Source organism: Antechinus flavipes, chromosome 4 (assembly GCF_016432865.1).
Source record: "Antechinus flavipes isolate AdamAnt ecotype Samford, QLD, Australia chromosome 4, AdamAnt_v2, whole genome shotgun sequence".
In the NCBI taxonomy this organism is placed as follows: domain Eukaryota; kingdom Metazoa; phylum Chordata; class Mammalia; order Dasyuromorphia; family Dasyuridae; genus Antechinus; species Antechinus flavipes.
The window spans coordinates 259,748,197-259,820,285 of NC_067401.1; the positions used below are offsets into that span (position 1 = coordinate 259,748,197).

At 34.9% G+C, this 72,089-nt stretch overlaps 1 pseudogene; it reads left to right on the forward strand.

Moving 5' to 3' along the window:
- The first annotated feature begins 20,414 nt into the window (after positions 1–20,414).
- LOC127561500 (ruvB-like 1) lies at positions 20,415–43,051 on the forward strand (annotated as a pseudogene).
- The last annotated feature ends 29,038 nt before the right edge of the window (positions 43,052–72,089 follow it).

Sequence of the window (72,089 nt, forward strand, 5' to 3'; positions counted from 1 at the left end):
ATACGCAGTCATCACAGCAATCATATAAAATTTTCCAAATTAATACTTTTGTACCAAAAAAAATCAAACCAAAAAAAAAAGAAAGAAAGAAAGTAAAAGCATGTTATATGCTTTAGCTTGTATTCAGATAATATCAATTCTTCCTCTGGAGGCAGGTAATGTGTTTTCCATGAGTCTTTTGGGATTATCTTGAATCATTGTATTGCCAAGAATAATTCATCATTATATATACAATATTGTTATTGCATACAACATTTTTCCGATTCTGCTCACTTCACTATGTATCAGTGCATCAAGGCTTTTCAGATTTTTTTGAAATCATCCTGCTTGTTATTTCTTGTAGCACAATAATAATCCATCACAATCATATACCACAGTGTAGTCAACCATTCCTCAATCTCAATGTAGTCAACCTCAGATATTAGTGCATCTGCCCTTAAGTTACTACTATTTACTTTACAACTATGTTGTATTTACTCATCTATATGCATTTTATTTGTCACCAGTATTATACAAGATCCTTGAGGGAAAGGACTACTTCATTTTTGTGTTGTATCACCAATATTTAGCATAATATCTGTTGTATACAACTTAACTTATGTTTGTTGAACTTCATTGAATATGGAGTAATGAGTAAACATCTGGAAGCAAGACCATGTGTTCTTAAGTCCTAAAAGCTGATGGATATCAAAAGATATAAAGTCTGAGAATTCAGTTGAAAAAAGGATGAAGAGGACTAAGAAGACTTCAAGGCAAGAATTTATTGTAAGACCTAAAAATATGATGAAAAAAAAAAAAAAAAGAACTGGCACATCATTTTAAAGTCGTCTATCAAAATTGCTAAGGTACAAGATTCAATGAAAATGAAAGACATTAATGACCACATCAGCTACAGGAGTATAGTGGGTCAGCTATTGACAGGGAGTGAAGCTATTTAGTTCATAGAGGTTCACTAAGAGAAATGTGTTTTATTGTCTGGAGTTTTAAAATATTTCAATAGGTTAATGATATTATGAGTCTTCAGTGCGGGTTTCCTATGTAATGGTACAGATTAAAACCCCTACTCGCCTATTCATACCATGGGATTCTTGTCCATGTCCTCCAGAAATCCTTCATTTGGCAATTTGGCAAAAAAAAACCCACTCTCTTTGGGGCAGCTAGGTGTCTCAGTGTCTCAGTACCAAGCCTGGATTCAGGAAGACCCACCTTCCTGAGTTCAAATCTGACTTCAGACATTTATAGCCATATGACCCTGGCCAAGTCACTTATTCCTGTTTGTATAGGCTTGGGAAAAATCTGTAAAATGGAAAACCACTCTCCTTTCTTTGCCAAGAAAACCCCAAAAGGATCATGAAGAGTCAGACATACCTGAAAATGATTGAATAACAAAGATGGTAAACACCATAAGAGAAGACATTATGTGTCTTACCTAACCTCTGTGTACAACTTTGTACACAATTTTATACAAGATAAGTGCTTAATAATTGCTTGGTAAATCAATTGAATTAAAACTGTTTGGTTCTCAAAAATTTAAGAAAATAATGCACTTATAATGAGTAATGTTATATGTTGTTATGTTGTTCCATCAGTAATATTCACTCAATTTGCCAGGAGATGGCCTGTCATTTAGAATATATGGTTAAATTTCAGAATAAAAAATGATTAGAAGATAGCACATAGAAGTTCCATTGGGAGGAAAGTAAAGCTATGCAAACATAGAGAAGGGAACACTATATTTGAGTAATAAATGTTAAGTGCTTGACTATCAAATTATCACCAAATATTAAGTGCTTACTAATTATAACAATGGATCATAAGTTAATATGACCCAGATACTGCTAAGAACAAAAATTGTAGTTGGGAATTTAAATTTTCCAACAAAAATATTAAATAAAGATGATTGGTCCAACTTCACTCTAAAATTCTTCCAAAAATACCTCTTTTGTTATTTGACTTTACTACTCAAAAGCCTTTAATGACTCCCCTATGCCTACAGTATAAAAATCCAAACTTCTTAACTAGGAATTCTCAGATCCTCCAAAATTTAATTCTAACTTATCATTTACAATTCACAACTTTTCATTCATATAAATGAATTATTCCACCCATACTGATCTACTCGTTGCTTCCAAATACAGCTTATATGCTTCTACCTCCATCCACATCATTGATCAAACTATTCCTCCAAACTGGAATAGTACCTCCCTGCTTACCTAAATCCTCAATGTTCAGCCAACAGTGATCTCTTAGCCTTCTCTAAATTCTGATCAAATCATGGAATTCTAGAATTGGAAGGAATATCAGAAGCCATATTAGTTTAGTCAAAACATGAAATTCCTGTATAATATAGTTGAAAGACAGCCATTTAATATATATCTTTGAATATTTCCAATGAAGGCAAATTTCTTTTATAAGACTGAACTGCACAGTCTCAGAGATGGAAGAAACTTTTGAGGCTAATTAGTCTAAACTGCTCCTGAACAAAATAACAACAACAACAACAACAAAAATCCTCTCTAATATTCCACACAAGTGGTCACTCAGTGATGAGAAAGTGACCATCTCTAGAAGCAGTCCATGCTAATTTAATTTTTATGAAGTCTTATTATTGAACTGAAATCTTTCTACACTCAAGTTCCATGCTATGTTATTGCTTTTTCCCTCTGGAGCCAAGAAGAAGAAATTTAACCTCACTGACTAGACAATTCATCAAGCACCAGATATACATAATATTCCAGATTTATTTGACAAGTATAGAATATAATAACATTATAGAACCATAGATGTATAACTGGAAGAGATCTTAAAATTATTCTAGTCCAACCCTTCCATATAATTTAGGAAATTGAAGCCCAGAGATAGTAAGCATCGGAATTAAGATTTGATCCCAGGTCTTCTGCCTATTCTTCCCACAATTGCTGTTGAGTCATTTCAACCGTGTTTGACACTCCATGACTCCATTTGGGGTTTTCTTGGCAAAGAGACATTTCCTTCTCCAGCTCATTTTGTAAGTGAGGAAACTGAGGCAATGTTAAGTGACTTGCCCAAAGTCATACAGCTAGTATCTGAGGCTGGATTTGAATTCTGTTCCTCCTGACTACCACCACAAGGCTAAATTCTCTTCTCTTTTGTAGTCTATAATTGAGTTAGCTTTTTTCCCTCTGGTAACCCAGTGTGGTGCATATTAACAACAGAGTACACTAAAACTCCCAGAATTTGTGAGCTCTTTAGCTACATTGCCTTCATTCTGTTTAGTTTATCATTTGAGCCTAAGTATAAGACCTTATGTTATCCATAGTATATATCATCTTTTTTCTTGCCTTGTCTAACAATCAACATCTTTTAGTATCCTTATTCTGTTATCCCTAGCATTCACTAATCCCCTGGCTTGGAGTCATCTCAAAATTTAATGAATATTCCATTTGGGCTACTGTCCAAGTATCTGATGAAAACTATTAAACAAAAAATTACCAAGGATAAATTTCTGTAGCTTTCTGCTAAAGAATACTCTCAAAGTTGATATTAATTACCACTCTTTAGGTTAACTCACTTCCTAACACGATTGACTTTGGGTTTCATCCATCACAAATCTCTCTATATATTACATGTCATATCATTTCCTTGACCCACCAGTGCAGCAACCCAATAAAAAAAGGAAGTTAATTTATTCTATGGTGACTCACTCTTCATAAAGTCATATTTAATGATTACTGCTTTCCTTTGTAAATGCTTATAAACCATTCCTTTTATAAAATAATCTAGAATATCATCAGGACCTAAAACCATGGTGCAGTGATTTCTAGTTAAATATTGTTGTTCAGTTGTTTTAGTCATGTATAATTCTTCATGACCCCTTTTGAAGTTTCCTTAGCAAAGAAACAGAAGTGGTTTGCCATTTCCTTTTCTAGCTCACTATACAAAGGAAACTGAGGCACAAAATATTAAGTGACTTGCACAAAATCACACAGCTTATAAAGATCTGAGGCCAAATTTGAACTCAGATCTTCCTAATTTCAGACCCAGTACTTTAACCTCTGTGCCACCTAGCTAAATATAATAACAATATAAAAACAATAAATAGAAGAAAATAAATATACCTTCTTTAAAAAAAAGACATTTATCAGTCTTCATTTTTAGGACATCGTTCCCATCCTCCATAATTCTTCAAAGACAGTTCACAATGATTTGACATTCATAGTCAGCATCTTGTGAGTGATTTAATCTGGACCTAATCCCTGAACTCATTGTAGGTAGCTAGGGACAATCTTGCCATATTCTCATTTATTTGGGGTTTCTTATTAAGCATTTTGTTCTATAGTTCCTAGTCATAAAATTATTATCCTTGATAAAAAAAAAAAGCAGAAGCAAAATATGAGTTGAATGTTCTGCCTTTGCATCATCATTCTATCTAAAACCAAAATCAATCTTTTCCTACATTTAATCTTCTTCTTGGCCCCAGTAGAGCTTTTAAAATTTGTGTTCTTAGGATTCATCACAAGCTGTAGCTTATTTTGGGCTTTAGCTGTGCTGAAATTGTTCTTACACAATTGTACTTCTCTTTCGGATTCATTCTGTTATCTTCTTTTGGTCCCATTTCCTGTATGTGTTTTTTTTTTAATCTCAGTTGGTCAGAGAATTCTCTATATATCCCTAACAGTGCTTTAGACAGCCCCCTAACTGAAACTGCTCTTTCCCGAGTTATCATTGATCTCTTTGTTGTTCATCTCTCATTCTGAAAGAGAAACAGTGACATCAGGAGAGTGATGTCTTGACTTGCAAGTGAATTGGGTTTAAGTGAGGAAGGTCTATGCAGACTCATTAACCTCACTCTCTCCTCCAGTCATCTGAGTCCAATGGCAAAACATAGATCAGAACTAGTAAGAGATGACTCCACATGGTCTCAGTTTGTCTGAGGCAAAACCTATTCAGTGATTCAGTGACTTGAGATTATGTAAACATGAAGCAAAAGGCAATCTAGTTTGTGCATTAAAAAGTAAATTAATTAACCTGGGAAGGGGACACCCAGTCGAGTTTCTGACCAGAGCAGAACTAATTGCTATTTACAGTCACTTTGAATCACCAAAACCCAAACAATAATCAAATAAGACTTGTGTTAGGCCTTATTATTGGCTAATCAGTGAGTACCAGAGTGATTTGGCCTTTTCTTGATCTTTATTTTTCTTAACTTCTTTGCAGCCTTTGACGCTGTCAGAGACCCTTCTCTCCTGGATACTCTTTTGTTTTATAATTATCATGATGTTGATCTTCCCTGGTTCTCTTTCTTAATTTCTGATTCTTTTTCACTCTCTTTTGCTGGACCTTTTCCATAATATCCAAAGGTATATCTTTGTCCCTCTTCTCTTCTCTCTCTATACTGTCTTGCTTGATGATCTCATCAGCTCCAATGGTTTATAAAGATGATTTTCAAATCAATTTATTCAGCCTTTACCTCTCTCCTGGGTTGCAAGCTTACATTACCAACTACTTAATAGACATTGCAAATTCCTAAAGCACCACAAACTCAAAAAGTCTAAAATAGAAGTCATCCTTTCCCCAAAATCTACTCCTCTTCTAAACTCCTTTATTTCTTTCAAGAGCATGACCACCCTCCCAGGCACCAAGGTTTACAATCTCAGTGTCATGCTCCCTTCCTCATTTGCACTCATCCCACATATCCAACCTGTTGTCTTTTTTCTGCCTACACGTTTCTCCTATACATTCATTTCTTTCTACCCACACAGCCCTCACTATGGTTAGGGTCCTCAATCTCTTATGATTTAACTATTGTATATACTCAATAAACTCCAACATCTTCCTATTACCTCTAAGATCAAATATAAAATCTTCCATATGACTTGTAAAATCTGTCACAATTTGTTCTCTTCATACCTTTCTAGTGTAGTACCCTCTAGTAGTAGTAGTACCTTTCTCTATGTTATCTGTAATATAGTATTATAGCTTTCTTGCTTGTTTCTGGCACAGGGCACTCAATCTCCCTACTCTTTGCCTTTTCACTTGATGTTGCCCATACCTGGGAGGCTCTCTATCTTCACTTCTAACTTCTAATTTTCCTGGCTTTCCCTAAGATTCAGTTTAAATCCCATTTTCTGCAAGAGGTCCTTCTTAGTCTATCTCCTCTTCTTACCCCTAGTTCCTTCCTTCCAACTTTCTTGAAATTAGGAATCTGTGGAGGTTTTTTTTTTTCACTTTTTTCATGTTTTATGCTTAGTACAGTATCTAGCCATAATAAACACATAACTAGGTGACTCTAAGCATGTTACATTCAATGCTTGTTGACTGATTGATTCTTCCTCACTAAAATATTTTTCTCCTTAGTATTTCATTCTTGAGAGATTCTCATCTCTTATAGGATAACTTCCACAACAGGATTTGAGGCTATGTACAATAAAGCACCAGACTTACTTTGCAAATGATATTCTTCATCAGACTAAATCTTTATAGTCATATAATTGTCATAAAGATGCCAACAATAGAAAGGCTCATTGTGTTTTCTGCTCATTGGAGAAAGAAGAAGAGGAGGAAGAGAAAAGAAGTAGACTATAAAGAAAAGAAAGGAGGAGGAGGAAAAGAGGAAGAGAAGGAGAGGAGAAGAAAGAGTAAAAGGAAAAGAAAGAGGAGGAGGAAGAAGCAGGAGGAGGAGAAAGAGAAGAACAAGAACAAGAAGAATATAAAAAGATTTGCCAGTGGCTCTTGTTTGTAGATGATATTATTTTGATTACATGAAGTCCCTGAACATTGGAAAGCCTCCTAAAAGAAATCCATTGGAAGGAAATTCATCCTTTGGAAATGGACTTCTGATTATACTTTGAATGAGAATTCCTGGTGGAAAAAAACATCTTCTACCAATATTGGTTGACACTTTTGTTATTATTTACCGTTTTTATCATTCCTAACTATTCAAAAGATTTGTCCTTACTAACATACTTTTAAAAATGCAGGAAAAATTATTATTGTCCAGACAATGATATGCAATTGGATGGACAACACATAGAGAAAAATATGTTTTTTTTAAATAAAGTATGAACAGACACTTCAGTAAGTAATGAACTAGGCCCAAAATTTAATAAGAAAAGAGTAGAATAGATTACAATTGGGAAATTGTAGGAAATTATAATCCCAAGTTTCTCTCCAAAACAAGGTATCCCCCTTTTGATGTAAATATTCTTCTATAGCAAATCAAGTAATAACAGCTTCCAAAGAATTAAAGTTGCCGGTCACCCAAAGGGCAAACAAAAGACAGATGAATGGTGAGTGCAAATAGACTACAACATATTACCAGTGTACCACTCCAGTGCCCTTTGGAATCTTTTCCATTTTTCATCTCTTTATTGTCCTTCCAGTTTCATCCTTAAATGCCCTCAGGATGATTTGGTTTAGTTGAGTCATTCAACAAACTTCCTTTTAACTGACTTTTCCCTCCATTGCTTCTCAGTGTTTACAAAGCAAAACTATTTATGAACTGCCACCACTTTTCTCTGGATGATTTTAGAAAGGAGTTTATATTCTAAACTATTGCCCTTGGCTTTCAAATCTCTCCACTTGTCAAATAGAGCAATAACTTGCTGTTGTTTTCTATCTTCTTTCCATCTTTTCTATTTAGCAGTGGATTTGCATTGGTTAATCTTGCATATGAAATTAATATAATGGATGTTAATTTTCTTTTTATCTATTCATTTGCCATTTTCATCATCAATACCTTGTTTAGGTAGATTGTTGTTAACCACTAGTACCTCCCAGTTCTTTTATATTATTTACCAATATTGACGTATAACTGAAAAGTAGATTAAATTATAATTGTTTAACAAAGTAAATAAATACATTTGCTATATATAATATGTGTGTGTATTCACAATATTTAAGGAGTCTATTTCCCTCTTTACTTAAACCTAAACCATATTTCTCAATGTAATTTTTAATTGCATTTATTGTTTTACATGCATTTGCAGTCTTTCCCTCCTGCTTGACCCTGATTTTTTCACACTCTCTGGAATAAGACACTTAATGTGTCAAGTCTGGGTATTTTCACTGGCTCTCTCAGTTCTGAAATCAATCCCTTCTAACTTCCCTGGCTTCCTTCAAGTCCCAGGTAAAACCCCACCTTCTATAATTCTAATTAAAATGATTAATTTATTAAATTTTATTTATTTAAAGTAATTAAAATAAATAATATATTGTAATATATTCGATTGTATTAAATATAATTCAAATGTCCTGATTACAATAGAGGGAACTGATGGCACAAAAAGCAACTCATGGTACATTGGATAGAGCAGTATTCCTGGAATAAGAAAGACTGGTTCACTGACTATTACCCTCCCCACTGAACCAAAAAATAAAATGAAATATGAAAAACAAAATATCATCATAAACATGAATAGTCTATTTCCTTTCCTTTCAATCTCTTTTTAACACTCTGCAGTCTAGCTTCTGACATCATCATTCAACTAAAACTCCCCTTTCTATAGTTACTAATAACCTTTTAATTGCCAAATCCAATGCTGATGAGTCTCAAATCAGCTTATCTAGTTTTAACCTCTGCCCTGATCTCTAGTCTAGCATCACCAACTGACTATTGACATTTTAACTGGATGTCTTATAATCTTACATTAAACATTTCCAAAGTAAACTTACTATCTTTTGTCCCAAACTCTCCCCTTTTCAAACATTTTTATTGTTAAGGGCAACATACTCCTACTAGTAACCTAAGTTCACAACCTAAATATCATCCTCATGATCTATGCCCAAAGGCTTATAAAATCATGCATATCCTTTGATCTAACAATACCAACTAGGTATGAATCCCATGTATATATACATAGTAATAGCAAAGTTGTGGAATGACCACCTGTGAATGACTTTGCTATTCTCAAAAATAATATGATCCAAGATTGCTCCAAAGGACTTGTGATGAAAAATGGTATTCATACCCAGAGAAAGAACTGATTGTGTTTTAATACAAACTGAAGCATACTTTGTTTTACTTTCTCTTTTCTTGAAGGGTTTTTTTTTGGGGGGAAGGCAGAGGGAAGATTTAAGTTTTCATTTGCAATATGACTTGTAAATTTCATATGGGTCTTCTCAATGTGGGAAGGAAGAAGGAGAATCTGACTGAAAAATTTAATAACAAATGGAAAAAATTGTTTTACATGTAACTGTGAAAAATAAAAATATTAAAATAATGTTCCCTGATATCATTTTGCATCTCTAATCCAGTGCCAAAGCCTATCAATTTTGCTTTCCTATCAACTCTTGAATACTCTCCCTTCTCTCATCTGACACTGCTATCACCCTACTGTTGGCCTTTATCATCTCATAAATAACTATTGCAATAGCCTAATAGAGATCCATTTGCTCCCCTACTCCAGTCTATTGTTCATTTAGCTCTCAAATAAAGCACAGAACTGCCCAAAACACCTAACAAAATAAACTCTAGTGCCTCCATGAGAGGTTAAAATAAATAATTCTCTATTTGGCATTCAAAGGTCTTCATAACCCACCACACTCTATCTTTCCAGTTTTCTTATACCCTTTACCTCTACACTCTGTGACCCAATGATATGGCTCTTGTTCCTGAAATAAGACATTCCATCTCTTGACTATGGGTATTTTTCATTTGCTATTTCCCATTTCCTGCAATGCTCTGCCTAATCATCTCCAGCTCCTTGCTTACTTGACTTTGTTCAAGTCAGCTAAATATCTCATCTCTTGCAAACATTTTATTTGTAAAACATATTCTGTGAATTTTTGTATAGACACTAAAGTCATAAATTTTGTACCTGTCCTTGTAAATTATTGGTCTTTTCTACTGATATTTTTCTTCTCATATATTATCTCATAAGCTCTATGGTAGAAGGTTTGATAGATTTATATGAGCAGTCTCTTTTTTTCCTTCCATTTTTTAAAGATCATCGCATCATTAGACAGCTTCAATGAATAAATTCTTCCTTTAACTTGAGTCAAAATCTGTCTTCTTGTAACTTGCTTTTTTTTCCTTTGGCAGAATTCTGATCTCTGGAACCACACAAAATAAGTTTATTCCATCTTGCACAGAACAATTAACTATTTAAAGACAATTTTCATATCCCCACACCTTCTCTTAAATAGTTTTCACTTAAATCACCTTCATTACATGAACATCATTCTATTACCCTAGTAAGCCATAAATTATAGTAAAGAATAAAAAAGGTGGAGAAGTCAGTTTAGCAAAAATTAATGAGCATATGAAGTGAGATTGAGATTGCATTCAGTGTTCCACAACCATACTTTCCTATTTCTGCAAAGAAGGGAAGAAGATGAATTTTCTCATCTCTTCTTAAAGGCTACTACTGTTTATTAACATTGAGCTACAGTGTTAGGATTTTTACTTTTATTATCCTTTCAATTTATATTATTGTAGTGATTGTTTTCCTAGTTGTTATCATTTTACTCTAGATTAATTTCTACTAATCTTCCCATATCTTTCTGTATTCTTCACATTCATTGTCTATATCTTCTCTTAGGCAACTGGGTAGTAAGATAGAGCCCTGGGCCTGAACTCAGGCAGACTTGAGTTGAATTTAGTCTCAGATAATTACTAATTAATTTGACACTGGAGTAAGGAATATCTGGTTTCAAGTCTGACATCAGATACTTCCTAGTGGTATAATCCTAGAAGAATCATTTAATCTCTATTTGACTCAGCTTCCTCTTCTGTAAAATACAGATAATGGCACCTACTACTTCACAGGGCTGTTGTGAGAAGCAAATGAGATAATAACTGTAAGGTATTTAGCACAATGCCCAACACATAGTAAGCATTATGTAAAAGTAATAGTTGTTGTTAGCCAAGACAAATTGTGTCTTTCTCAAATTGTACCCTCCAACCGTTTAGCATCTATATTTGGACCTTGACGTTCATAGGAGTTAGTTTGGTTCTCTTGCTATGAATCCCTTGCCAAGTCATTTACTTTCTCTTTGCATGTTTTCTTATTTTAAAAAAAAATCATTATCTTTATATTGCTTACCTCACATGTTTATTATGTAGAAAACAACTTATAAAGCTTAAAATGATAATTAAAATTTAGCATAATTATCAAGATGTACTTCAGAATCACTTCTAGTTCATTCTGATCTTATATAGAAATGAAACAACATGTGTTTTTGTCTCATGAGAAAGTTTATCTTTCCAGGATAAAAGTCAGATACATGTACACAGATAATTGGACTGAGTAAGACCTACCCATATTCAAATAACCATAGTCAGAGTATGCATGGCTACCTACCAAACTAAATAAGGAAAAAACTCAGATGATGTTATTTCTCAAGCAAGAATCAAGTTAGGAAACATATATTCAGAGTATTCATTAAGAAAACCTTTAATCAATGGGTCTAGAGACAAAAAAATGACAAAAAAAGAGACAAAAAAAAATATATCCCCTGATGGCAGAGAAGTAGTGGATAATTAGGACAGAATATTATGAATTTTGAAAAAATGTGGTAAAATATCCAGGTGTTTTTTAATCTTTTTTTGTCACAAGGAATAGTTCAATCTGAAATGAGTGTTAAAATGACTGTGCTACATCTGTCAGAATGGCTAAGATGACAGGAAAAATTGATGAATGTTGGAGGGGATGAGGGAAAACTGGGACACTGATACATTGTTGGTGGAGTTGTGAACAAATCCAAACATTCTGCAGAACCATCTGGAATTATGCCCAAAAAGTTATCAAACTGTGCATCCCCTTTGATCCAGCAGTGTTACTTCTGGGCTTATATCCCAAAAAAATACTAAAGAAGGGAAAGGGACCTGTATGTGCCAAAATGTTTGTGGCAGCCCTGTTTGTAGTAGCCAGAAACTGGAAAATGAATGGATGCCCATCAATTGGAGAATGGTCAGGTAAATTGTGGTATATGAATGTTATGGAATATTATTTATTGTTCTGTAAGAAATGACCAGCAGGATGAATAGAGAGAGGCTTGGAGAGACTTACATAAACTGATGCTAAGTGAAATGAGCAGAACCAGGAGATCATTATATACTTCAACAACAATACTGTATGAGGATGTATTCTGATGGAAGTGGATTTTTTTTTTGACAAAGAGAAAATCTAACTCAGTTTCAATTGATCAACGATGGACAGAAGCCCCTACACCCAAAGAAAGAACACTGGGAAATGAATATAAACTGCATTTTTGTTTTTCTTCCCGGGTTATTTATACCTTCTGAATCCAATTCTCCCTGTGCAACAAGAGAACTGTTCAGTTCTGCACACATATATTGTATCTAGGATATACGGTGACATATTTAACATGTATAGGACTGCTTGCCATCTGGGGAAGGAGGTGGGGGGAGGGAGGGGAAAATCAGAACAGAAGTGAGTGCAAGGGATAATGTTGTAAAAAATTACTTAGGCATGGGTTCTGTCAATAAAAAGTTATAATTATTTAAAAAATAAAATAAAATAAAATAAAATGACTGTGCTATAATAACAACAGGCATCAGTTAAACATTTTTCAAAAAAGAAAACCTTCCTCTAAAGCTAGAAGGGGGTCAATATCAAAATGACTAGCAAACTTCAAGCTTCTTATGAGCTTGTATTTTGCACTGTATCAGAAAACATCTGTAATATTGTGTTCACTTCTAGTTCTATTTTGAGATGGTCATGAACATTATGTTGCATATCCAAAGTAGTATAATCCAGAATAAGGAGAGGATTATGAGCTATGTTATGAAGATTTGTTGAAGAATCTTCTCAGTGACTGATCAGGGACTTTTTCTAGCTTAGTGTCAGCATGGTCACAAGACTCTGTCCTACTGCTGAAATTCTACTCATGTAGACAGAGAAACATTTTGATTTACTAAGGCTAATTAACTTAAATGATGCTTCATCCTTTGTACAAACTGATGTTCCCCAGAGTGAAAGCTCATAAGAACCATGGAGTTTTGCTCGTCATTTTGATATTGACTTCCTTCCAGCCCTGGAGAAAGATTTTCTTTTTGAAAAATGTTTAACCAATGCCTCCTGTTATTACAGTATAGTCATTTTAACACTCCCTTCAGATTGGCAATATGTGATATATTGACATTATGTGGATACCAGTAAAGCACACAAACTATTTATCTGTTATCCTTCATGTTTCCTCCATGATTCCTCCAATACCCTCTTCTCAACAAAGCTTTTTATGATGATATCATTCATACCACTAATAATTTACATTTCTTCCATGTATGATGCGCATGAACAAGTGCCAAACTTGTAACCAATATTCTTCAGTCTATTTGTTCAACCATCCAGGTTTTCAATGCCTTTTTGGCCACATACAACTTTAATTTATAGTAGACTAAAGAAGTATCATTGCATAGTGCCCAGCTCCTTAAACTATTGTCTTTTCTACCTCTAGATCTATGGACCCATGATTATTCCCCATAAATTATAGCCATATAGTATCAAGAGAAGATATTTAAGGTTAGAAATATTGACCTTTGTTTCAGGATCAAGCTAAAAGTCATTCAATACATGACACAATTTCCCAAAGGCAAAGCATCCTTGGTTATCAGTGAAGTCTCACTAGATAATAGTAATTGCAGGGTCATTGAAGAAAGCAATTGCCATTATCACATCTTTCTGATAAAGTTGGATAATTTGACATATGAGTTGGTACTTCTTTGTTAGAGAAAACTTTCTCTTAAGCATCCTTTCTACTTCCTCAAACAGCGATGTTATAGTTCAAATATGGTGGCCTCATACTATATTAATGAAGAAAAAAATGTTATTTAAATTTTGACAGAACTTTGCCATTTTTCACCTTTTTGTCACTTAAGTTTTAATCTTGAATGCCAATATAATAATATGGCTGAATCAGCTGTCTTGCCAAAGGTTGTAGAAAATTTTTTGTATTCTTCATTGGTTTGAAGGTTTTTTGCATATTCTAATAGGAACACCCAACTCCTTTGCCTGTCACAGCATAAAAGCACACTCTCCCTAACATTTGATGGTAAACAGAGGATGAGGTTACTGTTATATATATGGAACCCACATTCTTGGAGCAGTTTTGTATATAACTTCATTTTTATAACCTAGATAAATTTAGGAAACTGATAGGTAGCAGAAAACAAAAAAAGAATAAATGTGAAAGCTGTTATGGATTGTAATATACAAAGTTTGGTAATTAAGTAGAGCCAATAAAAGAAGCACAACTGGGCAATTAGATGATGTTAGAGCAGAAGAATTGTCTATCACCATTATAAACCCAGTCAGAATTTTGTAATATGAGTTTGTAATAGATGAAATCTGCTCAATTTTGCAATTTTCTCCAGATTCCTGGAGTTGGAGGAGAGAAATTACATGTTGAAGGTTAAAAGGGTTAAGGGTTAACCAATCAAAAATAGTAGAAGGTCAGGGAGAAAAAAAACTATTATGTAGTAACAAGTAAGAATTAAAGTGACAACTCAAGACCATGAAGTTGAATATGGGGGCAAACAAAGCCAAGATGAAAGAAATGAATTGAGACAATAAGAATGCATCAATGAATAAATAAATGGTTGTTATGTCTACTATGTATCAGAGAATGTGATTGATGCTGAAAACACAATAGAATCAATGAACAAGTCCTAAATTCAAAAAAGTCTAAATCTTAATTTGTAAGACAATAGCTGAAAAAAACTAAGAGTGAGGAAAAAAACAGAGAATATGTCAAAATTTGGGGTCTTAAGACTGATTGTACTTGGTACCCTGCCATATAGAGAAAGAATGTAATAGTGATTGCTGAGTTTCTAAGGAAAAGGCTTCTCAGAGATTTCTTTGACTTCATTTCTGATATGGTACTGATTCTCTGACCCCATCATCATCTCTAATATCCTGCAGGCAGAATGAGATCCTCATTAAATGAGAGTTCTAAGGAAGGCTAAGTTAGCATATCTTAGAATTCTATCATAAGCAGGTCAAGAATGATATCTTTGGAGGAAGAATATACAACACTTGAAAAAACTATTTGACATCTGAATTTGTGCCCTTTGGCTGCCTATTTATTTAAGGAGATATTCCATAGTCCTAAGATCTTTGAGAACAAGGCCCAGATTGCTTTTATCTTTGTATCACCAGAGACTAGCATAAGTAGTCTCACCAGAGATAAGCATTATCTTGCAAGCAGTAGGTGCTTAACACATGTTTAGTAAATTTAATTTAATTGAATTTGCACTCTCAAAAATCTTTTATAATCCTCTCCAAAAAAGAATCTATACAAAATAGCCTAAGTTATCCATGAAAACTTATCACCACTTTTAAGAGATGTCATGCCATCTGTGAGGCCACAGGCAGTTTGGCACATGAATGCAGTGGTCCAGCCAGAAAAGGTGATTTGCTATTCTATTTCCTATATTATGCCTTATGTCCTTCAAAATAGCCAAGTTTTCAATGTTCTTTCTCACTTATACACCTTATCCTACTCCTACTCTCCTACCTTGGTCATTTCTCTCTTTCCTTCTCCATTTCAGTTTAAAACCCACTTGATTAAATTGGCAAGTCTCTGTCCAAGCATGTTTTTGGCAGCTATTATGACATATATTTCATCCAACTCCATTCTTTAACATCATGTATATAATCAGCTATTTGCTTGTCACATTTTCCTGTCTCTTCAAAAGCTCCAACCTTTTATAAAACTTAGTAACTTTTTAAAAATTCTTTGGCTCTAAATTATTCAGTTTCCAGCCCAGAATTTCATAGTCACTAGAGCTTTATAAGATTTCCTCTAGTCCTTAAAAATTTCCTGTAAATCCCAAGATATCTTCTGAGATTTTGTCATTCAAAATGTATATTCCTTTGGAAAGAGCACCCGCAGTTAAGAGTGTGATTCCCTGTGTAGAAAGAGGAAGAGGAGGGAGAAAAAGAAAGAAGGAAGGAAGGAGAAAAAAAGGAAGGAAAGAGAGAAGGAAAGAAGGAAGAAATGAATTGTATTGCCCAACTGGAACTGGCCTTCTCTAATTCCCAATGTGGAACGATCATGACTCTGTTACTGAACTATGACCCTTCCTGCTAGAGCTAGGATTCTCAAAGAAAATCTTCTATATTCTCTGCATGTCACTTAAGTAATCTTATTTATTTATATGTTATCTTCTTCATAAAACCTATGGTTCTTTTATACATATATATGCATATGTGTATATATATATAGTAATAATGATAGCTTTTTATTTTTCAAAATACATGCAAAGATAGTTTTCAACATTCACCCTTGCAAAACCGTGTGTTTGCAAAATCCTTCTCTCTACCTCTTCCTCTAAACAGCAAACAATTCAATATAGGTTCAACATGTGAAATTCTTCTAAACATATTTCCACATTTATCATGCCTCAGAAGAAAAATCAGATCAAAAGAGGAAAATGAGAAAAAAAACAAGCAAGCAAAAAACAGTGACATCAAAAATGGTGAAAATACTGTGCTGTGATCCACATTCAGTCTCCATAGTCCTCTCTCTGGATGCAGATAGCACTTTCCATCACAAAGCTATTGGAATTGCTTTGAATTACCTCATTGTTGAAGAGTCAAGTTCATTACAGTTAATCATCACATAAACTTGTTGCTATATATGATGTTCTCTTAACCTCACTTAGCATCAGTTCACTTAAGTCTTTCCACACTTTTCTGAAATCAGCCTGCTCATCATTTCTTATAGAATAAAAGTATTCCATTACATTTATATACCATAATTTATTCAACTATTCCACAATTGTAGAACATAAGCTTCTTGAGGATAAGAACTCTTTTTGCCTTTCTTTATTAGCCCACTATCTGACACAGTATTTGTCACATAATGTATAATAAATGCTTGTTGCTTTAGTGATTTTTTAATTGATCATTGACAATAGAAAATCACCTGTTTAGCACATTTATTCTGTTCATTGCTGAATTCTGAGTTGTCCGTGCCTTTGTTATTAGTGTTGTTTAATTGTCTTTTCCCTGTCTTATATATGTTAGTTATACAAAGCATCTGGCACAAAGCAAATGCTGATTGTTTGTTTGTTCTTCATGTAGAAATTCCCCCAAACTGCCACCCCCAAAATCTACTCTGTTTTGGCTTCAGTTTATTCATAATAATTCTCCAAATCACTATTCAACTCTTAAATTTTCTACTGAAAAGACCAAGCAGTTTTAACATTAATTACATAATGTTACACAAGGATGAAACAAAAACAATGTGTGAAAGAGAAAACACTGAGATATCAAGAAAACACACTGATACCTCTTCCCAATCCCTTAGGAATAAGAGGTTTCAAATCTATCCTAGTTCAGAACCTACAACCCAAACTTGGTCTCAAGATCAAACTAGTGAATCTGGAAACACTTGGATGGCAATCTACTCATCATCACCAAACTATTACATCTTCCAAATCTGAAAGCTGTCGCTACTGGACACAGAGATGTTGTTCCTGACAAGGAGAGTAGAAAGGAGATAAGGACTGAGATCTGCACAGGATGTGTAAGAGAAGAGACCAAATCAAGTCTCCCATTCAGAAATGTCCAGGATGGACCATGCCTCTTAGGAGTGCAACAATTCTGATGTATTAGTGGCTGTAGAAATCTACCAGCAAAAACTACCCTCCTGCAAACCAGCAGCTCCCTAAACAAGCCAACTGTTTCTGCAACACACTAATGAATGAGACCACGAGAAGTTTTCTCACAAAGTCCATGAGATGGAGTAGGTCAGACCTTAGACCTAAGTCACATGATCCCTATTCCCAGAAGTCTGCAGGGCAGGAAGTCCATGATCTCAAGGCCTAGAGGTCTCTTGGATAAGAAAGGTCAGAACCTAGGTCTAAACTTCAAAAAGTGATGTGACCTGCAGACAACATTGGTGATCATTGGTCAATAATGGTTATTTCCTTTTTAGTCATCCAATGAAAAGACTTGAGAATTTGCTATTTAATCAGCTTTAACTATTTCTGATTTGCCAGGTCAAGCACATGTTGGGAGCTGAGTTGCCTCCCCAGAGTGTGTGGGCCTCCCTGCAGGGACAAAATAAATACTTTCTTTTTGGTTTGAGGATGTCTTGATTAGTTACTTTGGGTAAAGGGATCTAGCACCCGTTCCATACACTAAGACCCTACCACAATAGCCTTATCCCCAGCACAAGCTCTTAGCCAGACTTTGACCACTTTGCTTCTCATTAATGGGACACTACTCCAGGGCAGGCCAACAGTGAGACCCTATTCCCAAAAACCTTCCCCAAAGAGGCCCTATTTCCATTACAGTCCAGCAGCAAGGCTTCCTATTTGGAAAGACTAGCAACAACATTGCTCCCCAGATCAACCAGCAGAAAAACTATTTCCATAGTAACCTAGGAGAGAGACCCTGCCCCTGGAACAGACCAACAGAGAAACCCCACATTCTAGAAAGCATGGAAGCCCCACTGCCTCCTATAAGTCAGAAGGGAATCAAACCTCTACTGTTAAGGACCATGGTTAGAAAGTGAAAAGGCAGGTCAATTCTCCGAGAGCCTCCACAGCTGTGAATCATAACATCTGAAGGAGTTGCAAAGCAGCATTTTTTAATGCAGATGTTCCTTGTGGATGGGGAATTAAATAAGTTGGAGGTAGAGGGAAGAGGAGAGAGGTCAGACAAGGCAACAGCCTCTCAGTGGGGAGGTCAGAGAACACAACGGCCTCTCAGTCTCCTTGTATCATTTTCTCACATGAGGAGATCTATTGTACAGGTCTGAGTTAGACCTCCAACAGCCAATGGCAGGTGGCTTTTGTATCACAACACTTCACTGAAAGTAAGCAGCTAGTTTCTGATTCCCAGTGAAAGCCAGAAGCAAGATCCTAAGGAGAAGCCCAAGTATGGGATAGAGCAGGATCAGAGGCCAACTCTCACATAAAAAGTGTCACTAAATACACAGAAAAAAAAATGAGCAAACAATAGAAGAATTTGACTATAGAAAGTTACTGTGGAAACAGGATCAAGGATTAAACTTAAAAGAGAATAATAGTGTCAAAATGGCTACATGTGAAACTTCTAAGAAAAAATTAATTCGATCGCAAACAAAAAGAACTCCTGAAGAACTTAAAAATTATTTTAAAAGCAAATCAGATAAGTGGAAGAAAATTTGGGGAAAGAAATGAGAGAATGAAAAAAAGAGTCAACAGTATGGAAAAATATATACAAATATTCACTGAAGAAAATAACTCCTTAAAAAATAAAATTGGTCAAATGGAAAAAAAAAATACAAAAGCTCAATGAAGAAAATAATTCCTTTAAAATTAATACTTATGAAATGCAAGCTAATGATTCATTCCATGAGACATCATTATGCAATAAAACAAAATAAAAAAAAGTTTTCTAAAATAGAAGAAAAACGGGAAATTTCTCATTGTAAAGGTAATTAATCTAGAAAATAGATCTAGGAGAAATAATTTAAGGATCAAAGACTACCTTGAAAGCCATGATTTAAAAAAAATTTTGGACAATATCTTTCAAAAAATTATGAAAGAAAATTTCCATGATATACTAGAATCAGAGGTCAAAGTAGAAATTGAAAAAACTTATGGATTACCAATGGAAAAGAGATCTCAAAAATTAAAATTCCTAAGAACATCATAACCAAATTCTAAAGTTCTCAGATTAAGGGAAAAGTACTGCAAACAGTTAAAAAGAAATAATTCAAATATTGTGGAGCTACAATCAAAATTACACAGGATTTGGCAGCTTCCATATTAAAAAATCACAGTGCTTGGAATATATCATACTGAAAAACAAAAAAGTTGGGATTACAATCAAGAATCACTTATGTAGCAAAACTGAATATAATCTTTCAGAGGAGAAAATGGATATTTATTGAAATAGAGAGCTTTTAAGCACTTCTAATTAAAAGACTTGAGCTGAACAAAAAAAATTTTACCTCCAAATACAATACTCAAGGGAAACATAAAAATGTTAAAAAAAAAAAAAAGAAAAGAAAAGAAAAGAAAAGAAAAAGAAACAAGAAAGAGAAAATATAAATTCAATAAGGTTGAACTTCATATTTTTATATGGCAAGATAATATTTTAACTCTTAAACAATTTATTAATGTACAGGCAATTGGAAGATGGATATATAGATAGAAAGTATGTATATAAGGTGTCATTGATGGGATGATATCTTAAAAAACAAAATAAATGAGTGAGAAAGATTATACTGGAAAAAGAGGGGAGATAGAATGAGATAAATTATCCCACATAAGAGAAGCATGAAAGAGCTATTATAATGGAGGGAAAGATGAGGGAGTCAAAGTTTTAACCTTATTCTCATTAGAAGTGGCTCAAAGAGGGAATAACATACACACACTCAGTTGGATACAGAAATCTATCTTACTTTATAAGGAAGGAATAATAGAAGGAGGAAGGGGAGCTGGTAAAAGGAAGTGCAAATGATTGAGCGAGATGGTGATCAGAAGTAAAACATTTGTGAGGAGGGAAGCGGTAAGGGATAAAAGAGAAGGCCTCTGATCCTGCTCTATTCCGAGCTTGGGCTTCTCCTTAGGATCTTGCTTCTGGCTTTCACTGAGAATCAGAAACTAGCTGCTTACTTGCAGTGGAGTGTTGTGATACAAGAGCCACCTGCCATTGGCTGTTGGAGGTCTAACTCAGACCTGTACAATGGATCTCCTCATATGAGAGAATGATGCAAGGAGACTGAGAGGCCATTGCTGTTCTCTGACCTCTCTATAGCAAATATACAGTTAGTAATCATAATGATAAATGTGAATGGCATGAACTCACCCATAAAACAGAAATGGATAGCAGAATAGATTAAAAACCAAAATCCTACTTTATGTTGTTTACAAGAAACACATATGAAACAGTAAAACACACAAACAGGGTAAAAACAAATGATTGGAGGAGAATCTATTATGTTTCTACCAAATCAAAGAAAGCAGGGGTAGCAACCATGATCTCAGACAAAGCAAAAGCAAGACTAGATCTAATTTTAAAAAATAAGGCAGAAGACTACATCTTGTTGAAAAGTGACATAGCAATGAAGTCATATCAACACTAAACATGTATGCTCCAAATGATATAGTACTTATATTTTTTTAAGGAGAAATTATATGAGTCATGGGCCCAAATAGACAATAGACCTCACCTTTTCCCTCTCAGAACATGATCTAATCAAAACAAACCAAAAAAAAAAAAAAAAAAAAAAAAAAAGCTAAGGTTTTGAATAAAATGCTGGAAAAGTAAGATCTTATATCAGGAAAAAATTGAATGGAATTAGAAAAGAAAATACCTTTTTCTCAGAAGTGCATGGTTCCTACACAACAATTGACCATGTATTGGGACATTAAAAATCTTATAAAAATGCAGAAAAGCAGAAGTAGAAATTGAATTATTTTCAGATCATCACACAATAAAAATTATATTCAAAAGATGGGCAATAAAAAGATATATTAAAATTAATTGGATTGGATTACTTGGTGTTTAGGGGAAATGAGAGGGGGAAGGAGGGAGAAAAAATGGAACAAAAGGTTTTGCAAGGGTGAATGTTGAAAAAATAATTACATGTATTTTTTAAAAAAAAAAAAGCTATTATGAAAATTATTTGGAAACATTAATCTAAGTCTAAAAACAAATAGGGTCAAAGAAAAAATTCAAACATTTATTTTCTCCTTCCAAAATAGCACAGTTACTTTTTCTTAGTGGCCTATCTTTCTGCTTGGTTCCAAGAGCTCCCTCCGAATGTCTCCAAATCCAAAGGTTTGTCCTTCAGCCTCCAGCCAGCCAGGTGGAAGTTATAATGAATCTTTCTTGCCTCCAAGAGAGGGCTTCTGGCTCTCAATCTTGCAGAGTGCTCTGTGTCTGTCCCAGCGTGCTCCTCTCCAATCTAATTCAGATGAAGTCTCTTGACTGAGTATCTGTCTGCTTCTTATATCTGAAAGAGAGGGATTATGGGTTTTCTCCCATAGTGCTCTCTGGCCCTAAGAACTTCAAGGGAGATGTGAATTCACAGAGTTACAAAGTTTACTTTGTGACTCTCCCATACTTGTGAACTCCAATGAGTACTTAAATACTTCTTGCTTATATGAGCTCTCCAAAGGTGTGAACACAAGCATTGTATCAATTAGTTCTTCTTAGTACCTTATTTCAGGTTCTGGCCCAAAACATTTCCTTGTAAGATCAGCTCAATGATACTGAACCATGCTAAATTAGATAATTATTGTCTCTATCAACTCTAATAACTTAACAATTTGTAAAGATTCCAACAGCCATCATGATCTCAGATCAAGCAAAAGTAAAAATATATCCAATTAAAAGAGATAAGGAAGGAAACCATATCTTGCTAAAGTATACCATGGATAATAAAATATATATATATATATATTACTAAATATATATGCATCAAGTGGTATAGCATCTAAATTCCTAAAGGAGAAGTTGAGAGCTTCAAGATGAAATAAATAGCAAAACTATAATAATGGGAGATCTTAACCTTGCTTTCTCAGAACTAGACAAATCAAAACACAAAATAAATAAGAAAGAAGTTAAGGAGGTAAATAGAATACTAGAAAAGTTAGGTTTGATAGATCTATGGGAAAAATTGAATGGAGACAGACAGAAGGGAGTACACTTTTTTCTCAGCATTTCATGGAACCTACAAAAATTGACCATATATTAGGACATAAAGACCTCAAAATATAGAATGGCAGAAATAGTAAATGTATTTTTTCAGATCTCAATGCAATAAAAATTACATTCAATTAAAATCCAGGGGAAAATAGACCAAAAATCAATTGGAAACTAAATAATCTAATCCTAAAGAATGAATGGGTGAAACAGCAAATCAGAGACACAATAATTTCATTCAAGAGATTGACAATAATGAGATAACATACCAGAATTTGTAGGATGCAGCTAAAGTAGTAATAAGGAGAAATTTTGTATCTCTAGATACATACTTGCATAAAATAGAGAAAGAGAAGATCAATGAATTGGGTTTGCAACTAAAAAAGCTAGAAAAAAAATTTTAAAAACCAATCAAATACCAAACTTGAAATTCTAAAAACAAAAGGGGAGATTAATAAAATTGAAAATAAAAAAATCATTAAATTAATAAAACTAAGAGTTGGCCTTATTTTAAAAAAATAGATAAACCTTTAGTTAATTTGATTTTTAAAAAAGGAGAAAGGAAAATCAAATTTTTAAAAATGAAAAGGGATAATTTCCCACCAATGAAGAGGAATTTAGAGCAATAATGAGTTATTTTGCCCAACTTTCCTGCCAATAAATTTTCCCTGCCAATAAATTTGACAACCTAAGTGAAACGGAGGAATATCTACAAAAATATAAATTGCACAGATTAACAGAAAAGGAAATAAATTGCTTAAACAGTCCCATTTTAGAAAAAGAAATAGAACAAGCTATTAATAAACTCTTAAGAAAAATCTCCAGTGCCAGATGCATTTATATGTGAATTCTACCAAACATTTATAGAACAATTAACTCCAACACTATACAAACTATTTGAAAAAATAGGAAAAGAACGACTCCTACCAAATTCCTTTTATGACACAGACATGGTACTGATAGCTAAACTAGGTAAGCTAAAAGCCAAGGGGGAAAAAAAAACTGTACACCAATTTCCCTAATGAATATAGATGCAAAAATCTTAAATAAAACATTAGCAAAAAGATTATAGAAAGTTATCCCCAGGATAATACACTATGACCAAGTAGGATTTATACCAGGAATGCAGGCTGGTTCAATATTAGGAAAACTATTAGCATATTTGACTATATCTATAAACAAACTAACAAAAATCATATGATTATCTCAATAGATGCAGAAAAAGCATTTGACAAAATCCAACACCCATTCCTATTAAAACACTAGAGAGTATAGGAATAAATGGATCTTTCCTTAAAATAATCAGTAGCATCTATTTAAAAGCATAAGCAAGTATCATATGTAATGGGGATAAACTAGAACCACTTCCAATAAGATCAAGAGTTAAACAAAGTTGCCCACTGTCATCATTACTATTCAGTATTGTATTAGAAATGTTAGCTTTGGAAATAAGAAAATAAGAGATTAAATGAATTAGGGTAAGTAATGAGGAAATCAAATTATCATTCTTTGCAGATGATATGATGGTATACTTAGAGAACCCTACAAAATCAACTAAAAACCTATTAGAAACAATTTGCAACTTTAGCAAAGTTGCAGAATACCAAAAAAAAAAAAAAAAACACATAAAACATTAGCATTTTTATACATCACAAACAAAGTCCAACAACAAAGATACAAAGAGAAAATCCATTTAAAATAACTGTCAATACTATAAAATATTTGGCAATCTATCTGCCAAGGGAAAGTCAGGAATTATATGAACACAACTATAAAATACTTTCCACACAAAATCAGATCTAAACAATTGGAAAAAATACCAAGTGTTCTTGGATAGGTTGAGGAAATATAATAAAAATTACAATACTACCTAAATTAACTTATTTATTTAGTGCCATACCAATCAAACTTCTAAGAAATTATTTTACAGACCTAGAAAAAATAATAACAAAATGTCAAGAATTTTAAGGGAATTAATGAAAAAAAAAAAGCAAATGAAGTGGCTTAGAGATATCAGATCTAAAATTATGTTATAAGGTAGCAGTTATAAAAACCATTTGGTGGGGTAGCTAGGTGGCTCAGTGGACAGAGCACCATCCCTGAAGACAGGAGGACCTGAGTTCAAATCTGGTCTCAGACACTTAATACTTCCTAGATGTGTGACCTTGGGCAAGTCACTTAACCCCAATTGCCTCAACAATAAATAAATAAATGAATGAATGAATAGATAAATAAATAAATAAATGAAATTTGATGCTAGCTAAGAAAGAGAGTAGTCTATCAATGGAATAGATTAGGTCCACAGGAAAAATAGTCAATGACTATAGTAATCTAGTGTTTGATAAACCCAAAGACTTCAGCTTTTGGGATAAGAATTCACTATTTGACAAAAACTGCTGGGAAAATAGAAAACTAGTATGGCAAAAACTAGGCATTGACCCATACCTTAACACCGTATACCAAGATAAGGTCCAAATGGTTTCATGATCTAAACATAAAGATTGATATCATAAACAAATTAGAAGAACATAGGATGATTTACTTCTTATATATGTGGAGGAGGAAGAAATTTGTGACCAAAGAACTGGAGTTCATTATTGATCACAAAATAGATAATTTTGATTATATTAAGTTTAAAAAGTTTTATACAAACAATACTAATGCAGACAAGATTAGAAGAGAAGCAATAAATTGGGAAAACATTTTTACATTCAAGGGTTCTGATAAAGGCCTCATTTCTAAAATATATAGAGAATTGACCCAATTTATAAGAATTCAAGCCATTCTCCAATTGATAAATGGTTAAATGATATGAACAATTTTCAGATGAAGAAATTGAAACCATCCCTAGTCATATGAAAAAATGCTCTAAATCATTATTGATCAGAGAAATGCAAATTAGAACAACTTTGAGGTACCACTACACACCTGTCAGATTGGCTAAGATGACAGGAAACAATAATGATGAATATTGGAGGGGATGTAGGAAAATTGGGACACTAATACACTGTTACAAGAATTATAAACAGATCTAACTATTCAGGAGAGCAATTTGGAACTATGCCCAAAGAGTTATCAAACTGTGCATACCCTTAGACCCAGTAGTGGTTCTAGTGGGCTTGTATCCCAAAGAGATCTTAAAGGATGGAAAATGACCCACATGTGCAAAAATGTTTGTGGCAGTCTTTTTTATAGTGTCAAGAAACTAGAAACTGAGTGGATGCCCACTCAGTTGGAGAATGGCTGAATAAGTTATGGTATATGAATGATATGGAATATTATTGTTCTATAAGAAATGATAATTAGGATGATTTCAGAAAGTTCTGGAGACATTTGCATGAACTGATGATAAGCAAAATGAACAGAACCAGGAGATCATTGTGCATGGCAACAACAATATTATACGATGATCAATTCTGATGAACGTGGTTCCCTTCAACAATGAGATGACTCAGACCAGTTCCAATGGTTTTGTGATCAAAAGAGCCCCATCTACAACTAGAGAGAGAGCTATTGTGGGAACTAAGTGTGGTTCACAACATAGCATTCTCACTCTTTTTGTTATTGTTTGCTTGCATTATAGTTTCTTCATCTTTTTTTCTGGTTTGGTTTGATTTTTCTTGTAAAGATAACTGTTTAAATATGTATGCATATAGGATTTAACATATATTTCTACCATGTTTAACAAAAAAAAATCAACAAGGAGAAAAACAAGAACTCAATGAATTGGATATGTATCTAAAAAATCTTTTAAAAGAACAGATTAAACACCCCAATTAAATATCTAATTGGAAATCCTAAAAAGCAAAGAAGAGATTAATAAGATTGAAAGCAAGAAAACCATTGAACTAATAAATAAAACTTAAAGTTGGTTTTACGACAAAAACAATAAAATAAACAAACCTTTGGTTAATTTGATTTTTTAAAAGGGAAAGAAGAAAACTACCTTATTATTATCAATAATGAAAGGGGTAAATTCATCACCCTGAAGAGAAAATCAGAAAAATTCTTAGCAACCTATTTCTCCCAGTTTTTGCTAACAAATTTACATGAAATGGATGCAAATCTACAAAAATATAAAATATGGAGATTAACAAAAGAAGAAAAACACTTAAACAACCCAGTCTCAGAAAAATAAAATTGAAAAATCCATTAGTGAACTTCCTAAGAAAAAATGTATACACAAGCAAATTCTATTAATATTAAAAGAACAATTCATCTGAGCACTATATAACCTATTTGGAAAAACAGACAAAGAAGGATTCTTAATAAATTCCCTGAAAGAAATATGATGCTGATACCTAAACCAGGAAGACTCAAAACAGAGAAGGAAAATTACAGACCAATTTCCCTAATGAATATTAATGCAAAAATTTAATTAAAATGCTAGCAAATAGATTACAGCAATATATCATAAGGATCATAGAGTATGACTAGGGGGATTTATATCATCAAGACAGGGTTGTTTCAATACTAGGAAAACTATATTTATCAATAACAGAACTTAAAAAAAAACTTTATGATTATTTTAATATGTATAGAAAAAAGCCTTTGACAAAATACAATGCCTATTCCTACTTTTTAAAAAAGACACTAGAGAACATAGGAATAAATGAAGCTTATTTTAAAATGATAAGCTGTATTATCAGCAAGCATTATCCATAATGGGGATACAATCAGGGGTGAAGCAAGGATTATCACCCCTATTATTTAATGTTTTACTAGAAATGTTAGCATATGCAATAAAAGAAGAAAAAGAAATTGAAAGAATTAGAATAGGCAATGAGGAAACAAAATTATCACCCTTTGCAGATGATATAATATTTAAGAGAATCCTAGAGAATTAACTAAAAACTATTTGAAATTATTAACTTTAACAAATTTGCAGGATATAAAATATGCATACATCATTGGCATTTCTTTATGTGACCAACAAAGTCTAACACCAAGACATAGAAAGAGAAATTCCATTAAAATAGCAGTAGAAAATATAAAATATTTGAGAATCTATCTGCCAAGACGAACCCAGGAACTATGTGAACACAGCTACAAAACACCTTTCACACAAATAAAGTTTGATCTAAACAATTGGAAAAATATTAATTGCTCATGGGTAGGGTTAGGCAATATAATAAAAATGATAATTATACCTAAAGTTATCTATCTATTCAATGTTAAGCTAATCAAACTACCAAAAATAATTTTATAGAGCTAGGAAAAAAATAATAAAATTCATCTAGAAGAACAAAAGATCAAAGATATCAAGGGAATCATTTTTTTAAAGATGTGAAGGAAGATGGTGTAGCTATACCAAATCTCAAATTGTTTTATAAAATAGTAATTATCAAAACAATCTGGTAGTAACCAAGAAATAGAGTGGTGGATCAGCAGGATATATTAATCACAAAATGAATTATAATAAATGACTATAATAATCTGGTGTATGATAAATCCTCAAATCTAAGCTTTTGGAACAAATACTCATAATTTCAATAAAACTGCTGGAAAAACTGGAAAATAATGTAGACCAGCATCTCACACCATATACCAACCTAAAATTAAAATGGGTACATGATTTATACATAAAGAATTATACCATAAGCTAATTAGCACAGCTTGGAATAGTTTATCTGTCAGATCTATGGACAAGAAAAGAATTTATGATCAAACAAGAGATAGAGAACATTACAAAATGTGAAATAATGTTGATTACATAAAATTAGAAAGTTTTTGCACAAACACAATCAATAAAATCAAAATTTAAAATAGAAAATGAGGGGGAAATTTTACAAGTATCTCTGATAAGGGCTTCATTGTCTAATATATAAAGAACAGAGTCAAATTTCTAAAAATGCAATATTCCCCAACTGACAAATGGTCAAAGGATATGAACATGCAGTTTTCAAACAAAAAAATCAAAACCATCCACAGTCATGTGAAAAAAAGTGCTAAATCACTATTGATTAGAAAAATTCAAATTAAACAGCCTCACTCCTCTGAGAATGGCTACCATGACAAAAAAGAATTGATTAATATTGGAGGGATGTGGAAAAACTGGAGCACTAATGCATTTTTGGTGGAATTGGGAATTGATGCAATCTTTCTGGAGAACAATTTGGAACTATGCCCAAAAAGCTATAAAATATACATACCCTTTGATCTAGCAATATCATTATTAGGTCTACATCCCAAAGACATCTACCCAAAAGGAGAAAGGACCTATATGTACAAAAATACTTATACAGCTCTTTTTTGTGGTAGCTAAGTGAAAATTGAAGGGATGTTCATCAAGTAGGGAATGGTTGAACACACTGTGTTACATGATTGTAATAGAATATTATTGTGTTATAAAAAATGACAAGCCAAATGATTTCAGATAAAGTTGGAAAGACTTACATGAACTGATACAAAGTAAAGTAAACATTGCTCATTGTCGCAACAGTATTATTCAATGAAGCACAGTGAATGACTTAACTATTCTTGGCAATGCAATGATCCAAGCCAATTACAAAGGACTAATGATGAAGCTAACTATCCACTTCCAGAATACAGACTGCATGGGTCTATTTTTCACTTTCTTTTTTTCATTCTTTTTCTTTTATTCAAACCTTCTTGTCCAAAATGACTAATATGGAAATGTTCCACATGATGGCACATGTCAGGGAGCAGGGGAAAAAAGAGAGAGAAGCAAGCAAGGATAGAATTTGAAAGTGAAAAATTTTTTAAATGTTAAAAAAAAATTGTTTTAATTTGCGATGAGAAAAAAGAAAATATTTTTTAAAACTCATAGGATCATAAATGTGGGGCTGGAAGAAATCTTAAAGGTCATCAATCATTTAATTTTATAAATGAGAAAGCCATTTAAGAGAAATTAAGGATCATATAGTTAGTAAATGTCTGAAACAGGATTTGAACTCACACTTGACTCCAAGTTTGATGATGTATCTTCTTAGTGCTCCTGTCAGAAACCAATCCATGCCTCCTGAAGAATACTGAGTCTCTTCAATTGCACTGATTTATGGGATGATATAGGATTATATGATTTAGGCACAGTACATAAAAGCCTGTCCAAGTCCATTGCTAGAGTTGCATCATCAAATAATATGCTACATACACAAATTCAAGTGTATGTGTATATGTGTGCATAAGTGTATATGTATATAACATAACATAATATTGAATAGCCTGCCACAGCATACATATACAGCTAAATAGACCAGCCTCCTCATTTTACACATAAGAAAGTTTAGAAGTTAGTGACTTTCACAAAGTCATCTAGATTTGAAGTGGAAAAAACAGGTTTTAAATCCAATTTGACTGACTTCAAATCCAATATTCTTTGCACTGAAGTAGGTTTTTTCTTGTCTCTTCAACTCAATTATAAGATTCTCTGAGAACAAGAACCATGCCCAAAACTTTTTTATATCACACATATCTGGTGCCCAGCACATAATATGTTCAACAAAGTTTTATCATATTGGTTCTGCAACTTTTCTGAAATATTCAGTGAAACCACTGAAGTTGGTTTGGAGTACCATGTTTTTGGATGGATTTTGACAAATTGGAGCATATCCAGTGGAGAGTGATCAGTCATTGGTGAGATTGGAAACTGATGAATTTTTACCTGGAAAAGAGAAGGTGTAGATTCAATCTTCAAGTATTTGAAAGGCTGTCTTATGGAAAAGAGATAAGACTTGTTCATTTTGGCCCCAGAAGGCAAAATCAGGAGCAAACCTGCTCCTCCTTCTGGCTTTGCTATTTTAATCTTTGGTACCACCACTCACTGCCTCCTGTGTGCAAAACACTTGTGCTATCTTAGACTCTTCCATCACCTTCATCTCACATATCTGATCATTTACCAAATCTAGCTCTACTTCTGAAACATCTTACCCATCTGCCTCTCTTCTTGATATTCCCACTGATACTTCTTTGATACAGGTCTATACATTACCATATACCTAGACTATTATAATAGCTTACTAATACATCTTTTTGGGGTGCTCTCCCACTCCTCAATATATACTTTATGCTTTATACATTTTATGTATATATTTGCATTTATCATTATTCCAATGAAAATCCTCAGCAGCTCTTCTATTATTAAATAAAGTTTGTATCATTCTAGCTTCAGTCAAACTTGACAATTGTTTCTCCCACTCCTATTCCTAGTATAAGTTTTGTCAAACAAGTTTTATCATAAAAAACTCACTTAATATGGAATAGGGCTAATACTTGTACCCCATCTATTGCAGAGGTGCCACAGTAGCCACCACCATACATCAGAAAACAAGCGGAAATCTAAATCTGCATTTTCAGGGAGCCTTAAAACACAGCCATGCCATAGGCTTAGGAGACAGAGTAGAATGGGGAAAGTTCATTGGCTGAATCATCATGACCACTGATTTAAATCCCAACAATAATCCTCACTACTTGAGTGGTCTAGAGCAAATTACTTAACCTCTGTGGGCCCTAATCTCTTCATGAACAAAATGGAGGGTTGGCATATATATATAGGCTCTAAGATCCCTCACAACTCTAGATCTATAATCCTTCCCAAACCCCAAAGTCTCCCCTGAGCTGGAGTAATGTTCTAAAAAAAGAGAGAAAGAGATAGACAGAGGCAGAGAAACAGAAAGAGATAGAAACAGAGACAAAGGGACAGAGAGAGACAGAGACACTGAGACAGAGAAACTTAATAGTAAATGATTAATCTATAGCTTTATGAACTTTAAAAGGTTGAAGGAGCACTAGGGTTCCTGAGAGAAAGAAAGGAGGAAAAATAAAAATCTGGGAAGGAGGGAGGGAAGGGAGGAAGGAAGACAGGAAAACAAGTAGGAAGGAAAGCAAGAAGGAAGGAAGGCAGGAAGGCAGACAGGCACCAAGGAAGGAAGAGAGCAAGGCAGAAAGGAAGGAAGGTAAGAAAGCAAGAAAGCAGGAAGGCAAGTGGGAAGGAAGGAAGAAAGAAAGGAAGTATTTATTAAATGATTACTATGTCATGCTTGGAAGATGCATATACAAAAGCAGTATAGTGCCTTCCTCAAAAAGTTAACTTTTTTTTTTTTTTTTTTTAGGATAAAGCATATAGGAGAATGGTGATCAGAAAAAGGTGTATTTGACCTGGGAAGCCAGAAACCACTAAAGAAGTATATTGGCATGTCCTTCCCAAAAGCAATGATTATATTGACATTGTTACAATTATCTGAGCAAGAGATACAAAGTGGTGACAGAAATTGAAGGATAGTACAAATTCAGGAACAGGGCAAGAAGATGACCAAGGTGGAAAGATAATTGGCATAAGGAGCATGTTCTAGAACCCCTGCATATCCTATGACTAGATACAATATCTGAAGGTAGAGTCCATATCTTACATCTTTTCACAATAGAACCCCAGACTTGAAGACAAGAAGACTGGAGTTCAAATCTTATCTCAGATAGTAGCTGTTTGAGCAAATCAATTAACTCCTCTAAGATTTAATTACCTCACTTTTAAAATGAAGAAGTTGGACAAAATGGCTTTTTTCTCTTTCAGCTCTAAATCTATTATCATATGATATCTCTACAGTGCCCTACATGGTGCAGGGCATTTAACAGAAAAATCAATAAACATTTGTCAAACCTTGTCTAGATAACCCCTTGTGAAGAAGATTGTAGAAATGTTTCCTTTTCATTTGTAGGTTGGACTAGGTGGATCACTAAGGACTCTCTGAAGTACTGTGATTTAAAAAAATTTTTTTCCTTTCAATCAAATTTTCAACTCTACTCTTAGAAAAGATGACCCTATGAAACTTCCCTATAACATCAGTTAGAGGTTCTTGCCTCCCCTGCGGTCTAAGGATAGCAGTAAGTCCACTGAGCAATTGGGTTCTAACCAATGAAATGGCAGAAATAGCTTCTGAAGGAACTTAAAATAATCCTAACATTGGGCAAAAAATTCAGAGATATGCTCATGAGTCTGCCCTCAGTGGGTAAAGTTTTTTGTTTGTTTTTTTTACACCAATCAGGTAGAGGAATTCAATACTTCGTTTTTAATACTGTGTGGGGAATACGAATACGCTGCTAGTTTTATGACAACAAAATTCCTAATAAGACAAGAAAGGGAGCATTTAGACTATTCATTCACAGTATAAGTCACATTTTTATTTTATGCAAAGAAGTCCATGAAACATATACACAAAGTTAAGAACTCCTTTTATAGAATTTTTTTTTTATCTTGGGAATGACTGAATAAAAAGAAAAAATAATTATGGATGGCTTACATCAGGAGTTATTAATCTGGGATTCAAGGATTCCCAAGTGGCTCTCTAATGCCAGAGAAACTGAGGCAAGATAGAGATTAAAGAGTTTTTAATATTTTATTTGAGAGGGAGAGATTGTGCTGGGGGCATGTTGCCCCTAAGCTGATGTCTCAAAGAATCCAGCAGCCAATGTGTGTTTCTCATGAAGTATATATACACATATGACTCTCAGCTACCAGGGTAGACTGAGGCAGGGGTGGACTCAAAGCACTATGAGCAGAAAGGGATTGTCCGGTTCTGACAGGGTCGGGGGTGAGGACCATAAATTCTTGATAATTTAGGAGGAGTTAGGAGCCGGGAAGTCTGAATTCCCCAAGTAAACACATTTACAATTTATAACCTTAGAGTAACTAGCCCTAAGTTATATCAGTCCTAATGATCAGGATGGGGATTGAGGAAGAACAATACAAGGAACTAAGGCAGGACAATTCAAGGAAACTGAGATAGGACAATTAGGGAAACTGAGGCAGGACAATAAAAGGGAACTGTGGCACAACAATTCATGGATAGATTTTAGCAGGTTGTAAACTTGGATAAGAAAAAAAAATACATTTTGCATTATCTGCAATTAGTTAAAATATTATTAAGAAGTGATCCATAAACTTCATTGGATTGTCAAAGGGGTCCAGAACATCAAATAAGATTAAGAAACCTAGTTTCAATGTGAGAAAAATAATTACTGAATTAGAACTAAGCTTTTTTTTTCCTCTTTTCTACCTCATCCAAAAATCAACCAGAGTAGGAAATCTTTGCAAAGATTGTGATTTCCTAGACTTTAAAGGTCTAAGGAAAATGTGACTTCTTCCTTTTGTCACAAGTGATAGGGAAACTGATAAGTCCTTGGCCCAGCAAGTCATGTACTTCAAGACCCTCATTGTAATAAAGCCTACATCTTATTGTAATTTTCATTCTCTCATTAATTGTTAACCAATCAGAGTTGATTGCTACTCTCAGGAAGACTCACTCTTCCAAGAGCATATAAACTGGTCTTTGGCATTAAAGAGTGCTACTAACCTTTTTTTTTATTAATAAACATCTAGTCTTGTTAATAAAATGATTAAATTACCCAGAAATTATATTTCTCATACTTTTTAAATGTCACAAAATGTTAACCAGTTATCTGGAAACTAGGAACTGGATCTGATGTTTTAGACTTCCTTCCATCATTTTGAATTCTCTCATAGGATTCTAACATGATTGATGGGATCAAATAAGAAAGAAACCTTTAGAAAGCAATTTGCTTTTTTAATTCATCCTTTTCTATCTATGAGACATGATACTTGATCCTCACTGTTGAAGGATCATGTAAAGAGTTTTTTCAATTCTTTTCAAACACTCCTACCTATTAAATACACATAAAAGTCAGAGGGAGACCCTGTCTGATTTAATGGAAATTCTGAATCATAGCGTATTTTTTTAAAGAAATCTAGTTTTATTACTTTCAAGTACATATTATAAACCAAACTAGGCTAATAATGGTGCCTAGTAGAGTTCCTTGGGGAAACTGCTTTAATGAATAGATAAGACTGTAATTAGCATATCAATTGTATGTAAATGATGCTTTTAATAGGCTTAGAATTGTTCTTATAAGGAATTTAAACAATCTCTGTCCCATAAGTTTAAATCATTAATTTACTTAGAAAACCTTTCTTCTTAGGTGATTCAAAGGTAAACTTTGTCCAGGCCTCTGTCTAAATTCCAAATAAGTAGAGATTGAATTTTTAAGATTTTAATCCATTTTTAGTCCTTGCCTTTTAGAAGAGGGAGGGGAGAAGCATAAAATTGTCAATCTGGAGTAGTGAGAACTTTCTGAGAATAATATTACTGAAATAGCATTGAGATTTTGACAATCCAAAACAAAAAAGAACCCTATTATTATTACTGGCAGTTGGATTGGATTTTTTTTTTTAATGGAAAAGAAAACAAGACAGAAATGGCTTTAAGGAAGAAGGAACAATTTAATTTTTTTAAAAAGTAGAACTACCTAAATATTTCCTGTATAAGCAAAACATGACAGTAAAAGGGCTTTCAGTCTAAGTGCATGCTAGAAACAGATTTTTCACAACTCTATCTGGCTTATACTTCAGCAATCCTTGCTCTCACTACCATTTCCTAAATGTTCTTTATTTGTGAAGAGAAATAAACAATATGAATGTGTCACAAGGAGAAAATACAATGGATTTTATTTAAAATTACAAAAACTAGAAACAAAAGAAAAAAGTTTTATTTTATAGTAAAAAAAATTGGACTGGGAAGCAGTACACCAATATATCTTTTCTATTGGATAGCCTTGTGACCTTGGACAAGTCACTTAATCTTAATGAGGACTCATTAAGCCTCAGCTGTAAAGTAAAGGAAATGGGCTAGTTGTTCTCTAAGACTGCTTCCCATGTACCAGGAATTTATGATTCTGATATATCCTATCCCAAATTCTGATTTCTCTTTGTTTTTCCATCTCATAAGAGAAAATATAATTTAAGGTAAAGAACTGTGAATTTTAGATATACCAACTAGGACCATATCCTAACTCTGTCATTTATATCTGCAACCAAAGTCATTTCACATCCTCTAGTCTTATTTCTTAGTTTTTAAAATGTTGTTCATTAAATAATATTGTTATGGGAGAGATATCTTCCCTCTGACTTCAGAAAGTGTGTAAACACTGTCACATATATATTTATTACAATGCAGAAATTATAGAGGTAAAAACCTGGCTTTTTGATTATGCTCAAACATAAATTCAGATTTCAAAAAAAAAAAAAAAAAAAAACCTAAATAATCATTAGAATTTTAGCCAGGCTTCTCATAGGCAAAATTAAATCAGAATTACAGGAAAATAATTCTTTTACATATTGCAAATTACATATTACATATTGCAAATGTTCTTCTTGGACCATGAAAGTTAAAGAGAAAATAGATCCATAATCCCATACTTTCTTCAGTATTATGAAGTTGAACAAACTTAAATGGAGTTAAAAGTTAGGTGAATGAAAAATCCAAATAACAATCTTCTACATCCCCAAAGGAAACCCACCTTGTCAAACAAACTCTATAGGTAAAATAAATCAAGTTACAGATTAAACTACATTTGGAGGATCCACAAATAAGCTGATTGCAGAACAGGACTTACATCTTGCTAAGAAGTTAGGAACAATAGAGATTCCCTGTTTTCTTGTCTGAGGAATGTTTAAAGCTCTAAGTATATTTCTATATCCCACTGAATAAGTCTTGGTCAGGTGAAGTTAATATTTAGACATACTTTTAGTTGACCAAAATTTGCAGGAGAAATGGTCCTGAGTCATAAATAATAAAAGGAAATCCAAAATTCCCATATAAATAGTTAAGATCCTTTCTAACTCTAAAAATGTAGGATTTGAAACTAGGAATTCTCTCTGGTTTTTAATATAGCATCCCTAGAACAAATTCACCAGCAGATTTTGCCACAAGATAGAGCTTTAATTAAATCTTTTCAAAAGGACCACAAAATCGTGTATCTAGAGTTGAAAAAAAGTCTGAGATAATCTACTCCACCAATTTCATTTTATAAATGATGATGCTAAATGTCAAAGAGATTTGCTGAAGGTCATAGAGATCCAGGCATATGACCCAAAGCTAGGTCTTCTGACTCCAAATTCAATGTTATAATTTGAAAATCAAGAAAAACACATATCAATCTTTGGCTAAATTTCAAATAAAAAAGCACAATGGTATATTGCTCTTAAATTATCATTTATTAAATACTTATTACATGCAAAATACTATTTTGATTTCCAGGTGGTACTAATTCAATCATTTTTAAATGAGCACACATTTTAGGAATCATCGTTGGGTTGATTTCATCATTTAGTGATGAAAGGGACTCCAGAGGCCATGTTATTCAACTACCCCTATCTTATCTTATAAATGAGGAAACAAGGAGCAATGAGGTTAAGGGTCTTGTGCAAGTTCATACTTCTTACAAGTGGGAAGGCCAGGATTCAAATTCTGATAACTCAATTCTAAATAAAATACTTTTTCCATGTACCACATTACCTCTTAAGTGTTTTAAATGACTTTCTGTGAATTACTGCATGTAGTTTCAGAATCAGAAACAACTTAGGGATTCTCAACCTGGGGACCAGGATTTATATATATATATAAAATCTATGTGTGTGTGTGTGTATATAATATTTGACAATTTCATTTAAATATAATTATTTCCTTTTTTCCTATGTGGTTTATGCATTTTAAAATGTTATTTTGAGACCAGATCTATAGATTTCATTATACTGAAAAAGAGGGCCACGGCATAAAAAAGGTTAAAAATATCGTGTCAGATTCACAATAGACCTGTGTCTGACCACACTGTGTATCAGAACTGTGACTGCCTCTAGAGGTTCTATGTATATTAATCAATGTGTCTATTATTGGGTGAGTGGATAATTACTTATGTCCCCTCAATATATGTAAAATGCTCTCAAGGACTTAAGTCCATGAGGAAGAGGAAATAAAGTGAAAGAAAGTGATGAGATGCTCCGGTAGCCTGAAGCAGCACTTAGCCCCCATTCTTTTCCACTTTCATGATTTTATTCAAGGTATTGATTTGTTCAGAAAATACTTAATTTTTCCTCCTTTCCTCCATCCAGATGTGAGATGCCTACTGAAAAGGTCTTTCTTTCTCCACATCTATGGTTCTTTCATAGCTATTAACTCCTTATATATAAGGGACTTGGAAACAGTAGAGAACTGAAGGAAAAGACTTGTTTTTTCCCTTGCTGTTTTTTTAGCATTTTGGAAGAAATAAAGTGAATCGGTAGAAGGATGGGGGAAGAGATGCAAATAGAGGGAAAAAAAGAAATTAAGGATGCCCAAGAATATGGCACTGAGCCAAGCAATCGAACCAGCAAAACAAATATATCCATGGTAGACCCATGAAATATGTTACAGGCTAAAACCACTTTAGGTCAACACAGTTGTGTTTAGATGACTCCTAGGTAATCTGTTTGGTTTGGAGTGACTTAATTCATTCAATCTACTGATGAAGTAATCCTAGACCAGTGTGATTACATCAGAATTGTATCAGAGTAGACTAGAATACCTGCCCATTCTTTCATCCAAGATCTGGTCTTCTCTCTTCTTAGATAATGTTTTTAAACAGATAAAATTTAAAATATAGGCTTGCAAAGGAGATCAATTAAATTACAATGTAGCTATCAAAAACCTTTTGTAAAGTTCACAGATTCTAGGTTAAAAACTACTGCTATAATGAATGATTTCATAAAAGCCTGAGAAGGCTTACATGAACTGATGCTGAATGAAGTGAGCAGAACCAAGAGAACATTATATACAGTAACAAGGTTCTGTGGTGATCAACTGTGATGGAATTGGCTTTTCTCAGCAATGCAGTGATTCATGGCAATTCCAATAGACTTGAGATGTAAATTGCCATTTGCATCCAGAGAGAGAACTATGAAGATTGAATGTGGAATGAAGCATAGTATTTTCACTTTTTTTGTTTGCTTGCTTGCTTTTTCTTTCTCATGATCTTTTTCCCTTTTGGACTGATTTTCTTATACAACATGACAAATATGGAAATATGTTTAAATGGATTGTGCATGTTTAACCTATGTTAGATTGTTTGCTCTCTTGGGGAGGAGAGGAAGTAAGGGAAGAAGGGAGAAAAATTTGGAACATAAAATCTTACAAAATGGATATTGAAAACTATTTTAAGTGTAATTGGGAAAGTAAAATACTATTGAGGAAAAAAAATATTTTTAAAACCTCCAGCTTTTGAAGTAAGTGTATGACTGCCTCTAGTCCAAAAGTCCAAATAGAATTAAAATGTCACAGATGTCATTTAAGATACTACTTCAGAGTCCAGATAGAGTTTGCCTAATATAAGAGGAAAATTTAAATGAGGTTTGGCATTAAGATTGAGAAGATACAAAATGTGAGTTAATTTTTGTCCATTACTGTCACTATGGTCATCATGAGCTTATGGTATCTCCACACATGAACAAGAGCTGAAGATGGAACTTGGATTATGGTCTCTCAGTCTTCATCTTGTTGTAAAACAAGATAACTCTTTACCAAATCTTGGTTTTATTCAGCTGAAGTTCCTGTTACTTTCCATTCATTTATTCATTTATCCATTTGTTTGTCTTAAAATATACTTTTCTCACTCCAGCTAGAAGTTCATCAGCCATTTATGAGCACTTCCCCCCTAATGATCCACACAGAAACATTGTCCTATCTTGTTTCTAATCTTGACCAGTTCACCCTTCCTTAGGTACCCTGAAACTCCTGCTCCTAAGAGCTGACCACATTAGTACCAAACTTAATGAGACTACTCGATTAGCATCAAAATTACTGATTATCAGGATACCCAAGCTTGTGTGATCTAACAGCCTCCCCAATAGTCTCCCCAGTAGTAGGCATTATGGGCACGAGTGCCAATAATAATAATATTGGATTTAGATCTTTTATGTACATTGCTTCTTAATCATTTGAAAGACCTAATCTGCTTGTTCAGGAACAAATTCTATTTCTTCCTCAAATTTCTTGTTGTTTTCAATTTCATTTAGAGACTACAAAGTTTAATTACCCCTTTGTAGTCTGAAAAAAAAATTCTGATCTTTCTAGTCTATAATTTTTCTATCCAATAAGCTGTCTATGCCTTAGTCAACTCTCTTTATGTTCCCAATGCTTGCTTTTTCCTGACTTACCTTTCCCCTATCGAGAGTATTCTGTATATGGAATTTTTGGGGAGGGGGAGTTGTTTGTTTATTTTTAGTGTTTTTTATTAAAGCTTTTTATTTTAAAAACATATTCATAGATAATTTTCATCATTCACCCTTGTAAAAGATTGTGTTCTGATTTTTCCCTCTTTTTTCTCCATCCACTCCCCTAGACAGTAAATAATCCAATGTACATTAAACATAAGCAATTCTTATATACATATTTCCACAATTATCATGCTACATAAGAAAAATCAAATCAAAAAGGTAAAAAATGAGAAAGAAAACAAATACAAGCAAACAACAAAAACAGTGAAAATATCATGTTGTGATCCATACTCAGTCCTCTCTCTGAGTGTAAAAGGCTCTCTTCATCACAAGATTATTGGAAATAGACTGAATGAGCTTGTTGTTGAAAAAAGCCATGTCCATCAGAATTGATCATCATATAATCTTACTGTTGCTATATACATCTCCTGGTTCTAATCACTTCACTCAGCATCAGTTCATGTAATTCTCTCCAGGACTTTCTGAAATCAGCCTGCTGGTTGTTTCTTATAGAAAAATAACATTCCATAACATTCATATACTGTAACTTATTCAGCCACTCTCCAACTCATGGTTATCCAATCAATTTCCAGTTTCTTGCCATTACAAAAAGGTTTGCCACAAACATTTTTGCACAGGGGAGTCCCTTTTTCACCTTTATGATCTCTTTGGGATACAGGCCCAGTAGAGACACTGTGGGATCAAAGGGCATGCATAATCTGATGGCCCTTTGGACAGAGTTCCAAATTGCTCTCCAGAATAGCTGAATCAGTTCACAACTCCACCAACAATGGATTAGTGTCCCAGTTTTCCCACATCACCTCCACCATTCATCATTATATTTTCCTGTCATCTTAGCCAATTTGAAAGGTATGTAGTGGTACCTCAGAATTGTTTTAATTTGCATTTCTCTGATCAATAGTGATTTAGAGCATTTTTTCATATGACTAGAAATGGTTTCAATTTCTTCATCTGAAAATTGTCTATTCATTTGTCCATTTATCAATTGGAGAATGGCTTGAATTCTTATAAATTTGAGTCAATTCTCTATATTCTCCAGAAATAAAGCCTTTATCAGAGCCCTTGGATATGAAATTTTAACCTATGTTAGATTGTTTGCTCTCTTGGGGAGAACTTTTTCCATGGTTTATTGCTTCCATTCTAATCTTGTCTACATTGGGTTTTTTGTACAAAAATTTTTAACTTAATATAATCAAAATTATTCATTTTGTATTCCATAATGTCATCCACTTCTGCTTTGGCCACAGATTCCTTCTTTCTCCACAAACCTGAGAGATAGACTATCTTTTGTTCTTCTCATTTGTTTATAATATTACTCTTTATGTCTAAATTATGAACTCATTTCTGCCTTATCTTGGCATAGGATGTTAGGTGTGGGTCAATGCCTACTAATTTCCAATTTTACCAGCAATTTTTGTCAGATAGTGAATTCTTATCCCAGAAACTGAGTCTTTGGATTTATCAAACACCAGATTACTATAGTCATTGAATATTGGGACTTATGAACCTAATCTAGTCTATTGATCAACTACTTTATTTCTTAGCCAGTACCAATAGTTTTAATGACCACTGCTTTATAGTACAGTTTTACATCTAGTACAGCTAGATCACCTTTATTTGCATTTTTTTCATTAATTACCTTGAAATTCTTGACCTTTTTTTCTTCCAGATGAAGTTATTATTTTTTCTAGCTCTGTAAAACAATTTCTTGGGAGTTTGATTGATATGGCACTGAATAAGTAGATTAATTTAGGTAGCACTGTCATTTTTAGTATATTAGCTCAGCTACCAATGAGCACTTGATTTTTTTTTTTTTTTGAACTTTCTATGCTTGTGAATCATCAAGCTAGAGATTTCCAATTTCCTGGTGCACTGGCACCTCCCTACCTTTAACCTCAGGAGTGGAAAACCAATCAAACTCACTTTTCTATTTGTAGGAATTCCTAGAACTGGTAAAAACAGCCCTAGACCTGGGTATTGCTCAAGAGTTGAGTCTTAAGTCCCCTTCTGTCCTATAATGGGAAGTAAAATCTACCCTACAGAAATTAAGAAGGCAGCAATTTTGATGGAAAACTTCAAAAGGACAATTAGTCTGAGGATAAAAGAAACCAATGAAGTTTATGAGGGTGAAGTCACAGAGTTAACTCTATGTGAGACTGAAAATCCTATGGGTAGATATGGCAAAATTATCAGCCATGTAATTATAGAACTTAAAATAGCAAAAGGAACAAAATAGTTGAAACTGAATCCCAGCATCTTTGAAAATTTGCCAAAAGAACAAGTGGAGGCTAGAGATGGGATATATATAGAAGCAAACAGTGGTGTAATGAAGAGGCAAGGCAGATGTGATACCTATGCTACTGAATTCAACCTTGAAGTGGAATTATGTGTTCCCTTGACAAAGGGTGACATGAGTGAAAGAAAGGAAGGAAGGAAGGAAGGAAGGAAGGAAGGAAGGAAGGAAGGAAGGAAGGAAGGAAGGAAGGAAGGAAGGAAGGAAGGAAGGAAGGAAGGAAGGAAAAAAGGAAGGAAGGAAGGAAGGAAAAAAGGAAGGAAGGAAGGAAAAAAGGAAGGAAGGAAGGAAGGAAGGAAGGAAGGAAGGAAGGAAGGAAGGAAGGAAGGAAGGAAGGAAGGCGAGGAGGTAAAGAAGATATGGAGGAAGGGAATAGAGGGAGGGAGGGAAGGAGGAAGAGGAGAAGGGGGAAGTAGGAGGGAAGGAAGGAGGCAGAAATTATTCAATATGTGACTCTCCATAACTTGGATATAGCCAGTGCTAGGTCCCAGGGTAAACAGGATATCTTTCCATGATGGGCCAGTTAATGAAGCCAAAGAAAACTGAAATCATAGAGAAGTAGTGAAGGGAGATTAACAAGATGGTCAACAAGTACACTGACTAAGGTAAGCTGTTCTTGGTTCCTGGCATGCTATTTGTGGACAAGGTGTACATGCTGGACAACACTATTTGCACCTTACCTTGAAGTCCTCCAGGACCTTCACCATCATTTTCACTTCTGTGTCAGCTGTGCCTTCTGGGGTACTGAGGATTTGTTCTCTCCTCTTGGAACTTCCCTTGATCTTTTGAACTAAGTGATTATCAACCACATTATGTGGTGCACCCCACAAGAAACTAAAGAAATAATTAAAAATCAGAGCCCAGACAGAAAAGATTAACATCAGTAAGGAAGCATTGAATTACCTGGGAGAAACTGGTACCAAGACAACAATAAGATGCTCAGTGCAGCTCCTGACTCCAGACCACCTGCTGGCTAAGATCATTGGGAAAGAAGGAACATGTAGAAGAAATTAATGAACTCTGATATGATATCAGGTCTTCAACCATCAGTGAGGAAGCATTGAACTTGCTGGCCAAGATCATTGAGAAAGAAACATGTAGAAGATATTAATTCTTCTATGGGTCTTCAGCCTATTAAGTCTACTAAGTCTTCAGCCAAAATCCTAGATGATCAACAAGATAAATACATGAAATAAAATTATCGTGGCATTTTAACCCTTTTGAACTGAAATGGAAAGATACCAAGGATGTGCCCTGCCCTGCTAAACTAGGTAAAGATGCGAGGATGGACATTTCTGGAGCATAGAAATCTCTGGACTTAATCTCTACATTCCAAATTGTGAGTAGTTAGTTATATTATCAGTTTTGTGTGAAATGATTAATTTAAAATTATCATAAAATAGTTCTGCCATAGTTGCTGTGCTTCAAACCTCACCTGGAATATCTTCTAATAAATCTTTTTAGAATTTTTTAAAAAACCTCTCCCTGTAAAGTACCTGAGCTGTCTTAATTCATGGAATAAAGAAAGACCTAGAAGTCCCAAACAAGAGCTTGATGGAATCATATATTAAGTCCCAAGAACAGACTCTTATAAAACCATCATATACTAAGTCTCTTTCATAACATCTAGTTGTGTCCCTTTCATGCCTTGCCCGTCTGCTTCTGGGGATATCAATCCCAGTTTCGGAAGCAAATACTCCTTTCTCTACTACAATATTTTTAAGAATGAAAAAAAGAGGGATGTTAGAGGCCATTGGGTCTAAACCTCTCTTTTACAGATGGAAAAAAAAAATGATGTTGAGAGAAATTAAATCATTTTCCAAGAAGGAGAAATTAAATGGTTCACCAGGATGACACAACTAGTAATTGCCTGTACCATGATTTGAACCTCATTCTTCTTGACTACAAATCCAGTGTCCTAAATACTATACCACATTCTCTTTTCTTTTTCCTTTTTAGCTATATCTTTAATGTTCCCTTGGTATAGCATTAGTTTGTTGGTGAGTTGTTTCAATTATATCTCTCTCACCACAATCCCATTTAGTGTTTTTTCTTGGTAGATACTGAAGTGGTTGATGATTTCCTTCTCCAGCTCATTTCATAGTGAGGAAACTGAGGCAAATAAGATTAAGTGATTTTCCCTGGGTCACATACAGTTAGTGTCTGAGGCCAGGTTTGAACTCAGGTCCTCCTGGCTCCAGGGCTAAAGCTCTATCCACTATGCCACCTAACTCTCCTGGCATCAGTTTAGTTACCTGGTAAAAAGGTAGCCAAACCTGAAAAAAAAATTAATAGTATTTTATTTTTCTAAATCGATGCAAATAAAAGTTTCAACATTTATCTTTGCAAAACCTTGTGTTCCAAAATTTTTCCCTCCCTCTCTTACCTCTCCTTCCCCAAGACAGCAAGCAATCTGATAAAGGTTAAATATGTACAATTCTTCTAAATATATTTCCATATTCATCATGCTACACAAAAAAAAATCAGATCAAAAAGGGAAAAAACATGAGAAAAAACAAGCAAACAATAACAACAAAGGTGAAAATATTGTGCTTTGATCCACATTCAGTCTCCATAGTTCTTATTCTGTATATAGATGGCATTTTCCATCACAAGTCTATTAAAATTGCCTTGAATCAATTCATTGTTGAAAAGAGTCAAGTCCAGGGGCAGCTAGGTGGCGCAGTGGATAGAGCATCAGACCTAAAGTCGAGGACCTGAGTTCAGACCTATCTCAGACACTTAACACTTCCTAGCTGTATGACCATGGGCAAGTCACTTAACCCTAATTGCCTCAGCAAAAAATAAAAATAAAAATAGCCAAGTCCATCACAGTTGATCATCACATAATCTTGTTTTTGCTGTATACAAGGTTCTCTTGGTTTTGTTCATTTCACCACAAAAAGAGCTGCTGCAAACAGTTTTATACATGTGGGTATTTTTCCCTTTTGTATGGTCTCTTTGGGACACAGACCTCGTAGAGACAGTGCTGGATCAAAGAGTATACACAGTTTAATAGCTATTTGGGCATATAAAAACCTCATTTTAAAAAGGCTGGGCTTCTGATTTCAATAGGATAGGATATTCCCAATGAGGAAACTTCCCCGACAAATGCAGATATAACTCTTGTATAACTTAAAATCTTAGTTGCCTATGCCCTTGGAAAGTTAAAGAACTTGCCCAGGTAGACACAGCTAGTATGTACCAGAAGGAGAACTTGAACCCGAGTCGTCCTCAATCTAAGAACAGCTCTCTATCTGCTGCTAAATGCTCTTTCTTGTGGACTAAAAAATCCAGTTTTTGAGGGCCTATTGCTGTTAGCATTGATGGATTCTTCTAATTATTTTGCAAAACCCCTTTCAGTCTTAGCACCCCAAATCACCATCGCATCATGGGTGCCTCACTGTCTTTATTAAACTTGATCTAAGTATGTTTTCTTTGTATTAAAAAATTGATATCTTTTGGTTTTATATCACATCCATTTCTTAATATATCCTATTCCCTTCCCTTACCCAGTGAATCATTCCTCATAAATAAAAGAAGAAAAAAAGAAAGAGGAGGGAAAAAAGGAACAGCAAAAATAACACATCAGCTGTGACTGGCAGTATATATTACAATTGTCTGACAATATATGAAAAATTCCACAATCTAGATATATTTTCTAAATACTTTGGCTCCCGGATTAGTGACTGTCACACAGTAGGTATTCAATAATTGCTTGTTGAATGAATGAATGAACATCTAAGATAACTCTCTTACAACTACCATAAGTTTGTCTAAAATGCCTCCTTTACCATGCTTGCTGACTCAGTGAAAGATAAATTTTGTTTAATTTCATAAGAAAAACTCAGCGAAGACACCCAGCCCACTCCACTGCAATTGCTGCATTTTAAGCCAAATATAACTTTCTCTTTGGTAAGTAGAACCTACCTTCCCACTCTTACACTGAAAATGTTAGCTTGTTAGCCTTGCTAGAGTTTTGCTTCTTTCTGTCAATGATGTTATAATAACATTAGACATGGCAAAAGATCAGAGGGTGCTCCCATAAGCATAAGCATTTAGTAAGTTTGTTCTTAAATCTAGTTTTGATATGCTGAAGTGTAGAAAAATTGATTTTATATGCAACCTGACTATATTTTTAAAATAGCAGAGTACTGAATTACAGAAAAGAAAATTGTGTTAAGGAAGAGTGAGTGACAGATTCTTGGGTCATCTGCAATGACAATCTTTAATGGGGTATAAATGGGTTCTTCAAGATACAGAACAGGTATGGTATAGTGGATAGACCATTGGGTTTGGAATTAGGAAGATTCATCTTCATGAATTCAAATTCAACCTATGTGACCCATGTGATCCTGGGAAAGTCACTTAATTCGGTTTACCTCAGTTTCTTCATCTGTAAAAGGAGATGGAGAAAGAAATGGAAAACCATTCTAGTATCTTTGCCAAGGAAATCCCAAATATGGTCGTGAAATGATTCAACAATAACAACTCGTATAGAACAAAAGGGTAGAGAGGAAAATTGAAGATCTTAGACTGCTGAAGTAGAAGAATTCTATCACAGAATCATAGATCTGAAGCTAGAATTGATCCATTTAGTGCAACCCCCTCAATTTATAAATAAGAAAAAAAGAAAATTCCTTCATTCCCCATTCCTCCTCCGCTCTACTTCATCAAATTATTGGGTAAAATCCCAAATGCCCACTCAGGTAGACTGACACTGTTTCCAAACAGATTTCAATGTTCAACTTTTTCCTGTAAGCTGTCCAGATAAGGGTTTGTTTGTTTGCTGCTATACAAACCTCCAGAAGTCAGATTTTTTTGCTTTAGGCTTCACATAGTCCCTCATGTGAAACTGAAAGAAAATAAAAATCTGGAGGATGTGGGAAGGGCAAAAATAAATAAATAAAAAGAGATAAGCTAGGGATTTTATATTCAGTGAACAAATACTCTTGTTTTCATTGACTGCAAGGTTCTATTCACTTTCATAGATCAGAACTCTGGTCTGTACATTGGGGTTTCAAGGAAGACTGCACTTATAAATTAGTAAAATGTATGAGTCATTCCAAAGTTTCTTTTCATCCAAGATTCAGCTCCCAGCCTAGCAGAACATTGCAGCAGCTGTCCTAAAGGCAGTCCGCCCGTCATTAAAACACCATCACTAGGATTCAGTCTGCTTTAGGATGAAGTTATGGAGTTTCTGCTCATCAATACATTAATTTCCCACTTCTTGAACTTTGGATTGAATTTCCATCAGCCCTAAGAAATGCTGAGAGAATGTATATGACTCTGTCTATGTCTATGTGTGTTGATGACAGAGAAAATACACAGGTTTATAGGACCTGAGACAGAGCTTTCCAAAGGGTTACAGGAGAGATGGCTCCTTAAAGGAAACTTCAGATCAAAGTCCAATCTTAGCCCTTTTTGTGTTTGAGATTTTTTAGAAACATGAAATGTTCCTGTGTGAGGCAGATTTCCAGGAATCTAATGAACCTGATTGGTAGCACCAAAGAAGGGAAACGAAGTAAGATTACAGAACTGGGTGAAGAGCACACAAATAGGGCTACTTTAATGAGAAGTGAGATTATTTCTGTGGGTATAAATTAACATACTAGATCATAGGGTTCATTAGATTAAGTTATCCAAAAGACAAAACAGGGACTAGAAAAAAAAATCATTAAGCAATTGTCTTGCATAGATTTTTTTTTTGGGGGGGGGGGACAAAAAAAAGGGATGGGGAATGAACGAAGTTTCCAAACAATTTAATTTATTAGAGCCCTAAATCATACTTCATGATCAAATCAAGTGGAATAGGAGAAGGCAATGCATTTCATGTTCTGTCCCTGAATTGGAATAAGTATATTATTCCATTCATACTTGTCTTTGTTGTTTGAGTTACAAAGAGGAGCTGGCTGTATCCATGTGTGAGATAATTTCCTTTCCCTATTTCTGGTCCATTTTCTAAAGCTGTCAAAGGGCTATCACCAAGAAAATGTAGCTAGAGTCCCACTGAAGCTTGAAACCTGTAAAATGTGAGTGCAAAGTGACATGCTACTTCAGGGCCCCATGGAAGGGGCAGGCAGCCAGAGTGGTTTGAAGTCTATCTTCTCAGAGATTATGGAGCAGCAGCAGGGGATAACGAAAGAGCTTCCTCTGAGACATAGGAGATTGGCAGTTCTGGGGGTTTGTGCAATCAATATTGTTTATGGATTGCTTCTGACATGACGACGCCAATTTAAAAACACGCGCACACATTCACATGAGAATTTGGGGGAAATTACCCAAATGCTTAAATCCTTCCCGGGGGCAATGGTTTTCAATAGGAGGATTTTTTTTTCATGAGAAATTCATGCAGTGAATACATTTTAAAAATAATAATAATCTGGCTGCCTTCCCGAACAATAGCACATCCATATTGACTGCTTAGATTGAAAAGAGGGTCCTTATTTGAAACGTGTGTGAAATTAGGCCATCGGAAAAGAAACAAGACAAAGGATGCCCAGAATGGCTGCAACGAGTCCCTCATGCCGTCTAGTCACTGACAATGCCTGGGAAATAAGAGGCTTCCATATACAGCCAAGAAACCTACACCAGGATGATGCACACAAAGAGACAGACAAAGCCGAGCATGGAAATGAACGATAAGCAGAGATCTGTAGCCATCAGGAAGGAGAGAAGAGGAGGCAGCTGCAGAGACAGGAGGCCGGAAAAGATAGAGAATCAGGCTGCAAATAAATGCAATGATGGAAACAACGATGAGAGAGCTGAAATTAGTAAGCAGTATTCGATTGCTATTAGGTTTCACTCTGCTCTCTCCTCTGGATATTGACTGCTGATAAACAAGACTAATTTGGATTGAAGCTATATTATTTTTCTGAAATAGACAGAGGAGGGGACCAGTTATAGCAGAGCTGAAGTTTGGGTTAAAAAAAAAAAAGCTGTTTCTGAAACTGGAGTAAACAACAAGGGCTACATTTTCAAAAACAAAAGAAAGAGGATCAGCACTTGTGAAAAAAGCCCATTCCACCCACACCCTGGCAGGCTCCAAAGATGTGGGCCTGACTTGTTGGAAAGTAGCATCTTAGGCGAGAGTGCCACTCACAGTCATTGCAGCCATCAGTGTTGCTGCTGGGCATATAAAGCTGCATCTCACAGCTGGGGACTTCCAGACACTTTTGTTCATTCTTCAGGTATTAGGGTCATTCCTGCCCTTCCTAGAAATCAATCCATATTTGAGAAGTTAGTGATATTCATTATAAAAAGAAAAGATAAAATAGTCAATAAATATTTATTGAGCATAGACTATGGACCAGTTATTGTGCTAATCACCAGGACATACAAATAAGAAACAAAAAGATGGTCCTGCTCTGGAGGAGTTTGCAGTTTAATAGGTAAAGACAATGCACAAAAGGAAACTGATAAAGAGGGAAAGTGTGGATGTGATGCTCATGGAGCTGAAACCAAGCAGAACAGTTAATGGAAATGAAACTAGTTAGAAAATTCTGGGAAGTTGGGGGAAAGTTTATTCCTTTGCCCTCCAGCCAGCCATCACAGGGGAGAGGCAACTGAGGGTACTGATGAGGCAGGAGGCATTCTGAGCTGAATCAATGATAATGGGATACCAGATGAGGAGGAGAATTTAAGGATGCACTTGGGCCATTTTGTTTTGTGGGTCAGATCTATAAGGGTAAAAGGAATTTCTTCCACTTATGCAACTAAACAATTAATCTGCAACTTATTGTTACAGAGAGTTGGCTGAAACTGAGAGATTAAACTGCTGATCCATAGTATCACAAATAGCACATATTGGGGCACAATTTGAACCTGGGTCCTCCTGATCCAAAGACTTGCGCCTTAACTACTTCTTTCTTTACATTACATTAATTCTTGGGGCTAGCATTATACTTTCACAATACCTTGCACATTTTAATACTCCCTATTTCAATGAAGAATCTCAAAATGTCTCATACAAGAAGAAGGAAATAATGTGTAATCATGGAACAAACCTTGGCTTTGGAATCAGAAGACTTGGATTTGAATTGCATACTTGTATAAATCTTTTTTTTTCTCCTTTGACCTTCATGAGTCTCAATGCCTTCATATGTACCATAAAAGAGCTAGACTGACTGCTGAGATTCTCCACAGTTCTGGATCTCTGATTCTATAAAATATACCCCAACAGGTTATGGGTTCGATTTTTCTACTGTGGATTGCTTCTGCTATGATTGCCCCAATTTAAAAATAAGCACATATATACACCTGAGAATTTGCAGAAAATTATCCAAATATTTAAATCTTTTTCAGGGATAAAGATTTTCAATAGGAGTATTTCACAAGAAAAGATTGAATTAAAGCCACTGGTATTTACCCATGAGGGTCTCAGATGATGGAAATGCTGTTTTGCAAAACCAGGATTTTGTCCGACTAAGCCAACCTCTCTGGGGTATTTTCCAGGGCATTATGCAAAATGAGACTCCAAAAAGCTGTACGGTACTTTAGGCTAAAGAGCAGAGCCAGACAAAAGCCTTCCAAACAGCACAAGGCAGTGAAGTAGCTAAGAGGTTGAAAGAAAAAAGAAAGGTTCCCTTTTTGTGCCACATCCCTGACTTTCTGCCTGCAATTGGTTTTGAGAAATTGCTCCTAAACTCTCACACAAAGGGAAAAATAGGGAGAAAAAGAGCTGTCAAAGGATATCATTCTTCATTCTATTATAACTCTCTTCTTTGCTGGATGTTTACTTGGAGAAAATTTCATTTGATGAGCTGTAGGCTTACCATGAGTTAATGGCTGCAAGGATGGATCATCAAGGTTCAGTGTACTGTGTACATGGGTTTAGAGGCAGGGACATTTCATCTGGTTCAGCACAGTAGCATTTTTTTTCTAGAACATATATGAATGCATGTAAGCATGTTTATGTATGTATGTGTGTTCATGCTCCAGCAGCACAAGAATTAAGATTTGTCCTTCATTGTTCTTCTCTATCCTCAAACTGGAGGAGGGGCAGATCTGTCTTTCAGAAAGGTGGCTATGTCAAGAGAATCCTAATAATTCTAGGAAAATTATTTCCACAGCTTCTGGTCCTCTGATGATGTCTGCTCCGTTTCCTCACAGTTCAGAAGGCACCGTTCCCTCATTCAGATTACAGAAAGTTGATGGCATGTCTAGGTCTCATTATAACTAGAATCCAGAGGGGATGGGTGGGAGGATAAAGCTTTTTTTTTCTCTGCCTTAAATATGATGTGCCAGCTGTAAAGAATTATGTACTGCTCCTCCTTTTTTAAAAGAAAAATCAGAGATAACACAGTGATGGAAGGAATGGCATTTCCTCTTTTATTTTTCTTCTTAACTCCAGAAGAAAAGATTTCTTTGTATTACCTCTAGGGGAACTAGTCCTGTTAATAACAAGTTGACTCAACTCACAAGTGGATGCAGCCCCCAATTCTAAATGTTAATCGGCTGGCGGCTCTGGGTGGGGGGGATTTGGTTTCGGCTGGATACTCTGGTTGGCAGCAACCCATCTTGCAGGAGTTGAATCATGCCGCTGAATCACTGCCAGGCTGACAGGATGGTGTTTTGGGGAAGTTCACAGTCCTGTCAAAAACCTGCTGTTGCCATTGGCTGATATTATGCAAGCTCTTAAAAGATATTTATTTATATTCTACTTTTGGGTTTGGGGTGTGTGTGTGTGTGTGTGTGTGTGTGTACATGTATATGTATATATGTGCATATCTTCAGTCACTGAAATTTTAAGGGACCCAAATTGTCCCAGGATTTGATCACATCATAGAATCATATGTTTAAAGCTAGCAGGTACATTAGAAGTCAGGCCAATTCTTCATTTTTCAAGAAAGAAAACTGAGGCCCAGAAAAGTATAGCTACCCAAGATCATACAACCAGAAAAAAAGTCCTACCTGACTGACTCTACTCTTTTAAGGTCCTTCCTCTCTTTCTTAAGACTTATGTAATTGAGGGATCCTCAGCTAAACAGAAAAAAAAAGATGAAATAGCTATGACTACTATTTGAAGATTCATCCATCCATCTATCCATCTATCATCATGCTGTCTATGAGGGAGGATGCAATACATAAGTGTATTCTGACTGAATCATTTATATAACATTTTAAAGTTTGCAAAGCATTCTGTGTGTGTATATGCGTGTGTATGGAGAGACACAGAGAGAGAGAGAGAGAGAGAGAGAGAGAGAGAGAGAGAGAGAGTCATAACTATATAGATACATAAATATACATATCTACAAATAGATATACTTGTATCAATAACTAGCTAGATAGATGGATGGATGGATAGATAGATTGATGGATGGATAGATTTAATTTTATTTAATCTTCACAAAAACTCTGGGAGGTACATACTATTATTATCTTGATTTTACAGATAAGGAAACAGACAGAGAGGACAGTAACTTGCCAAGATCACACAACCAGTAAGCATATGAGGCAGAAATCAGATTCAACTCTTCCTGACTCCAAGGCCAGACCTCTATCCAATATACCACTTCCATGTTCCCTTCCAGTCTTAAATTGTTTTCTTATGCCCAGGATAACAAATTTCTTTTGTTTTTTCCAAATCAAAATATAACTTTTTAGTGGAAGATTCTTAGAGAGCTGGGAGATTGACACTTGCTTAGGGAATAGCTCATGTTTGTCTTGACCACATGGGTGCTCACCAATCAGCTTCTTAGAAACCATTTCTGCACTTAGGCCTGCTGGTTCCTAAATCGATTCTACTCTCTGAGTGAGGAATTTAGGTTTCTAGCCAAAGCCTAGGAAACTCTCCCATTATATCAAGTAAGACTTGGTTCAGAAATTTAGTAGGCAGAGAGAGAATAAGTGAATTCAACTCTATGCCTAATTTAAATCATAATAGAGAGGCAGATTGCTTTAATAGCTAGTGTTCTGACTGGAGATTTAAAAACCTGAGTATTGTCCTTAGCCCAGGTCTGGCTTAGTTCAAGGCCCATACATGACGATGTGAAATGCACAGTTAGCAATTATAGGGTGAATTAAGCTTCTATAGACAGACAGTTAATCTAGTTAATTCAAGCCTGAAAGAAAATAAAAAATAACAGTGTGACTCAGCCACATTAAAGAGAGTTCAGTCATTGTCTTGATGCCTAATGTGACTGTCCTTAAATTCTCAGATGAAATCAAATGAAAGGGAAAATTGTCTTTGATTTGAGCCTCAAGGGGAAAAAAGAAGGTGGTTGTTTTTTTTTTTTTCTTGTTTTAATTTTGTTTTTATTTATTTATTTATTTTTAATATTAGTTAAAAGAGTCGGGATTTTTCTTTAGAATATTTTCCTAAGCAGACATTTGGCAAGGGATAGGAATATTGTCTAAACAAAGGTAGGGAAGGTGTAGAAGACAGGTTCTTTCAAGTTCTGCCTTGGGCACTGGGAGCAGCTGCTCTGGTACATCCCAGGGAGAATGACCTTGGCCATTAACTTGAGTCTTTGGATGGAAATTTCACATGTGGCTATTTCAGAAGGAATAGTGCCCTTCAGGGACTGACATCTGAAAGGCATTACAATCAATTCCACCAGGTTCACCGATCTTTCTTTCACTGCAACATCCTTGCTGGTTGAAACACAAAATAGGAGAATGGAAGTTCATGTTTTCTTGATTTGTCAATTCACTGTTTACTTAAAATGAATTTTAGCTATACTATAATAACTCAAAAAATGCATTAAAATTTCCCTTCAGAGTTACTATTACTTAATAAGCCAATAAAATAAAATAACTATCTAAAAATATACTCCAATGGTGCATTCATGCCCATAACCTCTGTAAACAAAGTATAAAACACCTGCTTTGGATGTCCTTATGTAGCTTTTTCTTTTCCATCCTCTACATAGCTGCCAAAAGAATCTTCCTAAAAGCACAGCTCAAGAATCTTCAATGAATCCCTATTTTCTCTAGAGTAAAAGTATAAACTCCTTTAATTAGGCATTTAGGTCCTTTCCCTCTGGTTCCAGCCTACCTTATAGGTTTATTTTACACTATTTCCTTTCTCATTATTTTACAGCCAACTAGATCTCTTTACTGATTTGACAGCTCAGCACACAAGCTATCCCCATATCTGGAATATACTCTCTCCCATCCATTAGTTTCCTTCAAACTGCAGTCCACTTAACAATTCCTATGGCAGCTTTTAGTAATATTTGTTAGGATCAATATTCTCTTCTTCCATGTTGAATTCCTCACCAACCAGTTTTTGTTGTGCTTTTCTGTTTTATTTTTTGTTATTTGTGTTCCAGATCTTAGCACAATGCTTTAGTCCCTTGTCCATAGTAGGTGCTTAATGAATGCTTGTCTAATTGAATTGGGTGGAACAACTACAACAAGAAGAAACTTTATGATGAGCAATCTTTAAACCAAATAATGAAGGTCCCATGAAAAGATCCAGTTCTGAAGAAACTAAAACACTCTTCCTATTCAATCATACATAAACTATTCATATTTTAGATTAATATATAGCATTTTTGTTCCATTTACCTCCTAATTCTAATTCCCTGAGTCACAATGCTCAGACCTCTTACACAATATGCCCACAGGCATTCCTCTTACAAAATAGAAACTAGAAGGAAAGCAAAGGTCTATATCTTTTCTGTCAAGGCATACCAGCACTAAGTTGCTTTCTCAAGCCAATCACCAAGATAAAGTCAATCTCATTTTAAACCCCTCTCCTTAGGAAGGCAAACATGATAAAGTTAATGCAGTGCAGAAAGCTCTGGAATTAGAGGCATGAAGAACCTGTGTAATCCTGGGCAATTCATTTAATCTTTTTCTGCCTCAGTTTCCTCCTCTGTAAAATGAAGATAATAATGGGGCTGTTATAAGTGTTTTAATACATGCAAAGTGTTTTGCATATATTAAAGTGCTATATAAGTGTGAATATAAAAGGTGAGATGTAGTTTCTAAGTAATTAGTTATTTTATTAATCATTGCCAATGAATAATTAATTAAAGGAAATAGTGACACTCTCAAATACCAAAGACTCCCCATGGAATCCACTCAATGCCTGCCTATATGCAGTTAAAAGACTGGTATTGTTGAGGGTGGCAATCAACTTTGATTGATTAATAATTAGAAGAATAAATAGTATGATGAGAGGTACACTTATTCTAATGAAGACTTAGGGGATGCCATTCTGCTTCTTCAATCTTAGACAAAGAGACTTATCTCTTATCCAGACTATCCTATACAAAAGGGGATCCATCTTTGCTCAACCTGGCTCAGAAGACAATAAGCCAGAATTTATCTTAGGTTCTTTATGAGGTTCTCTAGCTAGGTGGGGCAACAACAACATCTAGATATGATATTCTAGGTGGGGTAAATTTTGGGGAAAAGTCCAGGTTCTCCCCAATAATTTATTTAATAATCATTTTTCTTAATGTTAGCCATTACTATTATTATTGTTGTTGTCTTATTGTTACTCTTGACTGAAAAGTTGGAGTATCTGAGATAATAATCCTACTTCTTTTTTTAAGTATTTTATTTTTTCCAATTACATGTAAAGAAAATTTTAACATTCTTTTTTCTTCCTCTCTTCTTTCCTCCCTTGCTTACCTTAACAAGGTAAGCAATTTGATAGATGTGCAATCAGGTAAAACAAATTCCATGTAAGTCATTTTGTAAAAGAAGGAAACAGATTATAAGGAAAAAAATGAAAATTAAGTGAAAATTAAGAAAGTGAAAATAGTCTGCTTCAATCTGCATTCAGATTCTATCAGCTCTTTCTTTGGATGTGAATAGAAGAAAATCTGACTCTTTATCATTACTAAGTGTGCAAGTCATCTAATTTCTTGGGCAATCTTCCCCCTCCCCCCATAAAACTAGTGGTTTGAGGTAGATACTCTCAGTTCTCTACTAGCTTTATATTTGTCATCCTGTGATCCTGATCTTACCTGAATGCACAAACTTGATTTTCACACTAGCTCTTTCTGAGCCTCCAACACACTCCCAAAATACCCAATTAGCTGATTCTCCCTCCACATTACAACCCCAGTTCCCAAACCACCAATTCATATACTACAGACCTGAGGCTGCTTCTTGACTCTCCTGAATACCCCCTATAGGATTCTAATCTTTGACTTCTTCTTGCTGGCATCCCCACAATGGTAGAGGACAGAACAGAGAGGAAGTAGTCCATGACAGGTCACACCTGTGTCTCTTTTACCCTCTCTCAAACCTCGAGTGTTTTAGGCTCCTGATACACTATCTGTTTGACTCACACAACTGATTCATCTTCAAACACAAAGGGATGACAGTGTGCAGACACACAACCTACAATTTTCTTTCTGTGCTGTTTACAACCCATATGTGGAAAGCTGCCCATTTACGGAGAAACATGCATAACTGTGAATGGCCAGATGGGTCTTTTCTGCAAAACTGTTAGGGCCCTTTAAAACCAACCCAACTGCCAACTCCTTTGAAAGAGAGGTGGTAGCAAGACAAATGTCACACACCTGCAGACAGACAGTTTTGAAAAGAAATGGTAGCACAAGTCAAGGAGTATATTACGTCTATTTTTAAACACGGGAGGATGATGATCAATGGCACAAAAGCCATCACTGAAGAGTAGTTTGATTGGCTGTTTGATTCACTGAATAATAGGTTCTCCTCCACCTAATTTGAAAGCCTTCATTTTTTTTTTGACAAGCTCTTTAATTTACCCAGTGAATACACAATACCTGGAATTAACTTGTATGTAAACAAAGCAGGTTGATGGATTAAATGCATTAAATAAAGCACATTGCATGAATACTTTCTTATCACCTCCTACTGATAGGAGGAGCTTAAGGAAATTAAGATGACCTTATCTTTTATAGCAGAAATTCTATACTGTTGGTTCTATGCATCTCTTCTCTAATGAGGCGCCAGAGAAGAATAATGGAAGGGGGAAAGGATCCAATAAATGCATGCTGACATGGTAACGGTGAGGGTGAGAGTTGGAACTGTGAGTGGGGGTGGTGGCCATTATCTCTCCTACACTGGTACATACTGAAGGACTGTATTCTATCACAATGCCTAGTGTACAGAATTCCAAAGAGCTCCTCTAGGATTGGGGCAGCAATGCAAACAGGAAGTTCCTGGTCCCAGCATTCTTTAGGTTTTCCTTCTGGCAGTCTTTCGGCAATCTACAGAACTACCATTGCTATGCCAGACTCAGTAAGTGGCTGGTTTCTGCTGACCAGGGTCAGGATTCCTTCCACGGAAGAGAATTTGGGAAGAGGAAAAGAGTGAGTCAGTCAAGAAACATTTATTAAGTACCTGGCTGTGTGCCAAGCACTGTGCTAAGTACAAAGAAAGACAAGAGACAGTCATGATGCTCTTTGAGCTTAAAATCTAATAGAAGAACCAGCAGCCAAACAACAACAATGTACAAAACAAGCTTGATACAGTATAAATGCAAAATATTCAATAGAGGGAAGGTGCTAGAATTAGGAAGGACCAGAAAAGGCTTCCTGTAAAAGGTGGGCTTTTTGCTGGGACTTGAAGGAAGCCAAGAGGAAGTGTTAAAAAGGGAGAGAATTCTTGCTATGGGGATATATCCTCTATTTCTGTCTCTGTTTCTCTCTGAGTCTGTATGTGTCTTTCTCTTTCCCTCCCTTCCTCCCTACCTTCTTCTCTCTCTCTCTCTCTCTCTCTCTCCTCTCTCTCTCTCTCTCTCTCTCTCTCTCCTCTCTCTCTCTCTCTCTCTCTCTCTCTCTCTCTCTCTCTCTCTCTCTTTCTCTCTCTCTCTCTCCTCTCTCTCTCTCTCTCTCTCTCTCTCTCTCTCTTTCTCTCTCTCTCTCTCTCTCTCTCTCTCTCTCTCTCTCTCTGTCTGTCTCTGTCTCTCTGTCTCTTTCCCTCTCTCTCTCTCTCTCTGTGTCTGTCTGTCTCTGTCTTTCTCTGTCTCTCTGTCTCTCTTTGTCTTTACTTCAGATTAGCCATGTTAGTTTATATACCTCACTTTATATACAGTGAAACAATGAGTGTTTCTCTCTTCTTTGATTGAAGTGAATCTCTATGCACATAGATTTGTTTCTATACACAAGAAAATAGTCAACAATCAAACACTAAATGTAGTTATCAAATCTTTGGGGATCACACTCCTATATGTTAGAAATAAGAAACCTCTTCCAGTAAAACAGCCCAACAGGATTTTTGTAAATTTTGTAAATCTTACTCATAGTGTAGCTTCCCACAAAGAACCAAAAATGGCTTTTTATTCACCAGCAACAAGAGCTTGAAATCTTCTACAAGATATTGTTTGTGATGTGCTATATTGAAGATTAAAGCTTGCTTGGGTCACATCCTGTGCTGTCCCCAGTAAACTGTATAGCAATGGAGTAAATTTCTCATGAACCTTAACAGCAAGCAATATTCCAAATGCACCTCATAATTTAGCTACTTGAATTGCCATTCTGCTAACAGGTATTTACATGAATCTAAGAAAATCCATAATCTGTTATTACTCCACTCTAGCCTAATCTCTGCCCTGGCTTCAAATTTTGCCCTTCCCTTATTTTGCCAAGATTTTACTGTTTTATCCTATTTTTTCTCTGAAGACAACTTAGAATTCCTGAGATATAAGAGGGAAATGCTCAATAATTATTAAAACATAAATAAGAGATCACAGGAAAAAAACACATAAACTGACTCAGAGAGAAGTAAGCAATACTAGGAGGACAATATATACAATGACTAAACTCTGTTCTAATTCTATGACCCTGTTATTCTATGATCTGACTAGTTTTAAGGAGAAATTTTGGAATCTGAAAAGAGATAATGAAAAATTTCTCCCTGCTCTCAGCCGAGAGGTAGGAAACATCAAGGGCTGAATATTTCATATTCCATCAGACATGATTACTCTATCTGTTGGCTTCAGTGGCTGGTACAGAGGATTAAGATATCCAGAAATGACTTTGATGAAGTCTACCCAAAAAAAATCCTTAAAATTTGTGTAGAAAACAAAAAACATAGATTGGAACCGTTAGTGAGGTTTGGATCCATACTTGTGATAGTCATGATGGATATATACTAAAAATTGACAGCAATCACACATAGCTGAATTAATGTAAACAAACTAGCTACATGACTGTCGATGACACAGAATGGAAACCTGATACAATAAGGGTGATTGTAAGATATGATTACCAAGAAATGGCGTCAATTTGTCAACAAGCATACCAAAACATAGTCATCTAAATAAGCACTGCCCTCAGAATAGTCATTTGTGAAGTTATACATTCACTCCAAAAGTAGTGCCTTTGTTCAACACACTTTAGGAATTCCTTCTTTGGGACAGTTAGGTGGCACAGTGGAACAGAGTGCTGAATCTGGAGTCAAAAAGACTCATCTTCCCAAGTCCGTTCTGGCTCAACACTTACTAGCCAAACAACTAACTAATCCTATTTGCCTGAATTTCCTCGTATGTAAAATGGGCTGGAGAAGGAAATGACAAAATGCACCAGTATCTTTGCTAAGAAAATCTTAAATGGAGTCACAAAATCAGACATGACTGCACAACAAAAACAATAATCTTTTGGATTTCCTTCAGAGTCTGCCACTCATTCTCTTTAGTTAACTTATATGTCTTCCCTTCAAACTATCATTCAAATTCATGTTTGATAAATAAACTAGCTACCACTCTTGAGAATTAAAATTTTAGAAGTATTTCTCAAAAAAGGGGGCAGAGATTTTTAAATGTGCTTTATCAGCTGGCCCAGGAATTCAATTCCAAAAGATTAATTTAAAACCTATTTTGACTCCAAAAAAATTAACTCAATATTAGCATAACTATGTGGCCTCCCAAAGAGAGCAACACCCTTATGGTCATATAAATTTGGGTCACTATATCAAGCATCTCTGATTTCTGTATCAAGGACCTTTGATAGTTATGGTTTGGAAAATTGCTTTGTGGCTCATGACAAAGGACAAAGGATAGGCCTTTTTATCTTGGTATACATAGGCCTTCAAGAGATAAACAGGCATATTTTAAGAAATCCACGATGAGAAAAGCTGACATCTTACTTTTCACTAATCTTTAACTGAAATTTAGCAGTTCCTTCCATTATTTAACAACATTATTCTGAGAAGGGGTCCATAGGCTTCACCAAGCTGCTAGAAAAGTATATGACACCAAAATATTCTAAGAACTTTTGATTTATCATAGACAAATTTTAGAATTTTCTTAGATTTGTAAAAGTTAAATTTATATATCAATGTTATAAAGCATGCATATAACAAGATATCTTGTTATGCCTCTACAAGTGGGCATGTTTCTTTAAATACAAATAAAACTCATTATATTGTTTTCCTCGTATTTATGTCATTTGTTAAGCCACAAGTGGGAAAACATTCCCTGTGAAGGCATTTCTGAGAGTCTGTGTGAAGGATGTGTGTCCAGAATTCCTCTCTTTTTCCTAGTTTATTCTTCCTAGTGTTAGAGCCAAAGTGGAACATCCTAGAGACAGGTATACATCCAGAGAGTGAGCCAACCCCACCCTTACCCTTATCCTCCCAGCATTATGTCACCAGTATCAGTATCAACAAGAGTAGAGAAGAGGGATCATTGCATATATACCAATTGACAATTGGAGGAAACAGATAAGAAAGCAACAGTCACAAAGATACTATGACAGTGACCATTACCCATAGAAACACTTCTCTAGCTAACCAGATGTCTTATTAGGTGTCTTGCATACTGGTGCAGTGCTTCTCACTACCCTTTTTGTTGCTACAGAAGGAATGCCAATCCTACTAGCCAACTCTGGAGTCAAGCTGATAAGTATTTATTAAGCATTTAATATATGCCAGGTTCTGTACATTAGGTTTGCCATTGAGCTCAGAAGATGAAAATAGCAATGCTCTTTGTCCAAATTTTCCCTCATCTACTACTATTAATTCTAGCATTCAAGGTCCTCCACAATCTGTCTCTAATAATTCAATTTAATTCAATTCAATTAAATGAGATCTTCTATATCAAATATTTTGCAAACCTTAAGGTATACCATTAATCATCAATGATTAATATTAACTATTGTTATTTATTATATTCTTATTTGGGGGGCAGGCAGCTAATTATATTAGAAAATATAATTTGTACACAGGTAAGTAAATACAAGTTAACTTGAAAAGATATAGAGGAAATCCTAAAAGTCTTAGTGGAAGAGATGGTCACTGAATTGAATTTGTTCTGTAAAAGTTACAATTATTAAATTCTAATTTCATTGTACTTATTTTTATACACAATCCGTTTAAATAATATTAGCCACTTCTTTGTATCTAGAATAAAATCCTTCAATATCAGTGCCTATTGGAATCTTTCTCTTTCTTTGAAATTCAGCTTCAGAGCTGGTTCCTCCATGAAAGTTTCCTTCCTTTCTCAAATTTTTATCACTCCCTGCTTGGTCATTTCTATATATTTAGGACAACCTAAATTATTACATATTTATCCATATACATATCTCTACAATAGATTGTTAGATCCTTGAGGGAAGAGTCTTTTTTTTTTTTTTTTTCACCTTTTTGTCTATGGAGCCAAGTATAATGTCTTATGCTGCTGAAAAAATCTTGATCTCTCAATTCCCTCAAAACAAAACAAAACAAACAAACAAAACTTCCTTCTTAAAAAAAATTCAAGAATATGCCCCTTTTTGATACACCTGTTGTGGTCCTTCTCTGACTCCCATAAGAAAGAACTTTTCCCTTTATTATCTCATTAGATTGTGGGCTGCTGTTCTACAAGCAGCTGTCCTATCTGATTGACCCAAGCTGAGGAGTACAATACCAGATGAACTGTGAACACAAAAAGACAATCATACAATTAGAAACAGACATTTCCAGAATGCTGTATCTTTAAGAAGCAGTATGGTATGGTGAATTGGAAAGAGGAGGAGCTAGGTTCAAATTTGGCCTCTGATACATATTACCTATGTGATCCTGAACAAGTCGTTACTTCCAAGTCTTGCTGCCTTAAGCAATTCTCTAAGATGAGAGGATGCAGACCAGCAACGAGAGTGGAAGTTTTCTCATCTGGAAGTCACCTATACCAGAAAAATTACTCATCCAACTCCCAACACTATTTAACCTGCTTTTGTGTGTCATGGAGCTTTTTTGAAGTCCTTCTCCAAATAATGTATTTCTTTTTAATTCATAATTGAAGGAAATACTAAATTTCAATTTTGATATTGCTGGAAATAAAGATGTATATTTTTGCCATTTAAGCTTACAGAACCCTTTGAAATCTTTCCATGAATGGTTCTATAGATCTCCAGGTTAAGAACCCTTGTCAATCTCTAAACTGTGTTTTCCAGCAGTTCATATGCTTTTGTGCATAGTTCTGTATGCAGTGGTGAATTTTTATAAAATGAGAGCTGGGTCCTGACAGCCAGGGGAAAGAGAATTTTCAATCTGACTCAATGTCTCCTCCACCACCCAGAATTTTGCTTTCTGTTGCTTTCTATGGCTGAATAACTTCCTCTCTTCTTGACAGAGATTCAATATGTGTCTCTTAAGTTTCATGTAGTAAGTGTGCAATAACTACAAGGACAACAAACTCAAAGAAAAAAAATTTGTCAATCTAACTGATATGTTGGAAACTCTCAAGATAAGATTTTGAAAACACACAGAAAGGAAGATTGCCTGAATACTTCATGTGCTGAAGGCTGAAAACCTTTTGAGGCAACACGTGTAGCATATTCCCAGTTGTTAAAAGACAACATCTCTAAAATCATGAAAGACTTGGAAAAGGCTTGGTTTTTTTCTGATTCTCATCAGAATTGAGCTACTATTTATTTACCTTGAATTCATGCAGCTAAACCAATGGCTTTTCTTCCCTTGAAGTCAATAACAACTGGGAACTGGATTTAAACCAGAAGGGCATGTTTAATGACTGATTTACAAAAAAACAATTTTAATTCCCCCACAACATACTTTTAAGTGTTATTTACACTGTTAGCATTTCCTCTAGCACTTTCTTAAATTGAAATAATCAATAAAACAATAAGCCAAACCTTGATTTATAATGTTTTCCTGTTTCTCACTGGAAGTGTGAAAGCTCACACTAAAAATTTAACAATAAACTCTCAGAAGCCCCATGAGCTGGCTGCAGCACCCCTCTAGAACTAGATTGGAAATTAGCATAATGTTTGCCCACATATTTTTTTTTTTTACTTTTTGTTTTGTTTTGGTTTTGCTGAGGCAAATTGGGGTTAAGTGACTTGCCCAGGGTCACACAGCTAGTGTTTGAGACCAGATTTGAACTCAGGTCCTCCTGACTTCAGGGCTGGTGCTCTATCCACTAAAAAAAGAGCCACCTACCTGCCCCCCACATAATGTTTTTAATGTTCTCCACTGAGGTACACTTATATAAAAGAAGGTATAGTCAGGGCCTCATATCTTCAGTCATTTTCTCAGTCCTGTGCAACTTGTTGGGATTTTCTTGGCAAAGATACTGCAATGATTTGCCATTTCCTTTTCCAGCTCATTTTATAGATGAGGAAACTGAGACAAACAGGGTTAAGTAACTTGCCCAGCATGTCCCAGCTAATAAGTGTCTAAGACTGCTTTTTAACTTAAGAAGATGAGTCTTCCTAACTCCAGGCTGGGTTTTTTTATCTACTGAGCTCCCTAGCTTCCCTGTAGTAAGAGTCTCCCCAAGGCAAAATCATAAAGTTAGAAAGATTAGTATCGTTTTACCTGTACTTTCAACATCCTCTCCAGGATATCCTTCTATCCTGGCCCAAATTCCCCCTCTCTAGATTTATCCTGAATCTTCCTAACAGTTGAATGTTTCAGGGCCATCACAGATTGAGGCCATCTAGTCCAATACCCTCACTTTACAGTTGAAGAAACTGAGGCACACTCAGAAAAGTTATGATTTGCCCAAGATCATAATAATGATAATAAAAGATAGATAATAAGAGATAGGATAAAGAGTTTTGAACATTTCAAATTTAGGGCTCAATCCACTGCACAAACACTTATATCGCCCAATAACCAATTAAAAAAAAACAATAAAATTTACCAAATAATCACCTAATAATGACTAATATTTTAATACCATTGAAAAATCCTGTCTTAATTATCCTTTGTTGACACAAAAGCTACAGTAAATATATACCTGAGATTTTTCAGTATAATTGAAATAATTGTGTCCCCTTCCCCCACTCCATCCCCGTCTCCCCCCCCAAAAAAAAAAAAATGTGGGACAGCACATGTCCCAGTTTGGGGTTTGAAAATATGTTCATCTTGCCAAAACTTTCATCGATCTATATTCTTATCCATGGGGCTAATGGCTCCAAAAGGTACAAATCAGAGTCTATCCTTATTTCTTCACTTTGACTCTCATCCATGTCTTTCCATAAATCTTTCTTGGGAGTCCACCCAAAATGCTGAGGGCCTTCCACTATACTGCTTAACAATGCATGAATATCAATGGAGCATGCTGGCTGTCCATCACTACATGACAGGCCTACCTGCTTTTCTGGTTATATTTCTCTCCAATGAGCTCCTTTAGGCCACCTAGCTGATAAAGCACCAGAGAGTGCATTAACAGCTGACCTTTTCTAAGGACATTTGCATTTTCAAAGGAAGGGAGCCCATCCCATTGTTCTCTACTGCTACCTTTTCCCAAACTTGAACTTGGGAAAGTTTTACCCACGCTATTCTCTACCACACTAACTTCAGAGGTGTACTGATCAGGGAACGTCTTTCTCTTTTTCACTTTGTTAACTATTATAAACTTTACAAATGTCAACATTTCTAGATATAAGAAGAAAAAAAAAAGATTATATATAAAATAATGCATCTCTATTACAAAATAGCTTCTTTATGATATATATCAAATTTAACATGGTAGTACTAGTACTGTTCTGCTATTCTGGATGCCATTCTGGGTCTATTTCTGATCACTTCTACATAAATTTTTTTGTCTTCTGTGCTTTGTTTATTAATTGCATGTCTCAATAATACTTTATTTTTCCAATTACATGTAAAGATGCTTTTCAGCATTTATTTTTGTAAGATTTTGAGTTCTAAATTTTTTCTCCATCCCTCTCTTACCTCCCCCTCCCCAAGACTGTAAGAAATCTAACCTAGGTTATACATGTAACAATCATTTTAAACATATTTCCATATTTGTCATGTCGTGAAAGAAAAATCAGAACAAAAGGGAAAACCTATGAGAAAGAAAAAGCAAACCAAAATAAAAGTGAAAATAGTGTGCTTCTATCCTCATTTGGTCTCCCTGGTTCACTCTCTCTGGATGCAGATGACATTTTCCAACCCAATCTTGGATCACTCTATTGCTGGAAAGAGCTGTCTATCATAATGTCTATGCATTTTAAAAATGTTTCATTAATGCTCTGCTCTGCTCTACATTGCTATCACTGCCACCTCATTCCACTCTAAAACTCCTATCCCAATCTTCTCTCCCAAAAAAAAAAAAAAAAAAAATTAAAGCTTTGCTTTTAACAAATAAGTATTGAAGATGTATTTTATCATTTTTCTTTTTAATTATTTTATTCATGCTCTTTCTTTTTTCCTCTCATCAATGTCACTTCCCAATGACTGCCTACTATCAACAATATAATTGGCCCTTAAATTTAAAAGGAAGTATACTCAAGGAGTTAGCACTGGCAAGGAGGCAGATTTCAAGACCAGCCTTCTAAAGGGATGATTAATTCTTGCACTGAGCAGAATTCTAAAGCTTTAAATGTTGCTTACCTTGTATCACTGTGTAAATTGTTTTTCTGGATCTTCTTACTTCACTTTATATTAATTTTATATTAAGGTTTCCTAAGTTTCTCTAAATTATTCCCATTTATTATTTCTTATAGCAAAATAAAATCATTAATACATTTTGTTTTAATAAAACAATCCTATCCCAATAAGTGCCCCCAAATACCATATCTTAAAAAAAAAGTTTAGCAAAACCATCTGATATAACAATTATGACTAATAAATTATAAAATGTTATGCACTTACAATTCTTCAATTGTTAACGCAGAATGTATTTTAATATCTGTCCTCGAGAAGTAACATTTTCTTTCTATTTAATGAAAATTATTCCATCTTTTAATGTTGTTTTAAATAACACTGTTGTATTAAATAACATTATTATTAACTCCATCAGTTCTTCCTATGTTCTCTGGATTCCTCATATCATTTATTTTATAGCACAATAATGTCATATTACATTCATATACTACTTGTTCAGCCCATTCATCACATGAGCACATCATTTTTTCCTCAGCTTTTTTGCTATTACCAAAAAGTGTAATTGTTATGACTATTTTGTTATACACAGGATCTTTCTGTCACTGACCTTCTTGAAGTATAAACCCAGAAGAAAGATTATTGGGTCAAAGAATATAAAGAATTTAGTTACTTTTCTTACATAATTCCACATTATTTCCTAGAACATTTGGACTTATTCACAGCTACACCAACAGTGCATTAGTGTTCCTGTCTTCCCACAGCACCCTGACTATTTCCATCCTTTACCATCTTTGGCAGTTTTTCAGGGTGTGAGGTGATACCTCGGAGTTGTTTTAATTTGCATTTCTCTTATTATTAGTGATCTGAAGTTTTTCCACACAGATCCTGATAGCATTTCTTATTTTAAAAATCATTCACAATCTATAACCACTTATCTATTGGAAAGTGGCTCTTAAGATTTGTTTATACCAATTCTTTGCAAATATGGGGATATCTGAACATTTTTTCTATCCTATAATTTCTTTTTTTATTAGAATTTTAACAAGCATCAACAAACATGAAAATTTCAATATATAATGGCAATAAAATAAAATTGTATATGCAACTGTGAACGTGCAATTTTTGTATATACATTTAACAGAATAGTGCCAACTTTTCCCTGGTTCTCTCTATCCCCTTATGAAATTCCTTCTAATTTTTTTTTGTGCATTTCTTTAATATCCTATTGAAAATCATGTCTTTCTTTTCTTTTTTTCCATAACTATCACTATTTACAAACTTCATTCTGTAACTCCCCCCAAAAATAGGTGTGTGCCAACAAAACAAATTCACATATTTGTTGTATTTGAATGTATTTTTCCCATTCTTCACCTCCAGTCATCATCTCTTTGCTCAGAAGTGAAAAACATTTTTCATCATCAGACTTCTGTAGTTGTAATTAGTTATTGCATTGATCAGAGTGACTGAGTCTTTTTAAAGTGTTTTCCTTGATATCATTATAGTTATCCTATATTGTCTCATAACATTTTTTAATCTATCTGGACTGATTTTGTTTATGAAAAACATTTTCAGTATACTTTATGGTATCTCAAAATTCTTACAGTCAAAGAGTGCATCTAAAACTTTGGGACATCTTCTATCATCAGAGGGCAGCTGAGTGGTACAGTGGATAGAATGCCGGATCTGAAATCAGGAAGATTAGATTAAATCTGGCTTCAAATACTTTCTAGCTGTGTAACCATAGGCAAGTAACTAAACCTTGTTATCTCAATTTCCTGATCTGTAAAATGAGCAACAGAAGTAAATGAAAAACTCCTCCAGTATCTTTGCCAAGAAATCCCAAATAAGATCACAACGTATAATCAAAATATCTATTTTGTCTTTAAAAACTTCCCCTTTCTCTTAATTGATTATGAATTCTCCACCTTACAAAATATGCATCCTTCCATTTGCCTTTTTTAAAATGTGGCCATAGCCACATTTTAAAAAGTTATTAAAATTTATGAGTAAGATGCTGGTTTAGACATAATTTCTACCAACCATTTTCTATCATTGTCATTCTTTTCTCCCCAAACCTGTAAAACCAAGTATTTGGTTCACTAGCTCCCCCTATTGCATTGTGTTTTGTTAAAATTTCTGCAACTACCACCTTTATACTGAAATATATTATAAGGGAGAAAAGGGATTTTGCCCAACTCCCTAAAATGAGCACATAAACTTTCATCAGTTCTTTTTAAAATATCTACTATTAAAAAAAGACAATACATAAGTATTATATTAACAACACATCAATAGAGGAGTTTACAAAGTAACAGAGATTCTTCTGGTATAAACCTGGTTCCACACACTTACCACAGGAAAGTAATTCTTACTTTCCTTAGTTTCTTCTCCTTTCTGATCCATCTCCTTTCTGCTAAGTCTTGCCTTTCATGTTATCAAAGGCAGTTAGTTAGCCAAGTGAATAGAATCTTCCTGACTCCAAGCCCAATATTTTATTCACTATACTACCCACCTGCCTTTACACACAAATCTGCACACACACACGCACTCATACATATACACACTGTTGGAGGTAATGTAGTATTTACATATGTGTGCACATACAATGTATTTATGTACATGTGTATATTACATACTATACACACCCCATTAAAGGTAAAGTGATCACACCCATTTATGAGAAAACCTGGATTCAAATACTATCTTTGGTATATTTAACTTTTGTGACTTTGGAAAAATCACTTCTCTCTTGGTCTCAAAACTCTCATCTATAAAATAAGAGAAGTTGAAATCCTGGCCAGTAAGGTCCCTTTTAGATCCATGAACCTACAAATTTTCCAGGAAGATGGCTGAAATGGTCACTTCAAGCCAAACTATCCTATAAGTATCATATTCCCTTTCATATGGAGTTCTCAGCTACTTCCAAAAATGACAGCAAGACAGGTCAGAACTTTGCTGTACCATCACGGAAGCTTTGCCTTCTAAGAGACGATCTTTTTCAAATAATAGATCATTGATCAGGTACACCAAGGAAGCAAAATTTCTTCCAGTAGAGAAAAAGTTGGCTCAGCTGATAGCCATTCAGACAGGCAGAAACAGACTCTGTCCAAATTCTGAAAGTCCCAGCCAGCATCCCAGCCATGGTAAGGGGCACACAACATGCATGGAAGGAAGCTGGCTGCCGGCTGGAAGATTCTGATAACTGGGGAAGTCAGCTGTAGCGCCTGGCCACCCGCTGACAGACACAAGAGCCATTTAATGAAATTCAGGCCATACAATGAAAAAGCAAGTTTCATCTGCCTCCCTTTAAAAGGAAAAGAGCTTTAAAATCACGGGGGACCGTTTTTACCCTCCACTGAAGTGCAATAATCCAAATATTGCATCAGCCCAAATTTCCTCTCTGTCGTTGTGATCAGGAAAGAGCTTCTGCCACTGGAATATTTAACATCATCATCTCAAGGTTTGCTCAAGGCCCTTAGAATTCAAGCCACTGAGTCTTATTTTTCTAACAGTTGCCTCTAGTCTTTGCATTCCCAAAGCCTCCATCCTGCAGGATGTTTTCCTTAAGGAGCTGCTCAGAATTACTTCACTGATTGCTGTGTAGTTTTATTATGATTGAGAGATACACTGAGAGGAGAAGAGGCTAAGCACATCATTAAAAATATGATCTTCCTCTGAAAACTGATTCCAGGAAAAACATAGAAGTAGGAAAGTTCGGGACACAGGAAGAAATAGCCAAATACCTTTGGATATTTAATAGATAGATAGCAAGTATAATAATCATTAAGCCACAGTCCCATAAAGTGCCTCTAAATGTGAAAATGGAAAAGGAAATCAGACTCCTTTGTTGGAGTGTGGGAGGGGACACTGTTTCTCAAAGCTCCCTAGTTTACTGTAGAAAAATTCAACACAGCTCATACCCTTTTAAACCTGCCCACCATAAATTATCTAGTAGTATGCCTCCAGAAGAAGCACTCAATTTTCCTTGTATATTAATCTGTATGCTGTTAGCATGCCCTCTCCCATTCACTAATTGGATAGACCATCAATCATGGGGGAATTAGATGGTGGTTTGGATTGTTATATCTCTCCACTGGGTAGCTACCCACTCTCTGAGCTATGGTGTCATTCCTAGAAGGAGATGGTACCATCACTTTGAGTTGTTTTTCCAGATACACATTTCTCTGCCTCATCCCAGTCATTTTGCCTTGTGAGGGTAACAATCTAAGGCTATGGGTTTAGATTGCAGTCCTATTCTCTATGATGTTATACTTCCCATAGATTAGGGTCATATATTTAGAGCAAGAAATGAGTTTTTAAGCTATTTCCTTAAATCTTCAAATTTTACAAGTAAGGGGATAAGGTGGCTTGCCCAAGCTCACACAGGAAGTAACCCTCAGAGACAGACTACAAATACAAACCTTCTGACCCCAGAGAATTTTCTTTTCATTGTACCATCCTACATCCCTTGCACAGGCTGAATGCATATATAACCATGGTCTCTCCAAGTGTTATCTGGCTTAAGAGTCTTACCAATTTTTTCCCTAGAACTTTTGGCACCCAAGGAGAACTAGGTTGTAATTCATAATTCAGAAAGAAAGATGTTTACAAGTGGAAAAACTTTTTAAATTATGGTATTTAAAAATAAGATTCGTATTGCTTCTGCTTACATGCTGTATCCTCCCAGTAGGATATAAACTCCTTGAGAGAAAGGGCCAGTTTTCATTTTGCCTTTTTTTAATCTCAACAGTTGCACATTTGTATTATTGTTCAATCATTTCAGTCATATCTAACCCTTCCTGACCCCATTTGGGGTCTTTTTGGCAAAGATACTGGACTGTTTTGCAATTTCCTTCTCCAGCTCATTTTACAGAGGAGGAAATTGAGGCAAACAGGGTTAGGTAACTTGCTTAGGATCACACAGCTAGTAAGTATGTGAGGTTGGATTTGAATTCAGGTCTTCCTGACTACAGACCTGGGACTCTATCCATTGCATCTCTAGCTGACATAATTGCACATAGTGGGTGCTTAATAAATTCTAACTGGACTAAGAATCAAAAAGCATAACTATTTCTTCATATACCACTATAGCATCTCAAAGGAATGGACACTTTAGAATGAATAAGGAAGGAGAACATCCACTAGCACTAGAGAGGTCCTTACAGTTCTTCTAGTAAATCCTTCTATTTTACTAATGAGAAAATTGAGATCCAAAAAGCAAAAGGATTCCTTTTGGAAAGAGTTGGGATTTAAACCCAAGTCCTCTGACTTTTGAGCCAGTGGTGTTTCCACTACAACCATGATGCCTCTCCAATTCGTGCTAAAGGCAACCATCCTTCAACAGTCTCTAAATTGACTCCATCTATTATTGTCAACAAAAAGCACACACAATGATATGAAGAAGCTGCCAGGTTGTCAAGTTAGAGTCAAATCTTCATCTTTTAAAGAACAAAGCACTAGAGTACAAGCAAGGAGTAGCAAAACTCCTACATTAATCAATGAGCATTTCTAAAGCCCTTGTGATGAGCAGGGTGCTCTAATGAAGACTGGGCTTCTTCCTAGTACTTGTCACTGATGAGATACTGGCTAAAAATCCAGATTCCTGATTGATCTGTTACAAAAACTGAAGAACAGAAACAATCTTGAGTTCTCTATGCTGTTTTCATTGATTTAGATACCACTGTTTACAAACCTACCAATATATCTAATCTTCTGTATTGACTTGAGACAGTTGAATTCCAAGACGTTCAACTATAGCTAATTGAACTAATGTGATACCCGTTTTGATCAATCAATTCCCAGGAGATAGAGAAGCAGAATAATATGGCAAAAAGATCATTATATCTGAAGTTAGAGGAACTAGGTTCAAATTCTGATTCAGACAGTTACTACAGAAGACTGCTTAACATTTCTGAATCTCAATTTTCTCATCTATGAAATGAAGTAGTTAGATAACTTCTAAGACACAGCTCGAAACCCAAAATGACTTTCCTGATGGAGAGAAACTTGGCTGTAAGATAGGTTAAATCTTATTCAGCATATTTCAATTCACACCAGAAAACAAGGACCTAATAATAAATTGCAGAATCATTACAGTTTCAGTTGTTCTGTCATTTTTCAGTCTTCTCTAGCTCTCTGTGATCCCATTTGGGCTTTTCTTGGCAAGAGTGGTTTATCATTTGCTTCTCTTGCTCATTTTACAGTTGAGAAAACTGAGGCAAGTAGGGTCAAGTAACTTGATCAGGATCATAGAGTTAGTAAGTATCTGAGGCCAGATTAGAACTAGGGAAGATGAGTCTTCCTGACTCCAGGCCCAGTACTCTATGTACTTTGCCACTTAGCTGCCAATCACCACAGCAGTATGATTAAATAATCAATGCAAAGAAAATTAAGA